Raw genomic sequence first — 51,161 nt, 5'->3', positions numbered from 1 at the left:
TTTGTACCTGGACCCACCACCTACAAGTTTTGCCACTGATTGTAGGTACAATATTAAAGGATTAAATGAAGAACAAGTTCAAAGTCGGTCAAAATGATGGCTTCTGCAATGTACTTTCCCTTTGAGCTGTGACAGTTTTTACTTTAATTTTGAACTGAGTTTTTAGCCCACACACTCTCCACCCCACCCCCAGTCTCTATATGCTCCTATCTCCAGTATTTCTGTCTTCACAGCTCCCTCTCTCCATATACAGCAAGTTTGAAACTGATCAGTGTCCCTGCAAAAGTTGCATTCATTTTCTGTTATGATATCTTTTAGCACATTTACATCCAAATCAGGTGAACGTCGTAGGAATTACAATGGTTTCTCTATGTGCCTCCTACTTTTTAAGAGACCAAAAGTAATGGGACAATCGACTCAAAATCTATTTCATGGACAGGTGTGGGCTACTCCCTCGTTATCTCATAATCCATTAAGCAGATGAAAGGTCAGGAGTTGATTCCAGGTGTGACATTTGCATTTGGAATCTGTTGCTGTCGACTCTCAATATGAGATCCAAAGAGCTGTCACTGTCAGGGAAGCAAGTCCTCATTAGGTTGAAAAATTAAAACAAACTCATCAGATAAACAGCAAAAAATATTAGGTGTGGCCAAATCAACTGTTTGGAACATTCTTAAAAAGAAAGAACATACTGGAGAGCTCAGCAACACCAAAAGACATGGACGATCATGGAAAACTGTGGTGGATGACAAAATAATTACTTCCCTGGTGAAGAAAACCCCCTTCACAACAGTTGGCCAGATCAAGAACACTCTCCAGGAGGTAGGTGCATATGTGTCAAAGTCAACAATTAAGAAAAGACTTCACAAGAGTGAATATAGAGGGTTCACCACCAGGTGTAAACCATTGGTGAGCCTCAAAATACGAAGACCAGATTAGAGTTTGCCAAAAAAACATCTAAAAAAGCCTTTACAGTTCTGGAACAGCATCCTATGGGCAGATGAGACAAAGATCAACTTGTACCAGAGTGATGGGAAGAGAAGAGTATGGAGAAGGAAAGGAACTGCTCATGATCTAAAACATACCACCTCATCAGTGAAGCATGGTGGTGGTAGTGTCATGGCGTAGGCATGTATGGCTGCCAATGGAACTGGTTCCCTTGTATTTATTGATAATGTGATTGCTGAGAAAAGCAGCAGGATGAATTCTGAAGTGTTTTGAGCAATACTATCTGCTCATTCAGTCAAATTCTTCAGAACTGCTTGGACGGCGCTTCGCAGTGCAGATGGACAATGACCCAAAGCATACTGCAATAGCAACCAAAGAGTTTTTTAAGGCAAATAAGTGGAATGTTATGCAATGGCCAAGCCAATCTCCTGACCTGAATCGGATTGAGCATGCATTTTAGTTGATGAAGACAAAACTGAAGGGAAAATGCCCCAAGAACAAGCAGGAACTGAAGACATTTGCAGTACAGACCTGACAGAGCATCACCAGGGATGTTCCAGTGATATCGCCACTAGATTTATTTGCTACTTTAAATCATAGTCTTTTCAATTTAATAAGTTGCACCATCAGAATGTAAAGATCAGCAGTAAGCAGGCATTCTGCCCTGAGTTTGGATGGGTTGTTGGCACACAGAATGCCTCAGCAGACAGCTGATGTGAGACACGTTTGTCTTCTCAAACCATCTGTTGGCTACAGAATAATGTCTGTCACTTAGTCCTGCCGAAATTAGACTTTCTATACACTTGGTGAGAGCTTCCAGTTATCAGCTGGAATCCCCCCAGTCTCTGCAGTGGGAAGAATGGCTTGTGAAAGCTTTGCTGGTATTTCACTTATGACAGTCAGTGACTCAATAGATAATTTGCAAACCTGTCACATATGTATGCACTCTGTGACCGCCGCTGGATGGCAGGAGCTAGCAGACTGGTGACATAGCGAAAGGTTTTAAAAAAAATGTTTCTTAAGCTACTGTTTATGGATAGCATTAAAATAACTCCAATCAAGGTCCATTCAACTTCTTGTGCCAATGCTAAATTAAATCAAATTAGCATGTGTACAGTGCAATGTCTGTGATTTAGGGAGACGGTCATATTGTCTACAGCAACTAGGTCGACAAGCATTAGGTCAACACCACTAGGTCGACATGCAGGAAGGTCAACATGGGTCTTGGTCAACATGGGTTTATGTTGACAGGTCATTAGGTCTACACAAGCATTAGGTTGGCAGTCAAAAGGTCGACATGGGGTTATTCTCTGTTTTTTCAGCCGACATGTGCCGACAGGCGGTATTTCATGCCCTACCATCCTCTAGGGCAGGGGTGGGGAACCTTTTTTGTGCCAAGGGCCAATTGTATGGTGGAAAAATCCTTCGGGGGCCATATGTAAAAATTTCTCTTACAAATTGTCCTGCTGCAGCCGCCCCACGCTCCGGCGGCTGCCGCTGACTAGGACTGACAGTCTCCGGTTGCTGTTAATTAAGAGGAATCTCGCAAGAACTACCGACCTCTTACGATAATGCCCCTGTACTTTACTCCCGGCAAAGCCACCGGGTGGGTAGGAGGGCCACTCAGACTGGCTACGGGGGCCGCGGGCCTGAGGTTCCCCACCACTGCTCTAGGGTGTTGTGGGAGAGTAAAATAGTGTGCCCGAAGCATCGCGAGCGCAGCAAGTGATGCGAGGGGATGCGGTGTACTTTAAAATGTGTTCATGTCGACAGTGTCAACATTCGGGTAAAAAAAAAACATGTTGACCTTTTGACTGTCGACCTTGCTCATGTCGACCTAATGCTTGTGTAAACCTAATGACCCTGTCGACCTAATCCATGTCAACCTAGACCCATGTCGACCTTGCTGCATGTCAACTTAGTGGTGTCGACCTATTGCTTGTCAACCTAGTTGCTGTAGACAATATGATCCACGCCCGTGATATAGTGCATATTGTATGTACAATAAACAAGGTGGAAGAAAACATTTTGATGCCTGTTTTTTTTTATTATAATTTAGAACAAAATGCAGGAGAGATAAGAGGCTCCATCTAGATCAGGGGGAGCCAACTCCAGTCCTCGGGAGCTACCAACAGTGCATGTTTTCCATGTCTCCTCACAGAATCACAAGTGAGCTAATTAGCTCCACCTGTGGATCTTTTAAAATGTGTCAGTGAAGCTGTGTACACACGGGTGTGATAGGGGCTGTTATCGCTGGGAATATGGTCGCAGGCGACCATATTGCCAGTGATGGAAGTGTGCCCCGGCGTTAAATCGCCGGGTACGCGCTCCCGGTTTCAGCCCCATTGTAATCGCTGGTCGCAGGAGCTTGCTCCTGCGACCAGCTAATTACCTCTGCGGCACCCCCGCCAGAGGTTCCCTTTCATCAGTGACCAGGGGCGTAACTAACTATTTTGCGTCCCCCCCCCCCCCCCCGCCGCACGTTTTTTCGCCCCCCCCCCCCTCTCCCCCCCCCCCAATATATTGCCCAGTGGCGTAACTATAGCTACGCAGCCCCCGTGGTGGCGGGGGGGCGCAGAGAAATTGAGGGCGCCACCGGGGTGCTGCGGGGCTATAGTTACCCGTGGTCTGCTTCTCGCCTGGCTCTCTGCCGGGACCTGCCTGACCGTTACGGTCCCGGCCGGCTACTGCTGCTACAATGAAAACTGACTCTTAGAAAATGGCTGCCCCATACTGCAGACTGAAAACTGTCTGCAGTATGGGGGCAGCCATTTTCTAATTGTCAGTTTTCATTGCAGCAGGAGCCGGCCGGGACCGTGACGTCAGGCAGGTCCCGGCAGAGAGCCGGGCGAGACGCAGACCACAAGTAACTATAGCCCCGCAGCCCCCAATTTCTCTGTGCCCCCCCGCCACCGCGGGGGCTGCAGAGCTATAGTTACGCCACTGTCAGCGACCATCTCTGGTCGCTGATGAAAAGGAAACACTGGGCAATATATTGCTCAGCAATGTGCAGCAGCTAGGTTGTCTGGAAAATGTGAACTTTTGGTAGCTCTCAAGGACTGGAGAATTTACTAAACAGCGGTTGTGATATTTTAGAGGGACTGTATGTTATTGCCGAATTGCTTCCCACAGAACAGGTACAGAGAAGGGCGACTAAGCTAGTAAAAGGTCTCTAATCAATGGAATACAGGGCCAGACTGGGCACAGAAATAGGCCCTGGCATTTTGAGCACACAGGCCCACCAGCCGCAGATGCATACCTCCCAACATGACCCTCTCCAGGAGGGACACAATGCTCTTCCTTTAAGGCCTCCTTTTTGTGATGCCACACCTCCTTTCCATGTGACCACGCCCCCTTTCCCCATCTGCATGCCTCCCAACATGACCCTCTCCAGGAGGGACACAATTCCATCTTAATTTGTAAGCACCTTTCTTAGCAATCTACCTGTTCAACACAGATGAGGGCAATCATATATTAAGAGGGAAGTCCAGGAACAGAGCATTGTGTCCCTCCTGGAGAGGGTCATGTTGGGAGGCATGCAGACGGGAAAGGGGGCGTGGTCACATGGAAAGGAGGTGTGGCATTACAAAAAGGAGGCCTTACACGTTATGGAACATGCCGTTATACCCATTACACATTATGGAACATGCCGTTATACCCATTACACATTATGGAACACACCGTTATACCCATTACAGATGCTGACACACCGTTATGCCCATTACACATGGTGACAAACACCGTTATGCCCATTACATATTATGGAACACACTGTTATGCTCATTACATGTGTGGTCTGTGCAGTGAATTCTCACTGAGTCTGCACGGCAGACTGCAGTGCAGGTTGCAGCAGCCACAGGCAGCAAAGATAACTCAGAGGGAAGTAGGGGTAGGGGAAGTAGGCAGGGGTAGGGGCAGTAGGCAGGGGTAGGGGCAGGAGGCAGGGGTAGGGGCAGGAGGTAGGGATCCCAACAGTCATTAGCCTGACATCGGGATCCCGACTGGCCGGCCCAAACAGCATGGTGAGCGCAACTAAACCCCTTGCGGGCTTGCTGCGTTCGCCATACTGCAGGCATGGTTGCTCGCTACGTGAGCCACCTATTCTATTCTCCCTCTAGGCAGGTCGTGGACCCCCATGAGGGAAAATAGTCGACGGCTGTCGGTGTTTTGACATCCGGGATCCCAAAAATGTCTGTTAGGATCCCAACTGTCGGGACCCCGTCCGGCACCTGGGGCAGGAGGCAGGACAAGACAAGACTGAAAAGCTGATACACTTATTCTGACGCACAGACACAATGACATTGACACACACACACACTGATGCTGATACACTGATAGACCCTGACACATGGATGCTGGCACACAGACAACCAGACACAGGGATGCTTATTAATAATAGGCGGTAACATATACAGAACATTGCTGGCCTGCGCCAGTAATCTATACGTTACCAACTATTATTAATTAACATTGGTGGGCAGTGGTGTTTAAATTTACATTGGTGGGCATATAAATATTGGTGGGCAGTGGGCATATAAAAATATACAGATTTGTGGGAAGTTGGCATATAAAAATATACAGATTGGTGGGCAGTGGGCATATAAAAATATACACATTGGTGGGCAGTGCGCATATAAAAATATAAACATTGGTGGGCATATAAATATAGCACTCACCCCTCCCCTTTTCGTATGGTACCTTTCTCAAATATATCAGGTCGGGCCGGGGCAGATGGCAGCTCCTCTCCGTGCTGCACTGTCTGTCAAGTGCAGCGTGACATCATCACGTCACGCCGCGCGGTGGGGGTGTCTCAGCGGCCGGTTTCTTCCTGCTTCGCAGTGCGCAGTAACACAAATATGCAGTAGAATCAACGTGAAGCCGGGTGGGCTCACTGCCAGGCCCGGCTGCTGGACGGGGGATGAATGAGTGGGCGTGGGGCGGCTCGGCGGGGCGCGTGGCGGTGTATAAGTGAAGGGCCGGGGGTGCTGGGGATAGAGCTGCCTGGGCCCTACCCTCTGTCAGAGCAGTGGGGCCCGGGACTTAAGCACCCCCAGACCCCCCCCCCCTGTCAGCGGCCCTGCTAGGCACACCCCTTTGACAGTGCACCCCCTATTAAAATGTGCTGCGCACGCCTATGTGTGTGGGGTGTGTTCAAACTGCCAGTATTTACTCTGCACAGAAACAAATGACTCAGCCAAATGTAACTCTCTCTGCACATGTTACATCAGCCCCACCTGCATTGCACATGGTTTTGTCCATTAAAGAAGGAGTTTGCTTTTGCGAGCCAAACCTGATTCACCCCCTTAGTTTCCAGTAGGGTAGGCAAGTATGGTACACGTTTCTCCAGCAGTCAGGCGATCCAATGCCCGACCAACCAGTTTGTCTGATATTGGACAAGAATGTAACCTCTGCAGACTGAGCCATACAACACCCAATCCTTGTCACCTGTTGGGTCTCCTGGTTTTTTAAACATACCTAAAAACCTAGAGACCCAACTGCCAACCGATATACACGCATGTAGTCTGCTGAAACTAGAGCAGATAAACAGATCTCTAGAGTCCTGCGCAAGATTTGCATAGTGACGCTGTGGGATCCAAGGGGCCAATGCTACGGGACTTGAGGCAGCAGTAATGTTATGTTGTGGATGTTATGGGTGGTCTGGATCACTAACTCATGCTTTTCTTGCAGATTTTTCAATGCTTCTTTCCCAGATTTAGTGTTTGAAGGTGGTATTTCAGTATCTTTCTTCACTAAATTCTGATATGTTTCGATGAAACAACCCTCCAGACCAGATGTCGGGACACATCAGGTGAAATCAGGTGCGTTCCACATCGGTGTAACGCATATCGCACTTTTTACTTTACTGTCAATTGCCTACCACTTGGTGATCCACATTTTATTATATGATAGGTGGGCACCTTTTTTAATGGATTCCAGTAATTGTTAGAAGTAAAAAAAAAACATGCTTTTTTACACTTCTTCCATCCCCCTGGTTTACCACTCCCAGGAGGGGGAGGTCCAATATACAATTAGGTTTATAAGGAGACTAGAAGCGCCACACAAACTACACGTTGAAAAAGACACTTATTGTGGACAGGGCCAGTGTAAGGCTTCTCAGCATCCTAGGCGAAACTTCAGCCTACTGCACCCCCATACTGCGACCAATACCCAGATTCCAACCCCTAAAGCCATACTTGCCTAACATTCTGGAAAGGCAGGGAGGCTCCCAAAAATTGGGTGGTGGGAAAGTGGGCAAGTCCCTTGGAGGCCCCCCTTTGCCATCCACATTGGAGTACAAGGAGGTGGGGGCAGTAACGTAGGAAAGTATGCCTCAAGGGAAAGTATATTGGTGAGGTCTTAGAAGTTCCACAGCAGCCACCTGCATTAAGTACAACAAGGATCCTCATAGACTTCCGTGATTTTTTGATAGGCAGACTTGGTGGCACTCCCCCCCCCCCCCCCCCCCAGATCCTAGTGCCCTAGGCAGCTGCCTAAAGCTGCCTAATGGTAGAGCTGGCCCTGATTGTGGAAACGTGTCTGTTTTATCTAGTCCTCCACTCAGTAAGCATCCTCATCACCCACTTTAGACCTACTTATGATGAGAGCAGGTCCCCCCCGGCGCCACCCCTCCCCCACCAGCGACATCACCCGGAGCCACACCACCCGTTCCCCCTCCCCACCTCTGGAGTTACTTAGCATTCGCTGCATCACACAACCCCACCCCCCCACCCCCGTGGAACAACGCGGCTGCCTCCACCCTGTTTATGGTCAAAAGATCAACATGAATATGGTCAACACAAGTTTTTTCATTTCTTTTCAACCATCTATGTAAACAACTATTCCTAAAGGCATTTGCCCAAAGAATGGTGAGCGATGCGAGACCACAAGGGGTCACATTTGCCATAATTTAGGCCATGCTGTATATGATTATACATACAAAATAACACCCCTTTTACATTTACTTTTTGTAAATGTTGTCATTCATACTGTTGACGTTTTTTGGGTTAACATTTAGACCCTGATGCATACCCTCCAACTGTACCGATTTAGCCGGTACAGTACCGTTTTTAAACGGTCTGTCCCGGCTAAATCAAAGTGTACCGATTGTACCGGTTTTTTAAGCGATCGGTTTGCTCCTACCTCCCTTGCCCCTTGACAGGCGATGGGAACCTGCGCGCAGTGCGTGGCTTGAAAGAAGAAGGTATTCTCAGACTCTGCCTATTCTAGCTCTTCTGCACCCGTGACCCGATCCCAGGGGTGCATTGCAGCGGGTCCCAGGGTGCGTTGCGTTGTAGTATGTCATGACCTCACATCATGTGACCAGCGGACTCCCGGGCTGAGAGACGCTGGGGGAGCATAGTCTATATTTTGGACGCATGCCATCTGTGGCATCATTACCGTGGGAGAAGAGGGGAGCTCTCAGCGTGTAAGTGTGTGACCAGAGTTGATGCTGGTCTGCGGCGGCTCTAGTGCGCTGGCTCTTTTGGGTATGGCTATTAATGTACCCAGTTAGGGCCAGCGCTAGATGTTCTATATATAAAGAACTGTTAAATGTACTGTGCCCTGTACAGAGTCGGAAAGGGGGTGTGGACACGCCCCCTTTACTTATGACAACGCCCTCTTTGCCATTGGCCACGCCCCCTTTCCAAATGTGTACCGGTTTCTAATGTTCAGATGTTGGAGGGTATGCTGATGACCTTTTGTACCTGTTGATCTTTTGGGTGTTGACCCTATTGTGTAACCTATTGACTGTAAACCTTTTGAATGTCTATCAGTTTATCCACATCCGTTTTAGCAGATGTAGATTGAGAGTCTTCTGAGAAAATGAACAAGTGTGTAGGCAATGATTGGCTGTATACTCACTGTAAGGAGGTCTGTAGTAGGATTGTATTGTATAGAAAGCCTAGTCTGCCAAGCATTGGACAAGTGTGTATCCAGCTTAATTTATCTAGTGCAGTCTTCAAAATGACAATAAAATGGTGATTGGTTGGTGAGGGCAACTACTCCACTTTATTTCTCTCCAAGGCTTGATACATCTCCCCTTAAGTGTTACGATATGTGTAGTGCACCATAGACTAATTTGCAGTGTTGTTTGATATTTGTGTTTCATTAAAGTTTAAAAAGTGCTTGTGCCACTGTCTTTAGTTCCAAAGACCCAGGCTCATACATGCCTACCCTCCCGCATTTAGCGGGAGGCTCCCGCTATTTGCATTACCTTCCCGCTGCCCAGAGCCGGCCCTAGCCTAAATGATGCCCTAGGCAAGATTTTGGCTGGTGCCCCCTAGCACCGCCACTAGTTCCGCCTCTGACACTGCTCCCCTTTCCCAGCACCATCAACCCTCATCATAGCAGTCATCATTTTGGTGCTCCTACCTGCAATATTTTAAATAGAAACAGTGCACACATTTGGTGCGCAGCCCAAATAGGGGTGCGTTCTTGCTGGGAAGGGAGATTGCCACACAATTTTACCCCAAATTCAAATTATGCCACACAGTAGTGCAACTTTATTCACATTATATCATGTGAGAGTGTCCCTTATTCATGTTACATCACATTGTAGTACCACTTTACCTTATATACATTACTCATCAAATTATACCCTTAGAAAAAAATCCTGAGAAAATATTGTATTTTAACCACCTCCATGGCCACACTGCAACCCAGCACAAAGCAGTGTGTGCTGCATACCTCCCAACTGTCACGATTTTAGAGGGACAGTCCCGATTTTCGGGTCCTGTCCCGCTGTCCCACCCGCGGCAGGCATTGTCCCGCTGCGGGGGGTGGCAGTTGGGAGACCCCCCAAACTAGTAGAATAGACGCTGTGCGCATGCGCACAGCGTCTATTCTCGTATGAAAATGAGGTTGCGGCTAATTAGCATAAGCCACGCCCTCATTTGCATACGCCCGCCCCCTTTTTGGGCCTATTTCTTTAGGTTAAAAGTTGGGAGGTATGTGTGCTGGGCAGAGGAGAAGAGCCGCAGCTGCTGCTGTCACTTAAGGGGAGGGGGCCCAGGGCCCCCACTGGGCCCTCCCATCAGGCTTTGGCCTGGGTAATTTGTACCCCCTACCCCTTTCTCTCAGCACCCCTGATAATACCACACAGTAATGCCCCTTACACATGACACACATTATTTATGTCCTTATAACCGTAATGCCCCTTACACATTATGCCAACCTTTATTAATGCCCTTCATACACATGACACACATAATGCCCCTTACACATATGTTTCACATTATTAATGCCCTTATACACATGACACACAAAATGCCCATTACACATGTCGCACATTATTAATGCCCTTATACACATGACACACATAATGCTTGTTACACATATGTCGCACATTATTAATGCATTTATACATGACACACATAATGCCCCTTACACATATGCCGAACACTATTGCACAACCAACCCACCCGCAGACCGCACTCGCACAGCCGCTAATACTGTGACCTCTGCCTCTGCTTGGATTCAGATGTTTCCTCATACATCTTGTCTCAATAGGCCATGCAGCTCCTGGCCCTTCTGCTAACGTTGGGTGCCTTTTTTGCTGAAAATTCGTCTTATTTGCATTGTTATGACCAGCACACACAAGGAGCTTCCGATGATTAAAATGATATGCAGCATGCCTATATTCTGTGTGCGACTGTGGCTGTACCTGCATACGGAATGCTATGTTACAGTGATTTCCATGAATACACTATTTCATATGCAGATACAGCCTCACTAACACAGAATATAGGCATGCTGCATATCATTTTAATCAGCAGAAGCTGCTGATGCCCCTAGGAATTCCAAATGCCCTAGGCAATTGCCTAGTGTGCCTATGCATAAGGCCGACCCTGCCGCTGCCCCGCAAACATACCGGCACCTCCCGGTTTTTGGGTCTCTCATTAAAATCCGGACTGCGCATGTGCGCATCCGGAAACGTAGGGGGCGGGGCTTGTGCGGCAACATCACTGCCGGCCACCGCGGGGATATGGGTGGCCGAGCTGCTGCTGCCAGGAAGTCGGGAGGAGCACTGCAGGAGTGTCAGCATAAGCAGCAGCCAGGGCTTCCGGAGTTGGCTCCGCCCACCACACTCCGTGCCTCAGCCCTACTCATGGTTGCTCTGCCTGCTTCTCCTGTCACCGGCTGGCGGCTGCCCAATGCTTCCCCCTCACCACACTGCCTGCTCCCACCACACACAGGGTCCCTGCACTCCCCTACAAGGATCAACACAGCTAGGTGAGTGCTGTGTGTACTGGGGAGTGTGGGCTGAAATATATATGGGAGAGAAACTGTGTGCACTGTGTGTGTGTGTGTGTGTGTGTGGGGGGGGGGGGGTGTGTGTTTATAATGTAATATGGGGTGAACCGTGAATGTATATAATGTACTATAGTAACAGAGAGTTGTATATAATGTCATATGGGGGAGTAACTGCAATGTGTGTGTGGGGAGCTGTGTATAATGTAATATGGCTGTGTGTAATATGGGGGTGGTGTATAATGTAATATGGGGGCTGTGCATAATGTAATATGAGGGGGTGGTGTATAATGTAATATGGGGGTTGGTGTATAATGTAATATGGGGGACTGTGTATAGTGTAATATGGGGGGCTGTGTATAATGTAATATGGGGGTGGTGTATAATGTAATATGGGGGACTGTGTATAGTGTAATATGGGGGGTGGTGTATAATGTAATATGGGGGGCTGTGTATAGTGTAATATGGGGGGTGGTGTATAATGTAATATGGGGGACTGTGTATAGTGTAATATGGGGGGTGGTGTATAATGTAATATGGGGGGTGGTGTATAATGTAATATGGGGGACTGTGTATAGTGTAATATGGGGGGGTGTATAATGTAATATGGGGGGTGGTGTATAATGTAATATGGGGGCTGTGCATAATGTAATATGAGGGGGTGGTGTATAATGTAATATGGGGGGTGGTGTATAATGTAATATGGGGGACTGTGTATAGTGTAATAAGGGGGGCTGTGTATAATGTAATATGGGGGCTGTGTATAATGTAATATGGGGGCTGTGTATAATGTAATATGGGGTGTGGTGTATGATGTAATATGGGGGACTGTGTATAGTGTAATATGGGGGGTGGTGTATAATGTAATATGGGGGCTGTGTATAATGTAATATGGGGGCTGTGTATAATGTAATATGGGGGCTGTGTATAATGTAATATGGGGGGTGGTGTATAATGTAATATGGGGGACTGTGTATAGTGTAATATGGGGGGCTGTGTATAGTGTAATATGGGGGGTGGTGTATAATGTAATATGGGGGACTGTGTATAGTGTAATATGGGGGGTGGTGTATAATGTAATATGGGGGGTGGTGTATAATGTAATATGGGGGCTGTGTATAATGTAATATGGCTCGGTACTCTTTACCTAGAAGGGCGGCCATCGCGACCATTGAATGCACTAAAAATCGGGTGCGACGCGATGCCCCCATAGGGACCAATGTTAAAAATCAGATTGACCGCGATTTTAGTGTTCAATGCCTCAATGCCCGCGATTTTTACATAGGAAACAATGTTAAATGGGCCACAGAGCCCTAATAGTCACCGTGAACTCTGAAATGGCCCCCACAATTGTTAACGCCACCCCACGATCAACGTCAACCCGAAGCGTGGCGAGCGCAGCGAGCCCGCGAGGGGCGGCGGTACGCGTCCTCCGACCTTTTCATGCCCTACTATCCACGTCGGCGTGGAGTTGAGAATAGAATAGTGTGGCGAGCGCAGCGAGCCACCGTGGCCCGAAGCGTGGCGAGCGCAGCGAGCCCCGCGAGGGGACGCGGATACCTTCACAGTTATACGCGTCCCCTCGCGGGCTTCACAGGTGTCCGTGGCGAAAAGCGGACACCTGTGAAGCCCGCGAGGGGACACGTTTACCTGTGAAGGTATCCGCGTGCGCTCGCCACGCTTCGGGCCTCGGTGGCTCGCTGCGCTCGCCACACTATTCTATTCTCAACTCCACGCCGACGTGGATAGTAGGGCATGAAAAGGTCGGAGGACGCGTACCGCCGCCCCTCGCGGGCTCGCTGCGCTCGCCACGCTTCGGGTTGACGTTGATGGGGTGGCGTTAACAATTGTGGGGGCCATTTCAGAGTTCACGGTGACTATTAGGGCTCTGTGGCCCATTTAACATTGATTCCTATGGCCAAATCGCGGGCATTGAGGCATTTAACATTAAAATCGCGGTCAATCACCGTTTTTAACATTGATTCCTATGGGAAAATCGCGGGCACCCGATTTTAATGTACCCGCGATTTACCCGCAATGCCCGCGATTTTTTACCCCCGACGCCCGCGATTCCAATCGCGGGCGCCCTTCTAGGTAAAGAGTACCTATGGCTCTGTGTGTAATATGGGGTGGCAGTGTATAATGCACTTTGGGCCTGATTCACGTCCAGTATCACTCTCGCCGAGGTGTTCGCACTCTCAGGGGAGGGAAGGGGGCGGGCAGGGGGCTGGAACAGAGGAACGCCCAGTGTTTTATGCGAGCTATGTATGGATGCAGTACAATACTTACACTATTTTTTTCTTTTTGCTGCTTTTAGTACTATAGCATACCTCCGAACTGTCCTGATTATAGAGGCCATGCCCACATGACCTGTAGCTCCGCTCTTTCCCGTGGGGGGGTTGGGGGGGGGGGGGGGGCTGCGTCGGGAAAGTTGGGAGGTATGCTATAGGAATCTCCCTGAAACTGGTTTTCAAAAGTAGGCAAGTATGCCCAGGCTGCCATCAGGAATTGTGAGGCCCAGCATTGACAAAATAGGCACAGACCCCCTTCCCCTTCTTGAACCCCCTGGCCCCTGGTGAGACGTCCAGTGTCCGTAGCACTGACCACACTTCTCAACCTTTACATTGCTTCAAGGAAATGGGAACTTTGTTTATGACAAATTATACTTGATAGACTCGAGTCCTGAGCCCCCCCCTTTCTGTCCGGACCCAGGACTGGATTCCCAGCAGCACCCCCCTTGATGGCATGATGGCTGCCCTGTGAAAAGCTCCAGTAAAACTCTTCACATCTTTAGGATATTTGATATAGTGGATAATACCATTTTTCCTGGGATGACAACAATTCTTATGAGCTGTATACTGCAAACAATGTTGTCATACCTAAGAAGCCACTGAAGGGGAGATTGAAACTGAAGTCCACAAACTGTTTTATGTATGTATGTATGTATGTATGTATGTATGTATATATGTATGTATAGTATGTACAAATAATTCTCATGTGAGTCATATAAAATCTTCAACAGCTCTGTTTAAAAATAGTTTTATTATTAAGGATTTTGTATTGTCTGCCATGTTTGCTTTAATTTCCTCCAACAGTCCAAAAACTTACCAGCAAATAGATAAATATATTATATAGATAAATATATTATAATAATACAAAGTACAGACAGAAAATAATTGTTATGTACTAAGAAATAACATTCATTGTTTTGAGTCATGGAAAAACACACATTGGGCTAACCTCCAAGTTGCTGGACATATGGGATTTTTGGGGTTATTCAGACCTGATCTCAGCAGGGTGATTTACCCGAGTCCTGCGGTCAGACAGCCACTCTCCCACCAGAGGGAAAACGTGCTCTGTGCAAGGCTGCAAAAATCACGCTGATCGGCGATTTGCTGCAAATCCATTCACAACTCATCAATGAATGTTTTTTCCAGTCTGCAGTTTTTGCATAATGCAGAACATACTTTGCCTGTGAGATAAAAACAGGCTGATCAAACCTGGAGCTAATGTCTCACACCCTCCCTGAAAACGCCTGGGCACGCCTGTGTTTTCCCTGATACTTCCCAGAAAACGGATAGTTACCACCCCAAAATACCGGCTTCCTGTCATTCTACTTGCAAACTGCATGCAATCAATAAAAGACGCTGGATTTTTCACTGAGTGGCCTTGTGCATGCGTGCTATTATCTGTATGTGTGTGCAGTTGACACGTCGATTTGCGGTTTGTAGTCGTAACGTAGCACATACTCTGGTCATGTTACCCCGAAAAAGTCTGCACAGTGCATTCACTGGCCATGCACTCTAACGATTTTATCAGATCACATCTGCATCTGGGATGCAGATTGTGGTAACTCTTGTCTATTATTATAACTTGCAATGTTGTCTATGAATTAATATAGGATTTTTTATAATAGATTCAAGAAATACTGTACATACTTTCACAAAACAATATATATTATACCAAACAGAATTAAAGCCACAAGACTGAGACTTGATGGTGGACTGGAGAGTGCCAGCAGGCTCTATAGTAATCTCTTGTGTCCTTCCTTGTAGTCATAGGGGTCCCCAGCAAATGGATAGAGTGGAGGTACATTATAAGCTCCTCCTAGAAATATCCACAGGGTTCCAATGAGCATAACGGGTGTCACGATAAAAAGGCACAATCGGTCAACAGTCCGAGCAATGCGGTTCCAGTTATCTTTCTCCTACAGAGAAATTGATCAGGGAAAATTAGTAACAGCGGAGAATACAAAGTTCCAATGAGAAGATATTATCTATTACTTCTGTCTTACCAAACAATATTTAATGCTAAGGTTAATCAGAAAATATATTAATTGTGATTAAATATTAAGGGGTAAATTTATTAGATTCGTGTATGGTCAAGATTAAACATGCTGGTTGGCTTCACTGGGATATGTGAGAGTTGTTTCTGATCAAACACCTAAATTTACTAAGAATCATATTACACTGAACCTTGCTTTTTGATAATCTACACAAATGATGTTGCACTATACGTTGTTTCCATTAATACTGTAGGTGCTTGCAATCCAGTAACACACAGTGGTTGTCACCCACAGTGGTTGTCACCCCATTTTAACTTTAAATTCTGGAGGGTGGCCCCCTCTCTGGAGACGAGCAGCTTAAATCACACAGAAACCACAGCAGGTGAGCGCCCAACCTACCATACCATACAAATGATGTTTAGTTGCGTGCAAGTTTAGTCATATTAAGCAGAAATCAGTAGGCCTGTGTATGAGCTGTATGCGATCAGTGTGATCATGTTGCATAGTGCTTCTGTGTGTAACAGGGTGAAAAAGGGTTTAAAAAAGCATAACTATCAGAAGGCTCTGCATCCTGGAAAAGCTGGGAAACAGCCACATAGAGGGTCACCTTACTTCCATGTACCCGCTTAACCTCATCTAGTAGGGAGCAATGTCATGGCTGGCGGACCTTGTCTAAATAGTAATTATGGCAGCTCAGGCCTGAGGTATACTCAGGTGGCATACCGATTTATTGAGGAGATTCCCCACTTTCCAATGAATTCCTGGCCTGGACTAACTAGTTGAAAGGGTCATACCACCCAACTGTCCAATTTTCGCAAGAACTGTCCCATGTCACGGAGGGGGTGAATAGAGGCAGAGGGGACAGGGGTCGTGGCCAGCAGCTCTCACAGCACTGGCCATGCCCCCACAGCAGCCAAATTGGGGGGTGGCCTCACAATCCTGTGCATCTCTGCAAGGCCATGCCCCCCTTTCCCGAGGTTAATGTTAATGTTATCTCTTACAGTTTTATCTCTCTCTAAGCTTTGATAACCCCCTAAAAGTGTCATTATAATAATTAGTGCATTTCTTTAAAACAACTTAAATTTATCCTAAGACAAAGCAGCAGAGCAGTAGCTCACTATATAAAACACTTTGATCGATCGATCGATCTATCTATCTATCTATCTATCGATAATTAAAGTCAGAGGAATACAAATACAATAATAAGGGACCCATTTATTATATATATATATATGCATACCTCCCAACTGTCCCGATATTTTGTGACTGTCCTGTGTCCCACCCACAGCTGGCAGGCAGTATCCCGCAGTGGAGATCAGCTGGGAGTCTCCCTATGATAAATAGATGCTGTGTGCATGTGCACAGCATCTGCATCTATTCACTGGGAGAGACAGACAGGGGGCATAGTTAGCAGCTCATAGAGTGCTGGCCATGCCCCATAGAGGCTTCGACAGGAGCTCATCCCTGCAATGTGTATACTAAAGTGATTGCATCCTGTAGGTGATGTGGCAGGAAATCCAGCTGTCCATGTAGGGGCAACATTCAGTGATATAGCGGGTGACAAAACTAAATGATACTGTATCTTATCCCCCCATAATACTTATATGGTGTCCCTGTTTGAACCATATAATTTGAAGAGGTTGCCCTATATTGACCAATACACATATTTTCTCAGTGTTTTGTATACATATCCTCTCTATGGCCCTTATTCTAATTCGGACGGTACGGCCCGCGTGCGGCCGTACCGCCGATGTTTTTACTCTGCACATGCGCAGAGGTGAATCTGCGCATGTGCAGCCCCCTTCGCCGCAGACGTATTTCGTCCGCCGCAAAGGGGGCGTATAGGGGCGTGAGAGGCATCATGCCCTCATTTCCCTATGTGTACGCCCCGCGTTTCATGGGCGTTCCCATGCAAACGCGGGGCGTATGCATGGTAATGAGGCCATGACGCAACTCATGGGGGCGGAAAGCTGACGTCGCCGGATGTCAGCTTTCAGCCCCCATACAAGCTACCACACGGACGATTGTCCGTGTGGTCTCAGCTTGCGGGAGCTGCCGCGGCGTGCGGACCTGCCTTCGATGGTCGACGACCATCGAATGCAGGGGGCAGCTCCCACCATGGTGGAGGCGTACGCCTCCACCATTTTTATGCGGATCGCCAGCCGTCCGTGTACGGACGGCCGTGGCGATCCGTAGGGTGGGCGGGGATTGGTTTGTGCGGCCGGAGCCCCGTGTGCGGCTCTGGCCGCACCAACCAGAATAAGGGCCTATATATGGCTAGTGTCCGTGAGTCCCCAAAACACTGTCATCTGCTGGCAGAGAGTGAAACTACATCTCTTTCTCACACATGCACAGAAGGTAGCAGACTAGCTTTCAAAGCTTTTGCTTCAAGCGGGCTTACCAGTTATTCATATGACACACAACATAAAGGCATTAGGACATATCTCAGGTGTCACATTTGTACATTTTTTGTTTTAATTGCATTAGTTTTCATATTATAAGCCATGTGTATAACCAAACATCCTATTAAATGAAAGGCTAACCCTGCTTCTTACCTCCATGGGGAAATTCAAGTGTTTTGCTCACCGGCAGCCACTAAATGGCATATGACAGAACAATTCAAGTGTTGCTACATTTGGGAGCTTACAGCTGCAGACGCTGACATTATAGTTATGTTGTTCATTATTTTAATGGGCTGGTAACTAGTACTGTCTATAAATATGGAGTACTGCATGTTACAAGGGAAGACCACCTGCATTTTCACTGTTTGTCTGTAAAAGTGACACATATACTTCTTTCAGACATCAGACCCGGGAAATTGCTCGGTCTAGGAATTCCTGGGTCTCTCAGACGATCCTGGCCGTAAGAAGGGTCGGGGACCTTGGCCCTGATTCTGGTTTTCATGCTGCCCTGCACACTCGCATAAACTGCACCTAAACGTTTAAGTGCATGTGCAGTCACTTTGTGCAAGTGGACGCGGCAAATTGATTATTCACCGGGCCGTTCGCCTGTAGCACTGTGGGTGGGTAGCGTGGGTGGCGCCTATGAGAAAACCCAGCGTTTCATGAGAGTTCCCATGAAAACGCTGGGCGTTCCCATGGGCTGGGGGCAGGCAGATGACGCCACCAGATGTCAGCTGCCCGTCCTCTTCCTGTACAGGGGCGCCGCAGATCTAAGACACCATTGAATGATTTCTGCACCCCATGCAATCTGCGAATGGATGTTGATGCAAAACATCCATTCGTATGTGTGCGGGGAGATTCACCGTGTTTGCAGCGAGCGGAGCTTTGTGTGGGCGGCGTGCGCCATTTAGATGACCCCCAAAGCTGCAGATTTTGCAGCTTTGCAGATCAATCAGAATGAAGGCCCTTGTTTCCTTTCACACATACAGAAATACTAGGACTGTGCACATTTACGTGCAAAAACATAGGACTTTGATGCATTTATGAAAGAGGTATTACTGGCTGACTAAAAAAACCAGACAGTTCGACCAAAATTCCTGTAAATAAAAGGCGCAATTTCAGAATGTGATATAGAATAACATCCTCGCTTACCTCATTGTAATTATTCTTTTCTGTCATGTGCTTGACAATAAAATTAGCGCCATCAATGGCTGGCTTCATTTCACCATAGAGCTGGTCCTGTGACCCGTCTGCATTCAGTGGATTTATCCCTACAAGGGAAAGGGAAAAACTAATGAGATCACTTCTACTATTTGCTGGGACATGGGGCCTAATTCAGAACTGATCGCTGCTGAGCGAATTTGCTGCGGCCAGCGAATAGTGAAATCCCACCTTGCAAATCAATGTGTACGGTGTGCAAATAGATTTGTATGGCTAGCAAAGAATTTTGCAGAGGAGCAAAAATGATCAAAATCCTGCATTAGTCCTCCTCCATCAAATGATTTTTCCACTGTCACCAGCCATCGCAAGCACCTCCTAGAACTTGACGTACTCTGCGGCTGCAATGAATACAGGCATATTCGTGCTGGAGCTGACATCACACATTCCCCTAAAATGCTTGGGCATGCCTGCGTTTTCCCTGAAGCTCCTAGCACATTCTTTGGCAAGCCTAGCGTTACCACCCCCAGATGCCTACTTCCTGCCAATCACCTTGCAAACAGCTACCAAAGGAAAGTATCAGGATTTCTTCACTAGTAGGTGTCATGCATGTGCCACGCGGCCCATACACATACGCAACTCCCAGGGCATAGTTGCCTACCCTCCTGCATTCTGCAGGAGACTCCCTGAAATAGCAGCAATCTCCCTCTCTCCCTCATTAGTCTAGCAATCTCCCTCATTTCACCTAGCCCACATTACACTGTTACATTTTTGTGGAAAAGAGGAATGAGAAACAGATACATTTACCATTTCCCAGCACTTTAGCAAGTATAGTATCTCTTACTAACTGCTTTGGGGCTCATCTACATTTGGATATAAGTCATTTTAAAAGATTCCTCTCAGATGTAGCAGTGCACACCCACGCTTCTAGGTGCCACGTTCACAATCTCTCCTTATTGGGAACTACAGTAGACACACCCCTCAATGGGGTGCCTTGCAAAATTCTATTACCAACTATAATCTCCCTGAAACTAGTTTTCAAAAGTAGGCAAGTATGCTCCCAGGGGTGTCAAGGGAGGCTCTGTGACTTCAGAGCCGGCCTATCTTAGAAGGGTCAGATTTACTCACATTTGCATAGACTGGAAAAATCATTTGGTAGTTTGTGAATTGTGTATGGATCAGTGAGTGGAAAGTGAATAGCGATCCATTCGCTGTCTGGGCAGTCATTCGCAACTTTGCAGATCAGTGATCAGATCTGAATTGGTCCCTAAGCAGGGTTATTGCCAGGTTCAACTGGGTCTCAGCTCATGTAAAAAGGTTCCCTGAAAAATAACTGGGTCAAGTGACCTGGGAATCCAACCCGGACAGTAAGCAGGGTTGGTGCTGAGAAGGAACAGGTTATGAGGCAGTATAGAGCGTGAGCTCACAGCCGCTTGGCGATGATGTCTCAGGGGAGAAGCCCTGGCAATAACACATGTCCAGCCTGCAGTGGGAACAGGTTTCAATCCACTGAGACACTGCATGAAACCCGTATTCATTGACCCGGGCTGGACCAAGGATTTTGGTGTGAAAGGGGTATAAAGATATATCGATGTATCAATTTTCAAAAAGTGATAAAGTGGATGGTGATAAACAACCAGCCAATCAGATTGCTCCTACCTGTCATTTTTCAAACTCAGCCTGTAAAATGGCAGGTAGGACCTGATTGGGTGGCTGTTTATCACTCCTTATTTTATCACATTTTGAAGCTTGGCCCTAAGCCTTTAAAGCATCTGGAGTAGGTTGAACCATATATTGCTCTTCTCTACAACTTGTACAAACAAGTGTGATAGATTTTGTAAGGTTCTCTTTTAGTGAAGGATCCATTTGTCTTTGCTGATACCTATTTACAGCTCAGGTCTAGGTGAGTGAGAGGCTCTTCCCTTCCTGTGTAAGCTATTTTCTATTCCTATTGACTGAGTCGTCCTATAACATTTGGCATCCATGTAGTATCATATATACAGCCAGTGTGGTCCTTACTTGCAGGTGTGGCTCGGCTAGTCAGACCATGGCGCTCTGACTGCTTTTCAAACATAAGTTCACTTCGCGATTTAACACAGAAATATTCTTCTGCTTTAGCAATGTACCCCACTGAGCTGGTGCGACGCAGCAGTACCCCACTGTAGGGCTCAGGATCCGATTCTGCTGGTTGAGACATATGTAATATACGGGGCAGTTTGTTCAGAAATAGCTGGAAGACAGTTGGAAATAAAGTTGTGTTTGAGTCAGGACAATATCACTGTAATTCTTACATAATGCCAAAAATGGCCCTCAGTCTATTGTCATGTTCAGATGCATCTCCCTGTACTGGGGGCGATGCTGGGTTGGGATTAAAGCAACAAAAGCAAGTAACTTTGTACTTGTAAGAAACCATGTTGCCAGGGGTACAAGTTCTTAGCAGGTGTACAGAGGCAAAATCAAGGGTTCCCCTCCCCATCATCCATTGGCGCATCATGAACAGTAGTATAGCTAAGGGTGCAAATGAGAGGTAAAGTGATTGCCAGCATGGGTGGTTAAAACACATTGGGCGGGATGCTCTAACATATGTCTCCCCCCTAACATATGCTCTAGCATACGCGATTATTAACACAAGGGACAGCTCTTGCGTTAAGAGCTGTCCCTTGCGATGCGGCTCCCATGCTGGATTTCCAAGTCTGAGACCTGGGAGTCCATCAGCACATGCGCAGAGCCTGGGTGACGGATCCCTCACACAGCGCTGCGGTAAGAAGACCATAGGCTTCTGCAGGGACTCGCCAGCAATCCCACTGCAGGCGAATCCCACCGCAGCGCTGACAGTGCAGAGGGGCAATAGAGCATACAGAAATGCGGTAAAAACCCTGATAATGGGGTCTTTAACACATTTCTGGTTTAGAGCATCCCACCCATTGTCCTACAGTGGAAAAAGTCCCCCAATGAAAAACACACTTGGGCTCCTAAAGAAAAATAACACATAAATACCCCCTTCCCCTAAAGAAGACTTGCCTCTCATGTCACTTCACCAAAGAAGATGAGAAGAGCTTCCAGTGTTTGGGATCATGCAGCCTTGGGCGGCATCTGCAGTCAAGAATCAGCTGCATCATAAAAGCAGGGCACTCCCTTGAAAGCTGTGAGCGGGTAGAGCGTGAGGTGGAGACATACCCTATGATGGCACAAAGCTGCAGGTCACAACCTGCATCTAACAGCCAAGGAGACATTAGAACTAGCTGTGCGGCTGGTACTGAAGTTGCCACTAGCACCACCAGTCTTTTATGGGTACAAGTGTTGGCACCCACAGCAGTGAACGTCTACCTGTGTCTGTTTTACAGTGGCCCACTGAAATCTGGTGCCCAGAGGTAAATGCTTCCATTGCCTCCAGAAGTTACACCACTGCATGTTGCAATGCAAGTGGTGTACGCATATTTACTTTATTTTTGTATGCAATGTAAATATTGGCTGCTATTGCATGTAGCTCACAAATGCTGAAATGTAATTTAGATTTGAGTTTAGACACAACCCTCTCACATTTATATCTCTCTGCACATGTTACTTCTGCCTCACCTGCAGTGCAGCACTTGTTCTTATTTGCTTTGTTCCCCACTCAGAATCAGCTCCATTGCATTCCCTCAGAAACCAATGTGCTGTCAGTGGCAGTCAGTATGCTGGCTCTTACCTCTTTCAGGCGGTCTGACATGATGTGTGTGCTGGGAGTCCTGAAGTGCATGTTCAACACGACAACACAGCTCACCACAACTATTGTCACCAGCACCATGATAAACATCAAGTATCTGAAGAACAGAAAGAAAAACAGATCCATCATACCATGACACTATTTTGACAATGGAATTAATCAATTTGGCAATTGTTCTCATTGTCAGAGGGTACCCATACATTACAATCTTTATTTTTTAATTGGAAGAAAACCAGGTGTGTACTACAACAAGGGTAAGACCAGGTGCTGCTTGGGGCTTAATTCAAATTTAGTTTTAGGTTAGGGATAGTCAGTCCCCTAGTACATAAAGAAAAAAGAAGAAATAGAAAACTGCGCTTTGAGGAACGAAATGTTAAACAACATGTAGGTTGAAACAATTTATTACTAAAAGAGAAACATACTAAAATAAACAGACAATGACATAATTTGAATAGAAATGAGAAAAATCATAATAAAATGGTGCAAGATATATTAGAAGTGGTAAATGCACTTTGAATGGAGAAAACACCACTCTTAACTTCCTTTAAGTGGATCCTGTTCCTATTGGACTTTTAGTGGATCCTGTTCCTATTGGACTTTATTTATTTTAATTGAAATGTATATGTCATCCCCTGAACTGGTCTGTGCATATTTACATTAGCTATCGTGTATGAACTATATGGTATAAATTATGGTTGTCATACATTTACAATCCTACATGTATAAATGTTTCTAATTGGGAAAATCACAGATTAGTCTTTAGGGTACACGCTATGCTTTAAAGCAGATTTGCTCCATTCTGCACTTAGTGACACAATGGGCCAGATTCATGATTGTAATACTCCTTTTCCACTGATAACCCAGGTCACGTCTCAGTGAAAAAGGGTCCTGCAACCTGGGAATTCAACCTGGATATTTTGCATGGCTGGTACCGGAAAGGACCTAAATTAAGGGGCAACTGAGTCAACTCCAGCTTACTGCATGGGGTAATCTACTGCAGGGATGCTGCTTCCTGCAGCGCTAACACATACTGTATCTGCGGCTGAGAGACTCAGTGTAATCTAGGTCAGAGCCACATTGGAAATGGAGTTGTGCCAGTTCTGAACTGGTTTGGAACGGTGTTTAAAATCTCATGTCAACCCCGGGACTTTGTTGTAAAAGTGGTATACAGTAAGTAAAGCAAAAAAAGCATGTAACTTTGTATCTCTTACTCTAAAAAACCATGTTGCTATTCAAAGGGAACAAATACATGTAGCCCATAAATATTAGACATATTTTTTCCCCACTGCAGTGTAGATTACAGTTTGAACACACCCCACTAAAATCTAATACCCCTTTTACACCAGAAATGCAGAGACAAACCAGGGAATTAAATTCCAGGGACAAGAAGGGACATTCCTGGGTTGGGACCCATTCACACATGCTTTTGAAGCAGGGACAACCCGGGTCGGCACCTTTCACACTGAACCCGGGATGACCCTGCATTTCTATGAGAATAGCATTGAAAATGGCCTTTTTTAGGCTCACATTACAACATTTGTAGTATTTCAGCCTTTGTTTACTTGTATAAAACAAATTAAAAGGCTTATGAAAGCATCTCCCCCTCTTATGATTAATAGCTCTCTCACTTCCTCATTTGTCCAAGACATGGCACACATTGCAGGCTTTCAGGGGTTAAAATGCACTTCTGGGGTCTGTGGTGCCACAGAACATGCACACTGTCTCCCTGCACGCTGTATGCTGTCTCTGGGCATGTCTGTGAGTGTCCACCACAACAGGAAGTTACCCTGCTAGCAAATCAGCACTAGCAGAGGCAACACGGGAAGCAGGGACATGTCCCTGCACCTTTCACACCAGCCAGTAACCCTAGAAGGACCCGGGAGCAACCCTGCTACCTAGCAGGGTTGAATTGCTGGAAAATTAACCCGGGAATTTGTCCCTGGAACCTTTCACACCAGAGCTAGTCCCGGGTTGTTCCCGGACCCAACCCGGGAGTTTAGGCTAGTGTGAAAGGGGTATTACTCTTTCTTCACCTGTTACATCTACCCCACCTGCAGTGCAACATGGTTTTGCTGAGTTCCTTGCTTTTTGCTTTACTTACAAATACGAATCAGACCCAATACACTGTAATTCTGCTAAGTAGTATGAACCACATGAGAGTGACTCACTTGCTGATGAGCGGGATCGCCAATGAGGTTTCTGGAAGGCGTTGTGAGATTAGAAGCAAGAAGACAGCCTGAGCCAGCAGGACTGAGATAGCCAAGGTCATCTTCTCCCCACCTGCCAAGAATAGGATGTTATATACAGAATCCTGTGTTGTTTCATGCAAATAAATGCTAATTAAATTAACAAGCAAACAGATAATGACTTATAAAACACAATTATTGGGGCAGCATGTACTGTACATCCTGATATCTGTTTTGTGAGACGACCTTTGTCATGGTTTTAGTCTGGGGGAGCGGTAATAGCCATGAAAATTGGTCTTTTTATAAATCGGATACTGTATGGAATATAGTATTAATATTTAACAGTACAGATGGTCTATAGTAGCGGTCTCCAACCTGTAGCTCGTGAGCTACCAGTAGCTCATGGACATAATTTGGGTAGCTCACCTACCTTTAGTATTGCTGAGACAGTTAGGAGGAAGTGATCCAGTGTAAGTGTCCTGGCTGCTTCAAAGACCCACAAATGTCAACACCACCAGTGGGAGACAGCAGCACAGCTGACACTCCAAAGTGGAGGTAAGCGGGAAGGTAAATGGGAATTACTGCGGGATGAGAGTGGATCCACAGAACAGCCTCCACGCTGCAGGTGGTGGTTAGATCAAAATGGTGGGCCAAGGGCTGAAAGTGTAGGTACACAGACCACTTGAGAAACTTTGCCTTGATAAAGCGACAAGCGAAACGTGCGCCGGCAGCACAGCCGTGCAGGCATACTCTTATGTGTTCTGTCTCTCCTGGTCTCACTGACAAGCGTCAGCATTCCTAACACCTAGCCCTTTTAAGGGCTCTAATTTGTAAAATATATATTGTTATCATTTGCCTGTCTGTTCAGTGTAAACAGTATCCATGCTAACATCAAGCGGGCATCACTGTCACTGTGAGATCTACTCCTGATAGCTGAAGTGTTACACTTCACTTAATATTCCAGTGTGAGCTGCATATATTTCAAGGTTTATACCCCATTCACATAATTAATTATATTGCCCACTTAAGTTTATTACGTTAACACTGTCAACATTACATTTTTCCCCGTCGGCAGGACCGTGGTGATCAGATATTATAATACAATATTGCATTCAGGTGTACCTTCTAAATTGCCAGTAATAATACATTGTATATCCTCAAATGTGTTATGCATATTCTATTGCACACGCATACTGAAAACTTTTCTATCAAGTATACTAATTGTTAAAGTGTGTATGGTTAACTTAAAAATCGACACACTGCGTCAACTTATTCTACAAGTCGATATATTGTTATCAAACTTAGGCACTTGCACATTCTGGCAGCTCGTGCACGATTTTGTCTATCATAGACAGTTCCTGCATGACAAGTAACAGTTTCTAACCACAGAATCATGTCTAGAAACAATGTTATTAAACAGTAACGGAGTGCTCCCACAGCATGGAGATCTGACTTTGTCTGCCTTATAGATACTGTTACAACATACAGATACATTTCGGAACGCATAAGCTACATTAATATAATAGAGACACACAATACACACAAGAAGTCCCTGCATGTGCTGGTTTTAAACACGCACCACCCTCACTTTGTTAGTCATTCGTATATGTTTTTTTATATTTCGCCGTTTTTAAATATATTCCATTAAAGGCTACATTTTATTGTTACAATTTATTTCTCTTTGGTGCACCACACCAGGACACACTTTTCCTTTCCTTGTTAAGACTTCACCTGAGAAACTACCAGATTTTATATTTTTATTATTCTAAGGTTGGCGAGCACTGGTCTATAGTATAGGCTGTTTCAAACATTTAAATAAAATAATTGGTCAGGAAAAGGTTAAATATAGCATAATAAATAAATACACAAACATAATAGAACTAGTACTGCACTTTCTAAGCTCACAATCTCCCACTTCATGGTAAGGCTCCTGTCTTTTCCTCCAGATAGCTGCTCTCTGATCCAGTGGTCCAGTGCTCTGACCTTTACACTGCAGCAGCTTTAGTAATCATATTCTATACCATTGCTATTGTCATCATTCAAGGCACTTGGTAAGAGGAGGGAGGTTTTCGGGCAACAAGAAACCCCCCTGCGTCTACCTATGTAATACATAATCCAAAGAGTAATATTTAATTCTAGAACAGCTTCTTTCCCCTTAGATCTCCCCATATTAGGCATCCCACATCTCATGCCTTGATGGGCTCCTATCAGAAAGTGATGTGGCACTCACTGTCAGCTGGCAGATAGAACACAAGGTTTGCCATCAGAGCAATAAGCACACAAGGCGCCAGGATGTTTATAATGTAGAAGAGGGGCTTTCTTTTAATAATGAGGTAGAATGTGATGTCCTGGTACTGGGAGCTCTCAGGAGACACACTCTTGTCAATGTTCTTTCTGGCTGGAATGTGGACAATCTCCCATTCTCCATTATCTATAATGCAGAGAAAAGGAATCACACCATCAGGTTCCTGCAGCAAATCAACACAATGACGCATTTTCTATAAGTCTGTGGGCCAGATGTACTAAGCTTGATAAATGATAAAATGCAGAGTGATAAACGTCCAGCCAATCAGCTAATCACCTCTCTGCCATGTCACAGGCTGTGTTTGAAAAATGACAGCTAGGAGCTGATTGGTTGGTAGTTTATCACTCTCTATTTTATCAATTTTCAAGGCTTAGTACATCTCGTCCTGTGTCTGTTCTAGAATAGGGTATGCCGCTGCTTGTAGACACGGTACCTGTGAAAGCTGCCCGATCAATGACAATCCACTCTACTGAGTAGTATCTCTTTGTTTCATCATCCTGCTCCTCCTTCAGACGCAGGTTGATTTCTTTAGCATTGTAAGTCAATGAGCTGCAATCATACACACAAAAATTTTCATTTATAAAAAGATTAAATAATTTTCATGGTTATTTTCTGTTATCACTGTAGTTACATGACAACAACAGAACTAATATTGTGACCATTGAGAAGTGATTTTCAGACAAGATCAATGGAAACCTAGCTATTTCTGCAAATACTGAAAGTCATAACCATATCACCAGCCATAATCATAGCCATATCACCAGCCATAATCATAGCCATAATCATAGCCATATCACCAGCCATAATCATAACCATATCACCAGCCATAATCATAGCCATATCACCAGCCATAATCATAGCCATAATCATAGCCATATCACCAGCCATAATCATAGCCATAATCATAGCCATATCACCAGCCATAATCATAACCATATCACCAGCCATAGTCATAACCATATCACCAGCCATAATCATAACCATATCACCAGCCATAATCATAGCCATAATCATAGCCATATCACCAGCCATAATCATAACCATATCACCAGCCATAGTCATAACCATATCACCAGCCATAATCATAACCATATCACCAGCCATAATCATAGCCATATCACCAGCCATAATCATAACCATATCACCAGCCATAATCATAGCCATAATCATAGCCATATCACCAGCCATAATCATAACCATATCACCAGCCATAATCATAGCCATATCACCAGCCATAATCATAGCCATAATCATAGCCATATCACCAGCCATAATCATAACCATATCACCAGCCATAGTCATAACCATATCACCAGCCATAATCATAGCCATATCACCAGCCATAATCATAGCCATAATCATAGCCATATCACCAGCCATAATCATAACCATATCACCAGCCATAGTCATAACCATATCACCAGCCATAATCATAACCATATCACCAGCCATAATCATAGCCATATCACCAGCCATAATCATAGCCATATCACCAGCCATAATCATAGCCATATCACCAGCCATAATCATAACCATATCACCAGCCATAATCATAGCCATATCACCAGCCATAATCATAGCCATAATCATAGCCATATCACCAGCCATAATCATAACCATATCACCAGCCATAATCATAGCCATATCACCAGCCATAATCATAGCCATAATCATAGCCATATCACCAGCCATAATCATAATCATATCACCAGCCATAGTCATAACCATATCACCAGCCATAATCATAGCCATATCACCAGCCATAATCATAACCATATCACCAGCCATAATCATAACCATATCACCAGCCATAATCATAGCCATATCACCAGCCATAATCATAGCCATATCACCAGCCATAATCATAACCATATCACCAGCCATAATCATAGCCATATCACGAGCCATAATCATAGCCATAATCATAGCCATATCACCAGCCATAATCATAACCATATCACCAGCCATAGTCATAACCATATCACCAGCCATAATCATAGCCATATCACCAGCCATAATCATAACCATATCACCAGCCATAATCATAACCATATCACCAGCCATAATCATAGCCATATCACCAGCCATAATCATAGCCATATCACCAGCCATAATCATAACCATATCACCAGCCATAATCATAGCCATATCACCAGCCATAATGGCAATTGTCACCAAATAATTGTTCTGCTTTAATAAATAGAACACTGAGCCTTTAAAAAATAAGAATAATGTCTTGCTGTGTTTGCCTTGCTTACTAACCAGTTACACATTGTTTGGAAAGTTATGCAATAGTAATAAAGTACATTGGGTCAGATGTATTAAGCCTTAACAAGAGATACATTCAAGGGCGATAAAGATAGATAAACGTCCAGCCAATCAACTGCCATGTTACAAGCTGTCACGGCTAAAGGGCTGGATGGAGTCGTGTGGTGCACAGAAGCCGGAGACGGACCAGGAGGAGTAGAATTGAAACGTGCAGGTTTAATAACAGATTTAATAAATGATAAACTCCACTCAAATACTTCTTTAAGTGACAGTTGGGATAAATTAAATAGAGTCCAGCACAATACTAATAACGGGCAGGTAAATCTGGAAACGTATACTTGGTGAGCCAGAGTACATAGAGGAAGATCCGGAAAGAGGTTGATTTGATTACAGAAGAAATGGATCCGGATGACTGAAAGATGATGGAATGAATGAGTTGTATGAAGGAGGGCAGCGGAATGCTGTGCAGGGTAATTCTGGGACACAAGCAGGGACAAGCACTAGGTAGGACTTGCAGCATTGGTGTCAGGAGAAAAACTTCCTTGTATAAAGATGCAGGGAGCAAGGCACCAGAGTCAGGAGAAAACGAGCCAGGATCCGGGAATCAGCTAGGAGTTGTGAATGACTCCAAAGACTCATTGCACTGACACTGAACAGCCTAGGCAGATCCTCTATATCCCCAGGGGGCGGCTGCCATTGGCTGTCAGTGCAGGATGAGGAGGGAACCTCCACTCTGGGCCAATCCGCCTCCTGCCCTCAACCAAGATGGCGACGCCGGCCTCCTGGCGCCGCTATCTGCAAGGACGCCGCTACCCGACGCTCCCCTGCTGCCATCCCTACCCAGAGCTGCCGCCATGTGCAAACCGCAGACCGGAGCCTGCACACGCTAGCCGGTGGCGGGCGCGGACGGGTGAGTACTGTACCCACCGCGCTCCATCGCGGCTACGTGTGACAGTACCCCCCCTTTTCAGGGTGACCCCAGGGCGCCTATGGGCCTTGTGAGGATTTCTCTGGAGAAATTGCTTTATCAGTTTTGGAGCGTGCAAATCAATGGAATCCACCCAAGAGTTCTCTTCGGGACCAAACCCAACCCACTCCACCAGATACTGGATACGAGAATTGCGGCGACGAGAGTCTATAATGCGTCTTACCTCGATTTCAGCCCCACTTTCGGAGTTAATCTTGGGTGGTTTGGGAATCTTCTTTTGATAAGAGTTCAACTTTAAAGGCTTGAGGAGGGACCGATGGAAGGAATTCGAAATCCTTAGAGAAGGAGGAAGTTGAAGTCTATAAGCGACCGGATTAATGACTTGGGTGATAGGGTATGGCCCAATGAATCGAGGAGCCAGCTTCATAGAAGGCAGACGGAGGCGTATATGGCGGGTAGACAGCCATACCCGGTCCCCGACCTTCTTTTCCTGTCTGCCATCCTCTTGTATCGGGCGGAAGATTTAAGAAGAGCGGTGTGGACATCCGACCAGATTTTAGCAAAGCGTTGTAATGAAGTGGTTGCTGCTGGAACTTCAGAAGAGGATAATTCTGAGAAATCCGGAGATCGTGGATGTTTGCCGAATACTGTAAAGAAGGGGGTGGTTCCGTAGGAAGAGTGATAGGAGTTGTTATGCATATATTCTGCCCACGGGAGAAGATCCACCCAGTCATCTTGGGAAGACGAGACAAACAGTCGGATAAAGGCCTCCAAGTCTTGATTCACCCGTTCTGTCTGGCCGTTGGTCTGGGGATGAAAGGCAGTGGAAAACTTGAGTTTGACCTGTACCGCGGCACAGAGAGCTCTCCAGAACTTTGCAACGAACTGTACTCCGCGGTCGGATACAATCTCTTTGGGCAGTCCGTGAAGTTTAAAAATGGTTGAGATAAATAGCTGAGCCAGTACTGGAGCAGAGGGGAGACCTTTTAGTGGGACAAAATGGACCATTTTTGAGAATCGGTCAACCACTACCCAGATTGCGGTATGACCTTTTGAGGGAGGTAGTTCGCAAATGAAGTCCATAGACAGATGGGTCCATGGTTCTGTGGGAATGGTTAGAGGGCGGAGAGGACCAGCGGGAGTTGTTCTGGGCACCTTATGCTGAGCACACCTTACACAAGAGGCGACGAAGTTGGTTACGTCGTGGCGGATGGTTGGCCACCAATAAGAACGTGACAGGAACATCAAGGTCCTTTGTGCTCCTGCGTGCCCTGCGAAGCGGAAAGAATGTGCACATGACAATATTTTCTTGCGGAGTTCGGGAGGAACGAACGTTTTACCTGGAGGAGGAGATGGCTGTACGGTTACTTGGGCGAAGACCACCGGATCGAGGATTGGACGAGGAGGTGTCTCTAGGTCAGAGGTCGTCTCAAAGGAGCGGGATAGAGCATCCGCCTTCGTATTCGTGGTTCCAGGTCGGAATTTAATTTGAAAATCAAAGCGTTCAAAAAACATGGCACAACGGGCTTGGCGGGCAGTAAGGCACTGAGCCTGTTTAAGAAAGGACAGATTTTTGTGGTCTGAATACACAATGATCTTATGCCGTGCCCCCTCCAGAAGGTATCGCCACTCCTCTAACGCAGTTTTGACTGCAAGCAACTCTTGTTCCCCAATGGGGTAATTCTTCTCTGCCGTAAGGAATTTTTTGGAGAGGAAGGCACAAGGGTGTAATTCTTGATCCTCACCTTTTTGTGACAAGATGGCCCCGATTCCTTCCGAGGATGCGTCCACCTCGAGGATGAAGGGCCTGTCGAGGTCTGGTTGGAGGTGGATTGGTGCCGTCATGAATGCTCTTTTTAACTGCTGGAAGGCAGAGGATGCTTCTGGCGACCATCGGCTTGGATCAGCTCCTTTGCAAGTGAGAGCAGTGAGGGGAGCAGCGATAGTAGAGAAGTTCCGGATAAATCGCCGGTAATAGTTTGAGAACCCTAGGAATCTCTGAATTCCTTGAGTGTTGTGGGGGCTGCCCAGTCTTGGATGGCTCTCACCTTCTCTGGGTCCATCTCTATCCCAGTGGCGGAGAGAATGTGACCCAAGAATGGAATGGACGTGACCTCAAAAACGCACTTCTCCAACTTGCAGAACAGTTGATTTTGGCAAAGACGTCGTAGGACCTCGGACACTGTCTGTCTGTGAAGTTGAAGATTTGGAGAGAAGATGAGTATATCGTCTAGATAGACTACGATGGAGTGGTACAGCAAGTCCCGAAAGATATCATTCACTAACTGTTGGAAGACGGCGGGGGCGTTACAAAGGCCGAAGGGCATCACCAGGTATTCATAGTGACCGTCGCGCGTATTAAAAGCCGTCTTCCACTCGTCACCTGGACGGATCCGGATCAAATTGTAGGCCCCTTGCAGGTCCAATTTGGTAAAGATTGCCGCCCCTCTGATCTTGTCGAATAATTCTGCGATGAGGGGTAAGGGATATCGGTTTTTAATGGTGATGTCGTTCAGGCCCCTATAGTCGATACATGGCCGAAGACCGCCATCCTTCTTTTTCACAAAGAAAAACCCGGCCCCGGCCGGAGAAGTAGATGGTCGAATGAAACCTTGGTTTAAGTTTTCTTGAATGTACGAGGACATGGCCTCAGTCTCGGGTAGCGACAGGGGATAGATGCGGCCACGAGGAGGGAATTTCCCGGCCACCAGTTCTATCTGGCAGTCCCAAGGGCAGTGAGGAGGCAGGGTGTCGGCACCTCCTTTACTGAAGACATCTGTAAATGAACGATATGGTGTGGTTATAGACAAGGGTGGAGCTGAAGAGGATGAAGGACAGTTACCCTCACGTTGTGGATGGGTCTGGTAGACCGGAAGGATCTGAGGAATGCAAGTAGACTGGCAATCTGTTCCCCAGGCCTTGACCTCCATAGTGGTCCAATCGATGTGTGGGTTATGTTTGGAGAGCCAGGGAAGGCCCAGGACCATTTGGTGTGAGGACTGTGGAAGAATGAAGAATTCGAGGGTCTCTTGATGTAGAGCTCCTATGAGCAGTGTCACCGGGGTGGTTTGATGGGTGATTTGTCCACTACGAATTCGACTCCCATCCACTGCAGTGAGAACCAGCGAGTGATCCAGGGGTTGCACGGGCAGGACATGTTGGGTGACAAAAGAAGAAGAAAGGAAGTTTCCCGCTGCTCCAGAGTCCAATAGGGCCTGAACTCTTTTTCTCCCTTGGGGACACACAAGAGTAACTGGAATGGTGGAATCAGAAGAAGAGGGAGATGGAAGCAAGACTCCTAATCGGACCTCCCTCGGGAAGATTAGGAGTGGTCGTTTCCCGGCCGCAGCGGGCAGGAAGCCAATAAGTGAGCTGAGGAGCCACAGTACATGCACAGATTCTCTCGCCGTCTTCGGGACTTCTCTTCGAGGGAAAGGCGGGAGCGGTTGATTTGCATGGGCTCATCTGTTGACACTGCAGGAGGCGGGGTTGGTTTGGAAGCTGGTGCGACATTGGAAGGGAATCGAGGGCGAAGGCGATCAGAGCGATTCCTCTCAAGTTGGCGTTCTTGGAGTCGCAGATCGACCTTGTTACATAATGAAATTAGTTCAGCCAGGGTGGAAGGAGAATCACGAGTTGCTAACTCGTCCTTGATGCGACCGGCTAGGCCGTTCCAGAAGGCAGAAACGAGAGCCTCTTTGTTCCATCTAAGTTCGGAAGCCAGGGTTTGGAATCGTACGACATATTGTCCCACCGGGCGACTGCCCTGACGAATCCTTAGGATCTCCGTGGCTGCGGAGGAAACTCTGCCAGGCTCATCGAAGATGCGACGGAAAGAGGCCACAAACTCTTCATAGTTGTTGAGGATGGGATCCGCACGCTCCCAAAGGGGGGACACCCACTCCAGGGCTGGACCCGCCAGTAGGGACACAATGTAAGCCACCCGAGTTTTGGGCGAGGGGAAATTGGAAGGCTGGAGGGTAAAATGAACGTCACATTGATTCAGGAATCCTCGACACCCCCTCGGGGACCCGTCATATTTACTGGGGGTTGACAGCTGTAGATGGTGAGGAGCAGCTGGCCCAGGGGGAGCAGCAGAGGCTGAAGCTCCGGAGGTTGGTGCTGCCGAAACTGAGGGAGCCGCCTGAGGTGGTGACAAGGTCTGGAGAAATTGAGCCACTTGACGCTGGGTAGCCTCTACTTGTTTCAAGCGAGCCATGATGCCTTGAAGAACATCCGTCATGGAGGCCTGTGCTTCACCCGATTCCATCGGGTCAGTGCAAACTGTCACGGCTAAAGGGCTGGATGGAGTCGTGTGGTGCACAGAAGCCGGAGACGGACCAGGAGGAGTAGGATTGAAACGTGCAGGTTTAATAACATATTTCATAAATGATAAACTCCACTTAAATACTTCTTTAAGTGACAGTTGGGATAAATTAAATAGAGTCCAGCACAATACTAATAACGGGCAGGTAAATCTGGAAACGTATACTTGGTGAGCCAGAGTACATAGAGGAAGATCCGGAAAGAGGTTGATTTGATGACAGAAGAAATGGATCCGGACGACTGAAAGATGATGGAATGAATGAGTTGTATGAAGGAGGGCAGCGGAATGCTGTGCAGGGTAATTCTGGGACACAAGCAGGGACAAGCACTAGGTAGGACTTGCAGCATTGGTGTCAGGAGAAAAACTTCCTAGTATAAAGATGCAGGGAGCAAGGCACCAGAGTCAGGAGAAAACTAGCCAGGATCCGGGAATCAGCTAGGAGTTGTGAATGACTCCAAAGACTCATTGCACTGACACTGAACAGCCTAGGCAGATCCCCTATATCCCCAGGGGGCGCCTGCCATTGGCTGTCAGTGCAGGATGAGGAGGGAACCTCCACTCTGGGCCAATCCGCCTCCTGCCCTCAACCAAGATGGCGACGCCGGCCTCCCGGCGCCGCTATCTGCAAGGACGCCGCTACCCGACGCTCCCCTGCTGCCATCCCAGTAGCGCACGCAGGGGGGGTTTCTGAGTACCCAGAAACCCCCCAAGGAGTCTAAGGCTGAAAGCTGAGGGTCCCCTCTTTCCATGGGTACAAGAATTTTTAAAATCGGCCCTTGGGAACCGGAGATATCTGACTTCAAAGCAGTGGTCCCCATCCAAGTTGTTAATTGCTATTCCCAGTCAGATATTTTAGGTTCTGTCTGACTTGGAGTTTTGCTGAGGGTATATTCCAAAAGCTGGGACTCTCCCCCTTTGAAGGACACTAGGAGCTTGTCTTTACTGTTCCCAGAACCAGAGATATCAGCCTTCCAGCAGCTGGTTACTGCTCCAGCTCCACACACCTGGTATGTAGTTTTATATACTTGTTGGCAGATTGCTCTGCCTCCTGAACTCTGATCCCCTAGTACCCAATAGCATTTGCTAGGTGGGATTCTCTAGTTTTATTTCCATTAAAATCTAAGAAATCTATTTCTGGGAACAGGAGATATCTGCAGTCAAGCAAGCTGTCCTCCCACCAGAAAATTATGAATAATAAGCCCACTCCACTATACACCCCTCCTCTGCATATTAAACATCCTCTACCACCCTGGAAGTTATGTATCAGGGCCCTTCATTCAGCCCAATGCCCCATTCTCCCACCCCATCTCCCACCATCTGTACAGTAAAGGGGTAAATAGTGGAAATTACTGATCCAGGCCCTACATGCTGAGCGGTTGATATAATACCCCCTACCACCCGCGGGACATCAAAGATTCCCCCACCCCTACCACTGGAGGATCGGTAGGGGCCCCAATACATTGCTATGCCCTGGGGTCTACACTCCTGTTATATATATATATATATATATATATATATATATGTGTGTGTGTGTGTGTGTGTGTATAATTATTATTATTATTTTTATAAATTTGGTCTATCTATAATACTTTCACTGACCCGGCATATACTAGGTCACCTAAGTGTCCATCTCTATGCTTTGCTCCGCCCCTCTGGAAACCCCCTTCTGAAAATCCTGAGTTTGCCCCTGCATCCCTACCCAGAGCTGCCGCCATCTGCAGACCGGAGCCTGCACACGCTAGCCGGTGGCGGGCGCGGACGGGTGAGTACTGTACCCGCCGCGCTCCGTCGCGGCTACGTGTGACACAAGCTTTGTTTAAAAAAGTAAGTAAGGGGCTGATTGGATGGACGTTTATCTCTCTTTGGGGGTTATTCTAGTCCATTCTTTCTGACAAAATCCTTCTTAGATGGACAAAACCATGTGCACTGCGGGTGGGGCAGATGTAACTTGTGCAGAGAGAATTAGATTTGGGTGGGGTTTTTCTTCAAAGTGAGATCTATATTGAAGTGTAAAATCATGCAGTCAGTATTTTCCCTGCACAGAAAAAAAATAACTCACCCAAATCTAATTCTCTCTGCACATGTTACATCTGCCCCCCTGCAGTGCACATGGTTTTGTCCATCTAAGAAGGATTTTGTCAGAAAGAATGAACTAGAATATACCCCTTTATCACCCTTGCATTTATCTTAAGGCTTAATACATCTGCCCCATTTTAAGGGGAGGACAGTTTTAAAGATGTAAATATGTTTTTGACAGTTGGCATTACTGTAAAAGTAAAATACTTACCTGAATTTCAGAGAGCAGTTCTGCCAGTCAAAGGGAAAGTAATTGACATTGATTGAGCAAGGAGTTTGGAAAATGGCTGGAGGCAGCCAGTAGATAAAGCCATTGGCTGATATGAGGACATTGCAGTAATATGCCACTTCGAAGTTGCCATTATTGCTAGAAAACAAGAATTGTGATAACTGTAAGACATTATGTACAAAACAGGATACTAATTATATTTGTTTACTGCCACTGGTTGAAATTGTACAGTATTAAATTAGTTTTCTTTTTTTCTACTTTTATAAATACAGTAAGAAACTGGGGCCGATACACTGATCACCAGGGCCACCGAGAGCTGAGCGGAACTTGGGTACTGGGAATCTGTGGCCAAATCGGGCACCTCCAACCAATCCGGGACCAGGGTAATCCTCATGGCAGCCCTACATAAAAGGCTCTTGATTATTTTCAGCCCCAGGTCCATGTGGTCTTTCATCCAGCCTTGGTGTGATGGTGCTGGCAAACTGTGCTGGCCTCCTGCATGTACTGTATGTTTCCTTTGATTGCATGAAATAAATGTATGGACTATTAACGTTATGGTATTTTAGATCTGCAATGTCTAGATCTACAGTCATAAGGTTGACCAGTATAGGTCAATGGTCAAAATGTCGAAAGGGTCAAAAGGTTGACAGGCTCAAAAGGTCAACAGACAAAAAGTCGATGGGGTCAAAGGTCGACAGTCAAAAGTTCAATAGGGTCAAAAGGTTGACATGAAAAAGGTGAGGTCGACAATAGTTTTCATACGTTTTTTGTGTCTATGTCGACATAGGTCGGTATGGACCCCGTCTAAGTGTACCGCGTCCCCTCGCATGGCTCACTATGCTCACCATGCTTCGCACCCGGTGCCTCGCTGCTCTCGGCATACTATTCTATTCTCCCTCCACATCATAGTGGATAGCAGGGCATGAAATACCGCCTCTCGGCACATGTCGGCTCCATTGTTTAAAAAAAAATATCTCATGTTGACATTTTTATGCCGACCTTTTGACCCTGTCAACCTTTTGACCCTGTCGACCAATAGTGGTTGACCTTATGACTGTCAACTTAAAGACAACTATCATGAGTCCGTATACCCTATTAACACACCTGTGTCTTCGACAGACCAGACTTCACACAACCTACTCCACCTACTTTATATGCTCTCTGAAGTCTCTTTGTCCTCTGTGCATGCATCCAGCAAGAACTGAGCATTTGTTCCTACAGTTAATGCTGTCTGATAGAGATCAGAACAGCATGGATATCCATGCAGGTCTGATAGGCATTCCTGGGCAATGACAGGGGGGCTCAAGTCAGTTGGTGCAAGCATTTTGGAGGGGTGCTGGCCGCTGACACCAGCAGCCATGTGCCACAACCACAAGGTTGCTTAGAAGTCTGATGATGTAGCCAATGTCCACTTGAGGTACACTTGGATTACAGCTGCAATTGGTGGGTATCTCAATAAACAGCACATACTGTAGGCTGCATCATTAGCAAACATCACAGCTGCTGCTGGTCAGCATCCACCTCCGGATCAGAAACTTTGGGCCAAATGTAATAGGGTGAGAGTTTCAGAAAGGGAGAGATTTTGGGAGAGTTTTCCCATGTTTTTTAAAGCAGCAATCAATTACACTGCAAAATCAGGTTGATTTTGGCCATGTAATTGATTGCTGCTTTAAAAAACATGGGAAAACTCTCCCAAAATCTCTCACTTTCTGAAACTCTCACCCTATTACATTTGGCCCTTTGTTTTATACTAGGAAAGCTATTGACTGCATGTGGAAAAAGTTTATTGTGTGTATTAAATTTCAATGGCTTGGTCTGCTTATGTCCTTCTCAAGTTCTGCACAGCAACTTACAGTAAGCTGAACTCCGTTGACCTCAGAAATATGATAAAAGTAGGAAGTAGAGACTGAGTAGTAATCAAGGCTGCAGCTGAAGAGAAGATCTCTGCTTTGAATGCTACACACAAATTCCATTCATATATACAGGCAGATCATATGTTGAGTAAAAGTAAGTACAGGTTGAGTATCCCTTATCCGAAATGCTCAGGACCACAAGTATTTTGGATAAGGGATTTTTGTGGATTTCAGATTTTTTTTCATTCTTACCTGATCCCCTGGTGGTGCCATGATGGTCTCCCAAGATCCACGGTGTCCCCTGGCGTCAACAGCGGCAGCGGAATCTTCTTCAGCGGCATCTCCTGTCCCAAGGATGCATTGCTCAAACGCGCAATGCATCCTTGGGACCAAGGATACTGCTGAAAAGGATTCCGATGGCCCTATGGACATCAGGGGATGAGGTAAGTAGGAAAAAAGGGGAAGGGGGGGGGACAAAACAAAAAAATCCCGAAGTATTCTGAAAAACCACTGTTTTGGTTTTTGAAATATACGGAATATTTTGTTTTTTGAAATATACGGATAAGGGGGACAACCTGTACTAGTCAATAATTGTAATGCTTTTTGCTGATAACCACTCTCACTTGTTCTCCAGGATTAATTTTGGCTGCCACACCATGTCTGGATGAACTCTGAGTATATCAATGTCATAGAACTCCGTCATATTCCATGAAAGTCTTGTGTCAAACCATCCCTGTAAAGAGAATGTGCAGGTGAGACACAGGGACACAGGGAGAAATATACTAACATCAAATGGCTACTAATGACCGTATACATAACCATATACGGCCAAGTTGTATTTTCTGAATTTACAAAGGCCATTATACGGCTATTCGTATTTGTACTGTATATTCATTCATATTTCGAAAATGGTGAATTCAAATTTACTACCATGCCATATGTAAAATACGGCCAATAATAGTCCTGAAAATACGCCTAGAAAATACTCATTTTCCAGGCATATTTGGCTGAAGCTTGCATGGTTCAGAGAGATCCGTGCAGGCTTCTAAGTGTAAAAAAATAATAAATCAATTTAAAAAACAATGTGCCATCCTCCACTCGACAATAACCATCCCCATGCTCATTGAGCTGGTCCAGTGACTTGGAGAACCACAAGTCCCAGCATGCTGGGCATTAAAGTGCCCACTGGCACTTGTAGTTGTACAAGATAACTAATAGTAAAATAACACACACACACACACACCTTAGAAAAGGCCTGTCCTCTTAAGTCCTGTCCTCTTCTCCATGTAGAATACATAGGGTACCTGTCCCGTACCACCTGACTGAGGAGCCACAAGTATATTTACACTTATGGCTCCTCCTCATGGAATGAGGGATTCCGCGGTGACGCCATTCACCGGGTCCACCAACAGCCAATCAACTCCGCAGCTGATTGGCTGTGCGCCGCTCCATAGACACCCATGTTAAAAATTGACATGGGCTTCTGTGGGTGGTTCCCATCATAGACGCCCATGTTAAAAATTTCAGTCCGGTGGTACAGGACAGGGTTCGTTTATTTTTACACCTACTTTGGAACAAAGTGGACACAATCTTCACCACAGGAAATGATGAGTATAATTCTTTCACAGGTACAGTGCCCTATGGATTCTATATGAGGAGGACAGGCCTACTGTCGAACCTATAGGTAAGTATTGTGACAAGGATCACAAACAAAGATTGAAGACGTTGTTGTTTATTTTGAACATCAGGTTACAGCGTAGCAGGTTAAATCCATAAGCAGTTGGTATTACAGGCAGTAGCATACATGTACTCTCAGCCTAGCCAATGCTGGAAAGGACCCTACAATAACCCCCACACACACCCAGCCTATCCCTTGGGCAGCTACTCCACCATCAAGAGCAAGGTGACTCTGCCCTGGAAACCCTTATACAGGAAATCTCAAGCTGATTACACACTTGGTATTCTGCTACTGCTTCCAAAGCCTTGTCTGAATTCTCCACATAGGGGAGATGCTCTCTATGCCACACTCCGCCTCCATTAGCTTCAACCACCCTGGTAAAGCAACACAATTTTTAGGCAAGCTCTCTACCTTGCCCACCTCTATTTTGACATCCGCCCAGGTACACAGCCCTCCACCATTTTCCAGAGGTCACCCACCTCACCTTCTTCCTCCTCCACTACCTTCACCATAGGGTTGGTTGGAGGATCAGGACCTACAACCTCCTGGAAAGGGCATTGGCATTGAGGAACTGTTTACCCGGATGATGCCTTACTTGAAACTTAAATGGCTGCAAGGCCAAAAAACAACGGGTTACATGAACATTCACCTCTTTGTTTGTATGCATCCATTGTAAGGGTCTGTGACCAACAAAAACTCTCATCCCAGTAACTAATACCTCAAGGACTCAATTGACCACTCAATGGCTAAGCTCTCCCGCTCTACAGTTGAGTACTTGTACTCTCTGGGCAATAAATAATGGCTAAGGTAAAGGATGGGCTTCTCATCTCCATCTAATTATTGGGAAAGGATTGCTCCCAATCCTTTCCCAGAGGCATCTGTTTGTAACACCAATTGTTTTCTAAAGTCAGGAGCTTGCAAGACAGACTCAGTACACAAAGCTCATCTTAAATCCTGCCAAGCAGTTTCCACTGGTCTAGACCTCGTTATCTTATCTGGGGGACTGGTTTTTAAGATATTCGGTCAGTGGAGCCGCTCTAGTTGCGAAATCTCGATTAAACCTACGATACTATCTCACCAGACCAAGAAATGTCCTTACATTTAGGTTTAGACCAGGTGAGGACTGCTTCTACCTTACTAGGCTGAGGTTTAACCTGTCCACTGCCCACAATGTAGCCCAAATATTTGGCTTCTACCATACCAATGGCATATTTCCCAGGTTTGGCGGTAAACACGTGTGCCCGTAGAGACTGTAAAATGGCTTCCACCTTTGGTAGGTGTGATTCCCAGTCAGAGCTGAAAATAACAATGTCATAAAAAATTTGCAGCTACATATTCCCTGTGGTGCTGCAGCAACTTATTCATAGCTCTCTGGAAGGTTGCTGGGGCACCATGTAGGGAAAAATCATTTGATGGTCGCCAACCAACGAAAACTTTTCCCCCGTTCGCAAATAAAAATCAGTATAAACTGCGCCCCATGCAGGTTTCAACCAGCTTGCATTCGCATGGGGACGCCTAACATTTTTTCTGGGCGCACCCACCATTTTTGTGGGCATGTCCAGGAAACGCTGCACCAGCCCCCTGTCCTCCCCCTGCCCGTCCCCTCTAGTCGTCGGAGGTGTTGCACTGTGGCCCTGCACATGCGTATATATATGCTTATATGCATGCGCAGAGCTGCACAATCGTTCCCCGGAGCAAATATGCCACTAATGAATCAAACCCTCGTGTGTGTTGTTATGAACATTTCAGTCTCTGAAGTACAATATTCCGAATATTAATAAGTGACTTACTTGCTCAACCCAGACATTTGTAGTCAGAGTTTCATCTGCTTCTTTCTGCAATATAAATTGAATACAATAATAATAATACTACAAATAATTATAATAATAATAATAATAATAATAATAATAATAAATGAAGCGATGCAGACAAAAAAAATCAATGATTTGTAATTAGAAATCAATGTTTTTTCATAATTTTTTTTGATCGTCTTATCTTGGGAAAGTATTTTGATATAAGATTAGAGGGTCAATCCTATCAGGTACATCACACAGGGCCATGGCCATTATTTATTTTATTTTTTTGGGGGGGGGGGGGGGTGGCCTATGCCCATTTAGAAATAAAATTATTGCTGGCAGAGATAAGACTGCTGGTGTCGCTATTGACAGGAAAGTAGGGATGGCAAGAAGGCACTATCTAGGCCCATCCAACATGCCTCCTCTCTCTTCCATGGTCCATGCATGTGTGTGTATACATCCACTGACCTAGCTCTACCAATTCCCAGTAGCATCTGTGGGGTTCCAGATGGCCAGGGTCTCAAGTGCAATGGTTCCACTCTTGCCAGTAAGCATAGGCGAATCTAGAATTATGGCAATGGGTGGTCCCAAATACAAATAAACAAGAAGGGCAGACCTTTGTGCGGCGAAGCCACGTGACAAAAAGGGGGCATGGCCTCATGGGAAGGAGGCGTGGCATCAAATAAAGGAGAGTATTATTACACTTTAGACCACACACCATAATGCCCATTACACATTTTAGCAAACTCCGTAATGCCCATTACACATAAAGCCACACACCGTAATGCCCATTACATACTATATAACAAACCGTAATGCCCATTATATACTATATAACAAACCGTAATGCCCATTACATATTTGACACATAAGTGCCGCTTACCTACGTGCTCATTGCTAGCGGGTTTTTGCTTGATGCCAGGGGCTTCATGCTCGATGCCAAGGGGGCTTCATGCTTATTGCCTTTGAGGAATACATGCTTGTTGCCAAGAGGGAGTTAAATGCTCATTGCAAAGGGGGAGTGAAATAGCTCTTTGCCAAGGGGGGAGGGGAATTTCTCGTTGCCAAGGGTGGAGGTAATTGCTCATTGTCAAGGGGGAGAGGGAATAGTCTAAGGGAATTGCTCATTGCCAAGGGGGATGTCTCATGCCGCTGGACGCACTTAATTGAAAGAAATGACAGCCGGGCAGAGAGATCTGTGCGCTGTACCAGCTGTAGTCTAAGTAGAAGCATCAATATTTTCAGTTCTCCCACTGGGGTCTGGCAGCCAATCAGGAGTGGCTACCAATACCACCAATGCCGCTCCTGATTGGCTGCCTGTGGTCCAGAGGGAGAATTGAAAATATTGATGCCACTGCTTTGACTACAACCAGGCAGCGCACAGTGCTCTCTGCCTGGCTGTAATTTCTTTCAATTAGGTGCGTCCAGCGGCATGAGACATCCCCCTTGGCAATGAGCAATTCCCTTAGACCAAGGCTTGACAGATTTTTTTTCAAACTAGGAGCCAGGATGAAAGTTTAGGACCCAGACAAACTAAAAATAGGGACAAAGTGCACCGAAGGCGCACACCAAAATTTTAAACCATAATGCACACATGTCACACCCATGCCTCTGCCTTGGGTCAAGCCAATCCTCTGTGCCTCCCATAGATATTTCCACTGTTTCCCTGTGCATGAGTTATCGATACCTGAAACCACCTTGCTTCTGGTTCCCTGCACCTTCCACTGGCTCACCCAGGTCATTACCAGGAATACAGCAAGATCGATCTATGACAGTCCTGCTACTTCTTATGGAAAAAAGGTCCAGGCTTGTTAGAGTTTTCTAACAGGCATAACCTCTTTCGAGGTTTGGTTGCATCCCCATACACCAAGCACTGTAATATGATATATTGTGGAGCTTAGACCCGATGAGTAACTCCATATTTAAATGATGTCACCCAAATAATCATATGGACTTCTTTTCATGTCCTGCAAGGATTCCCCACCAGTACCCACTGTGGTGCTGCCTTTTGCCCATTTCTAGGTACATACTGGTGCTATTAATGTCAGTATGTATCTGATAGGAGGGAGAATGTATTGCAATGCAGAAGCAATGCTTAGTACATATTACATATAAAGAGAAATATATCAAACTTTGTAAAGCATGGTCAATAGGAGAAGTACCACAACCAGTATGTTTATATCTGTAATTTTATAGAATGTACTTGATAAATGATATGTAAACCTCGGGAGTACAGATAGCTAGAAGCTGATTGGATACTATGGACACATTATCCACTGCTTCAAAGGTTTGATACACCCCCCCCCCCCCCCCCCCGAATTACTAATCATATACTTTTATTTTAAATAGAAGCTTAGGCCATGACCCCCAGTACCCATCCCTGGACCTATTTTATATGGCCTGATTACAATTTTTAAATGTATGAGTAAAGTGCTTTTATTATATTATCGTGGGATTGAGAATCTTATTAGCACAATTATAGGCTCTTTGTACTTCTCTAATTTGTTTAAAAAGCACTGATATGTTACTTAGAATAACACATTGAGGGGTTCACAATACACATTATGAAAAGATTAGCAATATTTTTTCCCTATGCTGTAGCCCTTTTAAATGTGTCACGTGTATGCAATGCCAAAGCTTTAGTGAACTCTCTACATTAATAACAATATATTACAGAATGGTAGACTTACAAGAGAGATAAGATTGGAGAGGGTCAATGACAAATACACATCCACCGTATCATCTGCATGTTCAACTGGGCGTAGATCCTTCCTGTAGCCTTTCTCCTCAAACAGATATCTGAGCAGATGTTCTTCTTCACTCTCTGAACTGGAAGCAACTGGAAAATGTAAAAATGTTCAGGAACTTGTTTATGTGAAACACTTCTGTACACTAAGTAGTACACCAAGCAAATTCCATAGTGAACCACACATCCCAAGACCGTATGCCCATCAAAGTAAAGGCCCCCATACACTATGTGATTTGGGCCCGATTTCACCCGATTCCTGCCGATCGTGCAGAGAAGTCAGGAGAAATTAGCCCAACTCGCATGTGTATGACATCCAATCTGATGCGTAGTCCCGTGCCCTTTGGATTAGAGTCAGGGGTCGGATGAGCTGCACATAAGATAAGTAATATGTGCAGTCGTCGATGCAGTATGTGCTCTATATTTACACCATTCAAGAAGGCATATGGCACAGTATAGCGGAAATATTTTGCAGTTACTGGTACATTTCTGGCTGACCATACCAATACAAGCATACTAGTGCCTCCTCCCAGAAAGTGGCATCCTCCCAAGGCACGTGAATAATGGAAAGATCACCACTGCACATCCCTGGAAGAGTAGGACAATCTCTTACATTCTGTCTGCACCCTAGTGAAGAAGGCAGGATGGAGAGATAATCACCTCCATTCATGGGCCAGTGCTGAGAGGGTGGGGCTAAAGTGACATGATCCCCATTATTTTAGCCCCACCCCTCATACGGACCAGCAAATCACAACATTTTCTGGAAGTGGGGGTAGGACTTTACGATGTCAGAGTCCGCCCCCCCCCCCCCCCCTGGAGCCAGGGCCAGTGCTAGGGTGTTCGGCGCCCCCCTGAAAACTATAAAATTGCGCCTTTCTATAAAAAGGGTGTATAATGTAAGTAGCAGTAGTATTTTTAATACACATAGTGGGACATTTACTAAGATGTGTATTCTACTTCACATCCGATGTTGCTATGGCAACCAATCAGATCCTCACTACTATCTTCTATAAGGTGCTAAATGAATAAGAATTAGATTCTGATTGGTTGCCCATAGCAACATCACATGTGAAGTAGAATACACATCTTAGTAAATTTCCGCCATAATGTGCCCAGTAGCAGCAGTGCTGTAACAAAACATTTTGGTGCCCTGAATAAGAAAAGCAATTGGTGCCAAACACACACACTAAAAACGGGTATAGTGTGCGTGGAAGGCGCACGCCAAAAAATGTAGATCTCGGCTTTGTGGGTAAGGGGCGTTGCCATATAATAGTGCCAATTCACATTACATAAATAAATAAATTACATCACACAGTAGTGTGTGTTTTTCACATTTTACCACACAGTAATACCAGCTAGAGCTCCTTAGGCACACTGCTTCAGGTAGAGCCACTTATACACACTGCACCAGGTACAGCCCCTTAGATACACTGCGCCAGGTAGAGTCCCTCTTAAACACACTGCACCAGGATTCCAGAAATAAAGCAGTCCGTATTTACCCTGCACAGAAACAAAATAACTCACCCAAATCTAATTCTCTCTGCACATTTTACATCTGCCCCCCCTGCAGTGCACATGGTTTTGTCCATCTAAGAAGGATTTTGTCAGAAAGAGTGAACTAGAATAATGCCCTTAGCTACATGCTCATTGCCAGGAGTTTCATGCTCCTTGCCAGGGGGTTACATGCTCCTTTCCACGGGGAGGGGGGGGGAGTTACATGCTTTTTTGCCACAGGGATTACATGCTCCTTGCCATGGGTAGTAACATCATCGTTGACCAGGGGTGATTACGTGTTGGCTGCCCAGGTGGGATAACATGCTCGTTACCCGCTGATGCAAGTGCTCATCGTGCCAGTGCTTTCGGAAATGCAGAGTGGTGAGTGTGCCTCTCCAGCCTGGCGCCTCCCTTTACTGCATCCTCTGCGGAGCGGGTAGCACCAGCGCTGCTTGGAGCAGATGCAAAAACTGCACATGAGTGTTCACCTTCCCTGCTCTCTCTGCTATCTCTTCTTGGATGTCAGAGCGTTTTCTTAAGCTTAACATGTCTAAGACTGAGCTTATCATCTTCCCACCCTCCCGCATAGCCTCATCTACACAGTTTCACTATCTATTGATGGAACAACTATCTACTCTAAAATCCAAGTAAACAGCCTTGGCATTATTCTTGATTCCTCCCTGTGAAATTCGCAGCTTTGCCCTTGTGTCCACCTCCCCTCTCTTACCAGCCCTACACTGGCTCCCCTTGCCCTTCAGAATACAATTTGAGCTCCTTACACTCACTTTCAAAGCCATCACCTAGTCCTCTCCCTCCTACATATCTGACCTTGTCTCTCTTTTTTACACTTCCACCTGCCCTCTTCTCTCCACAAATGCATGCCGCCTCTCCTACCAACTGGTTATTTCCTACCTCCAAGATTTTAGTCGTTGTAATCCTTATCTCTGGAATTCTCTACCCAACCCTATAAGACTCCACACCCCCAAAAAAACTTTAAACAGGCTCTCAAGTTCCATTTGCTCATAAAATCCAGCCATCTCTTATCCTAATCATCTGTTTATGCTCACTTCTACTCCTTCTGTGTCACTCCTGTCTGTCTGCGACTCTCCATTAGAATGTAAGTTCTCACAAGCAGGGCCCTCTCTCCTCATGTGCTTTTTCCTCTCTTAGAATATTCAGTACTTGGGTTTTTGTTTCCTAGCACAGCGTCCATCGCATCGCAGACCATAAGGCATATGATGGTATGCGATGCGATGTTACGCGATGGCAGCCAATGTTATACAATTTTAAATTGTATACCATCGCATTGTATGCCATTGTATAAGCACCCTAATGGGTGTTTTCAATGTTAAATGTGCCCCCTATAATATAATTAATTTTATAAGCACCGTAATGGGTGCTTACTATGTTAAATGCACCCCCAACGCCACCCCCACTATCAACGCCAACCCAAAGCGTGGCGATCTCAGCGAGCCCGCGAGGGGCGGCGGTACACGTCCTCCGACCTTTTCATACCCCCACTATCCACGTCGGCGTGGACTTGACTTTATATAGTGTTTTCCTTAGATTATGGATCACAACAGATAGGGTATCTGTTGTGATCCATAATCTAAGGAAAACACTTCTGATACAAGATTCGATTTCAAGAAAAAGTTTGATTTGTTTTAAATCTTTTAAATACATGTTTTATATATTTAAATGTTTAAATTTAAATGTTTATGTTGATTATGGTCCTATGAAGTAAAGGAAAGAAGGGAATTACCCAGTAAATTGTGTATGGGTGCTATATAACATTATCGTTTTGTATATAGATAAAAGCCTACTTTTTCAGAACATTTTTTATGCTGAAAAAGCTCCCCTCGGCTTATACTCGAGTGAGGGTCCCGCTTGAGTCAATAAGTTTTCCCAGTTTTTTTGTTGTAAAATTAGGTGCCTCGGCTTATATTCGGGTCGACTTATACTTGAGTATATACGGTATTTTATATATATATATAGATATATATATAGATATATATATGTATATAAACAGGTAGACAGGAACGGCGGCACTCTCCAGACTTGTTCAAGATTAAAAAGCCTTTATTTAATCCTACGGCGTTTCGGGTTTCCCCGTTCTCAAGGACATACAATTGGCAAATGAACACACACACTTATAAAACAACAATTCCCTCCCCCAATTCCCCCGATAAACGTGAACTCGATATTGTTTTGCATGAGGCAGTCACCAACGGTGACATATGCAACGAACTGGGTAGAGCATTGATGGTGGAGTACCCGGTGGTTCCCTTGTTCTACACCATTCCAAAGGTACACAAGAGCAGGGAACGCCCACCTGGCCGGCCCATAATCTAGGCCTGTGGGTCCTTATTCCACCCTGCAGCAGCATATTTAGATAGTGTGTTAAACCCTTATGTACAAAAAATGCCAAGTTATTTAAGGGACACCACTGATCTGTTGCAGAAATTAGATGGACTACATAGTGGTACAGATTTGTCTCAGTTCACTTGTATTTGTACAGCTGATGTAACCAGCCTCTACACCTGCATCCCCCATGATGCAGGTGTGGAGGCTGTTGGTAATTTCATAGGGGACTTGCATGATTATGATGGTCCTCCAGTGACATTGTTGTTGAAGCTGCTGAGTCTCATCTTGACAAAAAATTATTTTGTATTTGATGGGAAGTTTTTCCTGCAAATATCGGGGTGTGCTATGGGGTCCCCAGTGGCCCCTGTGTATGCAAATATATTCATGCACCAGGTAGAACAACGTCTATTTTACCAGCAGGGATCTTTAAATGCCGAGATCATCCTTTACCATCGTTATATCGATGATCTCCTGTTACTATGGCGGGGTGAGTCTCAGCAGCTTGTGGATTTGTTAAATGTACACAATTTATCTTCTGATGTGGTCAAGTTCACTATGCATATGGATGTAAGCGAGGTACAATTCCTTGACGTAAATATCTGTGTCAAGGATGGTCATATACAAACATCCCTTTATAGGAAAATCACTAACCGTAACACCGTACTGCGTAATGAAAGTTTTCACCCAGTACCCACTCTTAGGGGGTTACCATACTCCCAAATGTTGAGAGTGCGGAGAATAACCTCGGATGAGTCGATGGTGGAGTCAGCCCTTGATGATATGGTTAACCGTTTTGTTGAAAGAGGGTACCCATTAACTGATCTTATTAAGACCAAGGCGAAAGTAATGAAATTATCCCGCTCTCAGTTATTACATAGCCAACATCTGCCCAGTGATAACGTTAAGGCACGCATACCATGGGTTAATAGATATAACATCAGGAGCAATAAGAATACATCTTTAGCCAAGAGATTCTGGCCAATCCTGTCCACTGATAAAGATCTACCCCAATTGGGGAATACTACATTAAGGTGCAAAGAAATAAAGTTGCTTAACTTTTTTGATGAGGCAGGAGGGTTGTAATGACCCAACGCGTTTCGTCCTTCTGACTTTATCAAGGGAAAGAACCCTCCTGCCTCATCCAAAAAGTTAAGCAACTTTATTTCTTTGCACCTTGAATTTATTTATACTCTATTTTTAGAAAAAAAAAAGTTTTTAGGATAGGAATTTTCTTAACTATTTGTCTGTTTTTAAATGTTATCCGATTTGTTCAAATAAATGTATTTTAGATTTTACATACACACGTTGACAATTTTTTATCCTTAGTCAATTTTGGTACGTATCGCGGTTCCAGGTCCACATATATCACCAGTGACTTACTTATTTTTCAAAAGTGCAGGCTAGCACTATTAATATATATATTTTCTAAATGAGCATTGGTCGCCGCATCCTTATCCATTGAACACATACTTTCTCTCTAAGTAACTTACCAATACTTTTGCTTTGAAGATTGGCTGACACCCCTTAATTCGAAGGGGGATATTGCCTACTATACCCTGTTTTGGTTGAGGACACACAGGTGGCGCCACACATTAATTGTCTACATATATATATATATATATATATATATATATATATAATCCATACAATGGCGGCACTCAATGCAGTCAATGTTTCGAAGTTTAATACCACTTCTTCATCAGGACAACAACATACACTGTAATGACAGACATTATATACATACCGAGTACAGAAATCCCGGAGTCGTCTGGTCGTGACGTCATCACTACGCAATGGCGTCTATGTCCCTACGTGACCACGCCAACGGGATCAACATGGAGACACTGGTGATCTCATTGGCGTGGTCACGTATGGACGTAGACGGTGTTGCATAGCGATGACGTCACAACCAGACGACACCAGCTGCAGTGCGGGGCGGAGCACATGGGATTTCTGTACTCGGTATGTATATAATGTCTGTCATTACACTGTATGTTGTTGTCCTGATGAAGAAGTGCCATTAAACTTCAAAACGTTGACTGCATAGCCATTTCCTGATCTGAGTTTTCATCGAGTGCCGCCATTGGCAGGTATTCAATGCGGCCGGCGAGGGGGTTAAACAGCTAATGCAGAAAACGAGCTGTTTTTAGCCGCGAGTCTC

General features: G+C 45.6%; 1 protein-coding gene across 1 annotated transcript; it reads right to left on the bottom strand.

Moving 5' to 3' along the window:
• Positions 1-15,010: 15,010 nt before the first annotated feature.
• On the bottom strand, positions 15,011-50,784 carry CHRND (cholinergic receptor nicotinic delta subunit). The gene is made up of 12 exons (XM_083174973.1): positions 50,745-50,784; positions 45,087-45,235; positions 42,391-42,435; positions 39,546-39,655; positions 37,052-37,207; positions 27,675-27,790; positions 27,167-27,367; positions 24,919-25,030; positions 22,733-22,847; positions 21,064-21,274; positions 19,039-19,157; positions 15,011-15,406 (listed from the first exon to the last, which is right to left on the bottom strand). Exons 1-12 carry the CDS (start codon positions 50,782-50,784, stop codon positions 15,224-15,226), a joined length of 1,557 nt encoding a protein of 518 aa, XP_083031099.1. The 3' UTR covers positions 15,011-15,223.
• Positions 50,785-51,161: the final 377 nt, after the last annotated feature.

This window comes from Crinia signifera, chromosome 3 (genome assembly GCF_055691185.1).
Source record: "Crinia signifera chromosome 3, ASM5569118v1, whole genome shotgun sequence".
Classification (NCBI taxonomy): domain Eukaryota; kingdom Metazoa; phylum Chordata; class Amphibia; order Anura; family Myobatrachidae; genus Crinia; species Crinia signifera.
Note: the sequence above shows the minus strand (reverse complement) of the source record. Positions and strands in the feature narration are given on the sequence as shown.

Bases quoted from the DNA above. Each gene is read 5' to 3' on its own strand.
- CHRND (XM_083174973.1), bottom strand. From the start codon at position 50,784: ATGACGTCACGACCAGACGACTCCGGGATTTCTGTACTCG. The intron at 45,236-50,744 runs GTATGTATATAA...TACATTTTCCAG, and splicing joins CTCCGGGATTTCTGTACTCG to TTGCTTCCAGTTCAGAGAGT. The intron at 21,275-22,732 runs GTAAGAGCCAGC...ACTGTCTTCCAG, and splicing joins TGTCAGACCGCCTGAAAGAG to CTATTTCTGAACAAACTGCC.